This window comes from Xyrauchen texanus, chromosome 40 (genome assembly GCF_025860055.1).
Source record: "Xyrauchen texanus isolate HMW12.3.18 chromosome 40, RBS_HiC_50CHRs, whole genome shotgun sequence".
NCBI classification, from domain to species: Eukaryota; Metazoa; Chordata; class Actinopteri; order Cypriniformes; family Catostomidae; genus Xyrauchen; species Xyrauchen texanus.
This window is the reverse complement of record NC_068315.1, coordinates 15655174-15716121: the sequence shown is the minus strand read 5'-3', so window position 1 is coordinate 15716121 and position 60948 is coordinate 15655174. Positions and strand designations below refer to the sequence as shown.

Here is a 60948-nt window from a genome sequence, read left to right as displayed (position 1 = left end):
TGCCCAATAACTGAAAGTATAAAAATATTTGTGGTAAAAAGTCCCCTGTTGCAGGGGTTTAAGGCTCCCATTTAACACATTGTTTTTCTTGAGTTGGGGGAATAGATTTGCTATTAAAAATGTTCAAAGTTGGCTCACATTAACAGATCCGATCACAATAGAGATTCATTTGTTTATAGAATTCTTAAGATGTAATGAAATATCAAACTTGATTGAAATTAACAAGAAATGATGCACCCTTTTCTGAACTGGTTATTCTCAATAAGCAGTATCTTAATTTGTTACTAAAAATGCATCTTACTTTCTCAAAAGTACTTGCCTATGTTTACATTGTTCCCAATAACTATTGCTCCAGTAAACACTATATCAATATAACCCCCCTGGGGGCCATTTACCCCAAGTGAGAGAGCGTTTTACCCCAAGTGTGGGCTTAAAGGCTGCATCACCACCTTTAAATGTAAAAAACAAAATAGAGTAATACAATTTTTTTTTTTATTCAAAACAACCTTATGTTGTTATTTATTTTAACAAATGATGTTGTTCCATCAATATTCAATAAAAATACATGTATTTCTTGAATCTTGATTCACTTTGTGACCAGAAAGAAAAGAAAATGTTCTTTAACGAGTGCCTTTAGCCCCGTTGTACCCTAATAAAATATTTTTAACACATTTATAAATAAAATTATACACTAAAGGAATTTCAATGGCTCTTCGGGATTTAATACATTTTCATGACTTTTTCAGTTCTAAAAATCACAATCTTTTAATTCCCTGATATTTCCATAACCATGGGAACCCTGTAACTAATTTGTTAAATACGCACCTGAAATATTCTCTAGTGTCTGGAACGTTGTTGGCACCCATATACTCCATGACAGCACCTGACTTAGACATGACTTTAGTTGGGGTGACAAAGATTATGTTAGGGGATTCAGAAGGTATTTGACCTCAAGCCCTGAAAGTTTACAAAAAAGATATCAAAAGAACCCAAAGGGAAAGAAAAATTGACAAACAAAATGTATTTGGGCTAATTCATCTTTTTCATATTTTATTAACAAAGATTTATTCTCTAACCAGAAACTCATTTATGTTCTGCTTGCTGAACAACAACAGTAATTTAAAAATATTTCTAGGTTGCAAAATAAAAAGGCTATCAAAATATCCTTTAATATCCTATTAATACTTGTAAATCCTTTGATATTTTTCCCTTTTGATGATTATTTCTTTCTGAACATTTTGTAACACTCCTGAATTTTTTGTGCTTACATTTGAGTGCAATTTATATTTACTCTGTTTATAAGATGCTTATTTATATATATATATATATATATATATATATATATATATATATATATATATATATATATATATATATATATATATATAAAACACTGTTCCAAGTTTTTACAAGATACTGTTGATTGTAAGAGTATTTTAATACAACTTTGTATCTTAATTGGAAAATATCACATTCAAGCCAAATTTTAAATTACTTTTAAATGAGATTAAGCAATTTGGCAATTCTTTGGAGGGTATTAGAAATAAAAAAGCAAAAATGAGGCACTTCTCTTTAATTTACTGTAGATTTAATTTAGAATTTTAAACCTGGCATAAATGATAAATCTATTTGGTAATTTTAATTTTATTCACATGTGTTGGGATTTGTACATGTTTGTATGATGTCTATGTATATAATCAGTTTTTGTTTTAATTTAATATCCAAGGATTACAAACAAATGTGTCTTCTTATTAATTTACTTCCAATTATGGGAAAACACCATATGTGTAAGCATTTCTTTTTTTCTTTTTGTAAATTAATTTAGGCCATCTTTGTTTATTGTCAGTGGTCATTGCTATGAAAATTGGAATAATTTTTCAATAAAACAAATCACACTGTTCCATATCCACATAAATCTAGTTTGTGAAGAGTAAACCACTGTTAATTCTGAAACTAAAATAAATAAAAAAAAAAAAAACACACACACACACACACAAAAACAGCCATGGAATTTGTAAAGCTAACAATTGTGTAACTAGTTTGGTGAACTTTACACCTGAGTTTCTTTTGTATGCCATATTTGTTTTGTTTTGACATACGCTTAATACGTTTCACCATATATTTGTGTTTGTATGTATGCTATTTAGCTATTTGTTTTCTAGAAATTCTATAATAAATGGTGAACGAAACAGATCATTCTTAAAATCCGTAAACATTTATTTTTTTCTTCATACAAATAATTGCGATAACCAGTAAGAATACATTTTAAATGACAGAATAGAGCTACATAAAATTTCAATTGCATCTTTAATGCCCCCTTCCACAAATACATTGAAGCATAAAACTGCAACATCCCTGCTGCTTCATAGCTATGAAATGAAGGCATACATCACCTTACAGATGCGAGAATAACATCTGAATGATGTGACATAAATCAAACAATATTTGTGCAATTATTAAAAAAAGTTTTCTATGGCATGACAATTAAGGCTGAAGACAAATGGCATTAGAGCATAACCTGAATTTTGAACATTGCACTCTATCTTGATTTTTTACATCAGAATCATTATCAATTTAGCTTTAGCAAAATTCTGTAAGCATTCTAATCTTCTAATAATGCTACTTTTATATCTATTTTATTTCCATAATAGCATAATACTATTAAAAATGTAAAGTATGTCCCCCAATAGCATATCTTATTAAATATGACCCAAAATTCATCTTGTAATTTTATAAAGGCGCATAAAGTCAGAAAGTTCCTGGATTGAGTGAAAAGGGGTTTGATTACGTGCTTGTATTAAAAGAGGAGGAAGGAAGGGAGTGACAGCCCTCCTACTTGTGAGTGTGGGGGTGAGGTGTTTGCTAATCATTTTAGTTAATGCCTCTTGATTCACACACTCGTGTATGGACAGGTTGCAGATCTGTCGCTGTCTGGTGGAACAGCTGATGTTTGTTTTTTTGTGACTTAGAAATGTTAACTACCATTCCATGATCAAGACAAGGATACATTTTATTTGAAATTTCACATTCTTGAGTCCCTTTTCTTATCAAAACAAATGAATGAGTTTCACAGTATTCACTTTCATAACATGCTCAAATGCTTCTATTGTGCCATTCTAAAAACACTCCAACCCCTTAAACCTTTTGCTTTTGTACTGCTTGCATTTTCACATTTTTTTTTTTTTTGTTGTTGTTGAGAGCTTACAGAGCCATGGAGCTGAATTAATGATTTAACAAGTTGGATGGACCTCTCCATGGAAACACGAACATGTATGAGCTCCTTCTAGAGCGCTGTTAGGACACAAGGTCTCGCCAGATGCCTGTTTCATGCAGCCTGGCCATCTGTAGTTGTCAAATGCCACTGTTGTCTCTTTTATTTAATGGAAACGCTGTTGGATCAGATTTGTTCGTTCACACAGGCGTGGGTTTACAACACAAACATTAGCTAGTGCAAATCCTTTGGATCATGAAGTTTGAACATGATGTCTGTATTGTCCAAAGAATGTGTCCCTCAATAAAGAGGTACTTATGTTTTTACGTATGTCTGAAGTTTTCACCCGGACAAGTAGTGATTTCCTTGACATAATCAATTTATTTTAGAGCGTAGAGTTTTTGATGTTAAAAAATAAAGGCACATAAGAGCAGGTGATGTTACTAAGCTGAAGACCAGCATGTTCCGAGGATCTCAGGATGAACAACGTTACAGTCAGTTGAGAAACTCAGAGGAGAGACTTCGCATGCTGCGTGCTGAGCGGTATTTGAGCTCGTGGTAGCACTGTACAAAGCTATGGTAGATAAACGTAATGGGCAGAGCCAGCAGCACAATGCCACTCACGACACACACGCCACCCAGCACGCGTCCCGGAATGGTGATGGGGTACATGTCTCCATAGCCGACGGTCGTCATGGAGATAATAACCCACCAGCAGGCTGCCGGGATACTGGCATAGTCCTCATTGCTAGTCTCCAGGTCAAGTCCATGCTCCAACAGCTGTGCCAGGGCACTGAATATTGCCATTGCAACACAGACAAACACCAGCAGCATGACCATCTCACGGTAGCACCTGCGCAGCGTCAGCCCGAGTGTCTGAAGACCTAGGAAGTGACGTGCCAACTTAATTAGCCAAAAGATGCGCATTATTCGTAGTACGCGCAGGGTGACTCCTGCTCGCTGTAGCTGAGGGTTGTCTCCTGTCAATGCTGTCATAGTGACAGACACATAGTAAGGAGTGATTGCCAGCAGGTCAATAATATTAAGGGGGCGGCGCACAAACTCACATTTGTCCCGTGAAACAATGAAGCGCACTATGCATTCGGCAGTAAACCAGCCAATGCATACTGCCTCGATAATCCTGCATGAGATGGGGAGAAAGATAGGCAAGGAGAGAGAGAGAGAGAGAGAGAGAGAGAGAGAGAGTGTTAGAAGAGATCATCATCCTTTGAGCATTAGAATTGACAATGAATACATAATACAGCTAAAAAACGATGAGGAACCTTTAAACTAATTTTATGCTTTATAGTTGTATAGTAACTAAACAAGTGCTTAGATTAGCTTTCATTCATGCATGCCATGCAATCAATGTGCTTTATATGGAGAATGTCATCTCATTCGGATTGTGTAAACATCTCCAGTGTTTTGTTGACACTGAAGTGTCAGGATCTTTAGATGAAGGATCTTTTAGATGAAAGGCAGGAAGGTAATTCTTGCTCAGTAGTCCTTGGACTTCCGATCCCCAAAAAAAAAAAAAAAAAACGTTTTGATTGCCTGTTCAACTCAATTTCTATTCAATACATGAAGAAACACATCTCTTTTGTGAAATGATCCATATAAATAAGAATGCGTCCATACATTCTGAGTGGTTATATTATTGATCAAATTGATAAAATATGCTGTGACAGTGTTGACAGCTGCATTGGTGGACTGCATGTAGAGTATAAAGGGCTAAATAAATACTGAATAAAGTGAAGAAGTTACATGTGCCAAAAAAGATTGGTTTTAACAACATTAAATGTGTATGCTGTTATCAATCCTAAATATTGATGATAAAAAGAAAAGCTAAATATTATAAAATGTGGATATTTAAAGATTGTGAATGCACATTTAGAGGTGAACACAAAAAGGGGGAAGAAGGTTATTCACAAAAACACATATCACCATCTGTGGCATTTTTGGAATTATAATAATACTGCATGCATGACAAACCTTGCTGGGTTTAATACCATCTCTTACCAGCTCATCATACACATATGATAACACATACCTGAACCCTGAGACAAACAGTGTCCACTGTGGAAAATGGAATCAAGACTGCACTGGATACACAGTGAAAAAACATTAGGCCCTACTCACAAATACAGCTCTGGAAAAAAATTAAAAGAGGATCGGTGATCATCTGGGGGTGCTTCATTAAGGCTGGAATCGGGCAGATTCATCTTTGTGAAGGACGCATGAATCAAGCCAAGTACAAGGTTATCCTGGAAGAAAACTTGCTTTCTTCTGCTCTGACAATGTTCCCCATGTAAGGATTGTTTTTTCCAGCAGGACAAGGCTCCGTGCCACACAGCCAGGTCAATCAAGGTGTAGATGGAGGACCACTGGACCAAGGCCCTGTCATGGCCAGCCCAATCTCCAGACCTGAACCCCATTGAAAACCTCTGGAATGTGATCAAGAGGAAGATGGATGGCCACAAGCCATCAAACAAAACTGAGCTGATTGAATTTTTGCATCAGGATTGGCATAAAGTCATCCAACATCAATGTGAAAGACGGTTAGAGAGCATCCCAAGATGCATGAAAGCTGTGATTGGAAATCAGGGTTATTCCACCAAATATTGATTTCTGAACTCAAATGAAACATTAGTATTGTGATGTTTAAAAATTAATATGAACACGTTTTCTTTGCATTATTCGAGGTCTGCAAACACTGCATCTTTTTTTATATTTTGACCAGTTGTCATTTTCTGCAAATAAATGCTCTAAATTAATTTGGGAGAGATGATGTCTGTACTTTATTGAATAAAACTTTTCATTTTACTCCAACACTTACCTATTAATAATGTATCCAAAGAAACTGATAATTTTCCAGAGCTGTATTTCCAGACAGAAAGAGACAGAACAAGGGAATATCGAAATAGGACAATATGACTCAAAACAGTGAAAATGGAGAGGAGAACTTTGCAAGGATGACTTGAAAGATGTGGTAATGTCCAAGTACAGACGATAAAGACTCTATAATAGAAAAAATTACGTTGTTGTTTTTTTGCGACGGCTACTGGGCAATCGGGGTATTTAGGTTAAAAATAATCTCCTTTATTCTATTTCATGGGGAAGTAACTGTTTCCAAATGGTTTCTTTTGGTGGGAGAAGTACTAAAAAGTATAGCTTTACTGGAACTTGCAAAGGAACTGCAGTAACAGGATACAAAATATAAAAAGAATCAGGTGGCTTAACTGGTGGGGATACACATGATGCCCAAATATTTAATCTGAGACTAAACAAGAAAGAAAAGTGTGAAGAGGAGAGCGATTCCCTCTATTAAGGCGTTATGGGGGTATGAATGCTCACATTGCTGAGCTGTCCAGTGAGAGACATAGAGAGACTTCATGCATATAGCTACATTTGTAGAACATAGATGTTGAAGTTATGCATGTACCTGTGTTCCTCCACTGAATTGTTTTTTGCTGTATCCCAATCCGGCAGAGTACTTGCACAAAGGATGACCATAGACGTAATCACAAAAATCACTGATACCGACGCAAGAATCTGCGCCGCGACTGAGGAAGCTGGCTCCTCAAATGTCCTTCTCATCCTCTCCAGCCACCGCGCGTTCCCGAGCCTGCCGACATGTTCCTCTTCACATCTGGACTCCACCTCTGCCTTGATGTCGTCTTCTGAGAAGTACGTGAATGTTTCCGACATTCTATCCTCCAGTCGTCGCTGGCAACAAAACTCCAAATGTGAGCTCTCCAAACCCCAGTAGATCATTTCGTTATAAAACGAAAGCTCGCACATCTGCGGGACAAACCTGAGCTTCCCAGATCGGACATAAAGCATGATGAACACAAACGCCTCGGAATGCCTGTCGAAGAAAAACTCGTTTCTCTCTCGGTCATAATCGTCACATACCTCCAAGACCTCTTTTTCAGAGGAACAGCTGTGTAGTCTGCTCACTCTTCGGAGAGGAAAATCCTTAATAACTTCTCTTGTGAAAGCATACTTGGTGCCACCAACATTTAAGATACATATATTCTTCCCAAACTTCATTTTGGATCAGATCGGCTCCACCGATTGAAGCGAAAAAGAGAGAAATGACGCACGATATGGCTCAATGATAGTCATAGTTCAAATCCAATGTATTTTTATTAGCAGTACGATTTTATACGCCAAACAGCTCCAAACTAGCGCTTCAAAACAGCTGGCGCACAATATTTCAGAATAAATAAAGATTTTTGCCAGACTGAGCGCGCGCGTATCACTTTGAAGAACCGTGGAAAAGTGACTTCTTTCTTTGTGCATCATCTAAACTCCAGCCTTCAGTGGGCTGTTTCATACAGTGACGTCACACGTCGAGAAGCCTAATGCGCTCCATTATTATGCACTCCCAAAGAACGGGCGTTCCCAACTAAATGAAATGCATTTTAATGATTTTTTTTCATGACGCATGTCTGGGGTTTTCCAGTGTAGGCTTTGGTGCTTAAACCTGTTTTCTGTCTACAATCTCTGTCGATATTTATTTGTTAATAGCAAGGAAGTAAACCAGGAGGGGACAAGCCACGATGGGAAAAATGTCAATATTAAAATCAATATTGCATATTATATTTTGTCCTACTTGTTGTCAACACACACACACACACACACACACACACACACACACACACACATAGCAAAATGACATGTACACTAATGTTAGAGGGTTTTCTAGGCTACATGATATGTATAAAGAGTTTAACACAGACACAGTAAATGTTTTTGTTTTTCAATTCCAATTTGGATAGTGGAACAGTCCATTTAAAATAAAAATGTAATGCAACCTTTTATTTAATACCCATATATACCCTTTACTCATTACAATTCCCTTGCACAAATCTGTATATAGCATATTTGTATGTTTGTTGTTGTCCTATTGTGTATACTGTATATTTAGATGGTTATTTTATGGGGCGGCACGGTGGTGCAGTGGTTAGCACTGTCGCCTCACAGCAAGAAGGTCGTGGGTTCAAACCCTGGTTGCCCCGGCCTTTCTGTGTGGAGTTTGCATGTTCTCCCTGTGTCTGTGTGGGTTCTCTCCGGGTACTCTGGCTTCCTCCCACCATCCAAAAGACATGCAGTCTGTCTACGTGTGGCCCTGCGATGGACTGGCGACCTGTCCAGGGTGTCCCCCGCCTTTCGCCCAATGTTAGCTGGGATAGGCTCCAGCCCCCTGTGACCCTGTACACAGGATAAGTGGTTGACGATGGATGGATGGATGGATGGATGGATGGATGGATGGATGGTTATTTTATGTCTTTTGGTTTAATGAGTCAATAGAAAATTGTCCAAACAATCCTTCAAATAGAATAAAATATAAGTAGCACAAGCAGCTCTGTAATATATGGTATGGCCCCCACAGAGCCTAAATTTCAACATCACAATTAATCTGACACCTGTTTTACACTGCAAGCGAATTAGTGCATGAGCTGATCAAAATTTTTTCCCTGCAAACAACAATTTTGCTTTTATACAAACAGTGTTCCTGGTGCAGAAACGGCTGCATTCTATACAGAAAATCAAGTTTTAAAATGATTATCAGGAGTGAGTTATTGATAAGTATTACAAACTTGATCATCATAAAATCTTATTTACATGATGCTGGTGTAACCTAATGTAGTCTTACAGAATGTCAGCCAACACATGCTCTGCTAATTTCAAACATTAATTAATGGAAGAGGGAGGATGAAAGCAAGTTTCTGAAAGGCAAGAGTCCAGCCTTTCAGAAACACCCACAGATAATCACCGATCCTCCACCTGGTCCTCTAATGGTTAGACGGAGACCTGGAGAGGCCTTCAAGCCAGAGTGTGTCGCTCCCACTGTGAAATTTGGTGGAGGATCTGTGCTGATCTGGGGGTGCTTCATTAAGGCTGGAATCGGGCAGATTCATCTTCGTGAAGGACGCATGAATCAAGCCACGTACAAGGTTATCCTGGAAGAAAACTTGCTTCCTTCTGCTCTGACAATGTTCCCCATGTAAGGATTGGTTTTTCCAGCAGGACAAGGCTCCGTGCCACACAGCCAGGTCAATCAAGGTGTAGATGGAGGACCACTGGATCAAGACCCTGTCATGGCCAGCCCAATCTCCAGACCTGAACCCCATTGAAAACCTCTGGAATGTGATCAAGAGGAAGATGGATGGCCACAAGCCATCAAACAAAACTGAGCTGATTAAATTTTTGCATCAGGAGTGGCATAAAGTCACCCAACATCAATGTGAAAGACGGTTAGAGAGCATGCCAAGACGATTGAAAGCTGTGATTGGAAATCAGGGTTATTCCACCAAATATTGATTTCTGATGTTTAAAAATGAATATGAACTTGGTTTATTATTCAAAGTCTGAAAACACTGCATCTGTTTTTGGTATTTAGACCAGTTGTCATTTTCTGCAAATAAATGCTCTAAATTTACTATCTTTATTTGAACACAGGGAGAAATGTTGTCAGCACTTTATACAAAACAAACAAACAAACAAACAAACAAAAAAAAAAAACATTCATTTTACTCAAACACATAGCCTACTTATAAATAGTATATCCAGAGAAACTATTTTGCAGTGGTCTCTTTATCTGCCAACAACCTAAAACTCTGCGCAAGTGTAAAGTTTGTGCTGTTTTAAAGACACATAGGAGTCACACCAATTATTGATTTATTTGTTTTTGTTTTCTGCACTTTGTTTGAAGTTAATTTATAAATAAAAAATATTCATGGCATAATTTTATGAGAATATCCTCACTCTACATTTTCCAGTACTGTATATTATCACCCATGCACCAAAAATTAATAGTTAGTTTATTTTCCAATATTTTTATTTTACCATAAGTACCAATAAAATAGAAATGTATATTAACCTAATTTCATTTGATCCTGTGTATAAAGTTATGAGTGATAAGTTGAGATTTCATTCCCCCTTCCCCCTCCTCCTCTTTTCTCTCCTCCTCTCATCAGGAAGCTGCTTGCTGCGCTCCAGCCTTTTGTAGCGCGTGAGTGAGTTACTGTATTGTACTGTGAATCTCTGGAGGGGGGCTGCAAAAAAAATCTACTATTCTTACTGAGGTTCACACCCCCATTTTTACCAGATTTGACTCCAGATTGCTTTTTATCTGGTCACAGGACCTATATGTCTCTTTGATTCGCATATTTAGTTTGTTTTTGTTTTAGTTTATGGTTTGGTTTTTTAACAATCCGGGAGGGCAGAAATGGCGGCCAACATGTACCGGGTCGGAGGTATGTCCGTCTATATTTCTGAATTAACGCAAGTCAAAACACGAGAAACAGCAAGACCCGTCTGGGAGGCACGGGTTCATTTCATGCGGAATTCCTGCAATCAGTCACCCACTTATAAGCTCTTAATGCGTGCAGTGTCCTTGCAAAAAGATAGAGTGGATGGATAATATTTAGTGTTCTGATGTGGGTCAGGCCTCTTAAACTATCGTAGCCGCATTAGCATTTTAGCAAGCGTGCTATGTTGCTAGCTAGCCACATCGTAAACAAATAATAATTACTGTATGTAAAATACACGTGAACTCGCATATAGATGAGCACGTTTGCCCTGACTTTGACCCTATAGGACAAAAGAGAGTTATGCTCGCAAGCTGACCATGTCGATTATTGAAGCCGATGTTTTTCTTTGTAATCACTTGTCTCCTTTTTGGCACGTATCCATTAGTTACGGGTCCTCATCCGGCATGCAAGGTAGCAAAGCGAGCTAGCATTAATACAGCAACCCTTACTTCGTTTTCCACAAAGCAACCACACTGACTTTCTTTACCGCACTTAAATGAAACATTGCGAACGTGCAATTTATTTAGGTGTATTTTGCTGTCACACATCTGATTATCACTATGTGTTAAATATTAAACAATAGCATCGTTTGTTTGTGCTAATAGCCGGCTAGTCAATGCCATGGTATTTGATATTGTTTCATGGCGTCGTTAATGCTGTTGATTAATTCAGTGAAATTCGCGAGGTGTCTCTTCATTGACGTTTGAACCGAACACATGTGTGAGAAATTGTTATTGAACACTTCCACACAGTTTTAATCTGGTCGCTTCATTTAATGCGTGTGATGCAGATGCAGTGTATCGGAATGTGACTCAAATAGCCATGATCAAAATAACGTTTGCTCACGTACTTCACTGATTTGAAAGATAAAGCAGTTTATTACTCATTCAGCCACTTTTTAGGAACTCTTATTGGGAGTGTAGTGATGGTGGATTGTTTATATTGTACATGGAGGATATATATTTTTTTATTTTAAAACTTATCCTAGTGAGAATACAGTACAAAATGCACCAAATGCCCTGTGGAAGCCTGAGAGTCTAAATTGTGTTCTGAGTCGTCCCTTTACAAGCCTGTTTGTGCAGTTTTCATATTGATAACAAAATCACCATCAAATATGGTTCATTTTTTGCTGCAGATTATGTCTTCTTTGAGAATTCTTCAAGCAACCCCTATCTGATCAGGAGGATAGAGGAACTGAATAAGGTACAGTGCCCTCGGGACTTGAATGGAGTAATGTGGGTTGGTGGACATCAACCCTGTTTACACCTGGTATTAAGATGCATTTCGGGTGATCCAATCACAAGTTGTCAGTCCACCTCTATACCCCTAAAATGTTTTGTTATTGGATCACAAAAAATTCTCATTAGGAGGTAGTCAAAAATGCATGTGACCGCATCGCATTTGAGGTTATCTGTCCGCTAATCTGTCCTGAATGCATTCCGGACAGCAGTTAAGCACAACCCCTTCACCTGTCAATCAACCACTATGCTAAAACATGAGTTAAAACTTTGCCAGTTATGAGTAACTAACCATCCAAATGCAAATTTGATAAAGCAGATACATAAGCACAAGAACTTTATGGATCTTGTCCAGTGTGTCTGATATCAACTTGCAGTGACACGGATGAAAAGCACACATATCTGAAGCTCCTTTAATACAGGTAATCCACATAAATAATGGATCATTCTGATAGGACCTTTGCATTTGTGTTTAGATCAAATTTCAGTTGCATCATTGTAAACAGCGCACAATTTTTTTTATCACTTTAATTGTCTTTTCTGACTTCGTTGTGCTTTAATGTCATGCAGTATTGGTTGATGTATGTCATCCTGACCCTCCTCTTGAAATCTGAACACTATTGGTCATAGAGATGCATTTAGCGACCAGGTGTAAACAGCAATGTGTCTTGCCTGAACACATGTGATCAGATCACCCGAGACAAATCTTAATACCAGGTGTAAACGGGGTCATTGGGTATTCTGATAGGGTGTGGATACAACATTATCATGCCATTGCCAAAAGGAGCTCAGCCAGCTCTCCTGGTGCCAAATTACTTGCATTTCTGTTCATTTTCTCCTTTCACTCTGCTGACATCTCCAACAGTTGTTTTTTAGGAAACTGTATCTGTATGAGAAACAACAGTCATGATATGGACTGAAATTCTGTGACCAAGCTGGTCAGATGTGCAAACTGATATGTGCCAGTTGTTTAGCTTAAACACAACATTTCCAAATGACTCATGTATTATTGGTTTAAATGTTTTTGCTTCACCTGGATTGTTCTGATATTTTAAAAAGCATTTTTTTTTACCCTTAATGCACTCTCAGCCTTTGTTGTCAACTGAAGTGGATGTCAAAACAAATGCTCCACTGCAGTCTTCTCAACATTTAGTCATCACATCTCCAGACTACGTGTCAGATCTTTTGACAGATTTGTCAAAGGAGTGGATTCACAAATTCTGTTAGCTTGCAGCATACAATTCTAATCTAGCATTGGCCACAAGGTCTGTTGTGTATCCAAACAAACATTCACCCTCTGGCCACTGAGATGAGTTCTCTGCATTATCCTTCTTACACAATATATAGTTCTAGGCAATCATAGAAAGAGAGCATTGTGGGATATTGATCACATGCTTGAGCATAAATGCAATCAAATGCACAGAGAAGTCACTTAGAGCATTTTAATATCAAAGACATGATCATGGAGTCTTGTTTTAATGACCCCCCCACATTGAGCCTGTTTACATGCACACCATTACGCAGACTACTACCAAAAATCAACTTATTTAAAAAAATCAAAGCAAGAAATCCGCACTTACATGATATTTTAAACTTTTTTTATTATTTGCAGTTGATGTCAAACCATAAAGAGGCATGGTTAAAGGGATAGTTCACCCAAAAATGAATCTCATTATTTACTCACCCTCATGATATCCCAGGTGTGCATGACTTTCTTTCTTCACCAGAACACATTTGAAGAAAAATAGAAAAAGATCTTCGCTCAGTAGGTCCTTAAAATGCAAGTGAATGGAGATTTCTCTTTTGAAGCTCCAAAAATCACGGACAGTTATCTAAAAGACATCGAAACAGATCAATACAGATCTAAACCGAAACCAACCAATCTACTGTACAGTGTTTCTCCTGTTCACTTGTACACAGCGCTGCCCTTCCGGCTGTGTACGCCTTGCATCACTTCTCGTGTGTTTCAAATACCAATGTGATTAAATCACACGCGCAAACCCGCTCCAGACTGGAAGCATGATTTAGAGTTTACAAAGTACATAAATATTTATCTTTTGCACTAAAAGCGATTGTGTCCCTTTAGAAGACATTAACTCTTTCCCTGCCAAACACGGAATTTTCCGTGTTTTATGAAAAAAACGCTTCCCCGCCAAACACGGAATTTTCCGGGTTTCTGTGTTTTAGGTGTTATACGGTAAGGAAGACCCCTCCGCGTGTTTTGAAAGAGTACGCAACTCTTTGATCAAAGAAACAGACTGCGATCGTCTCAAACATGAAGAAGTGGAGTATTGAGAAGCTCAAAATATCAGACATAAACATGCCTTTTTATCAGCTTTTTGTCTGAAATGTTGTTTTTGACAAAACCGACCTCTGTTCAAGTCGCAATAAAAAAAGAACAAATGAAGATCAAATAAAATCGTTTTTTTTGCCTAAAAGCAGAGGCTCAGATCTTTATTGTGATATATAGCATCTTCATATATTCATGGAAGAAAATATTCTGCGGGCCATTAAAATTTAGCGAAAATCGTCAAAAACCCTGGCGGTGGCTGGCAACTTTTTTTTAAAAACGCTGGCGGGGAAAGAGTTAATTTAACAGCTGGTATCAATGCATTAATTTTATGTGAGTGAGTCTGTGATTTTTGAGCTTCAAAAGAAAAATCTCCATTCACTTGCATTTAAGGACCTACTGAGCTAAGATATTTTTCTATTTGTCTTCAAATGTGTTCTGGTGAAGAAAGAAAGTCATATACACTTTTGCATTTGAGGTAAATTCTGTTATATTACATTTATTTACTGTATATTTCCAATTGTCGTGCTGAAATAGACAAGACCTAATTGAATTTTGTATTTCTAGGAATATCTGTTGCCTTACATGCCTCTTTATACTGGGTTGCTGCTTTTTTCTTTTTGTATTATTCAGATGAGTGCAGAAACAGTAGGCTTTGATAAAATCAGCTCTGTACTGCTTAAGCAAAATAGTCTGTCCAGTTTTTTCAGGTGTTAGGTTTAGTGTCCCCAGTGACTGTGGAGTACATATAAGCACAAAGTTTAGCTTAAGATGACCCTGTTTGTCTCTCCTTTCAGACGGCAAGCGGCAATGTCGAGGCAAAGGTGGTTTGTTTCTACAGGAGAAGGGACATCTCACAGAGCCTCATCCAGCTATCTGACAAACATGCAAGTGAGTGAACATGCTTGATGGTGTGTGTGTGTGTGTCTGTTTGTTTTTTTCTCAGGGCAGTGTGCATGTATTCTCAAGGACACCAAGGACAGCCTGTGTGACATGTCATGTATGAATGGTCATTTAACATCATAATGATCAGTCAGTTGAAATTGCTCATGTGTTTGGGGTCTGTGTTGTGCTGCTTGTATTAGCAAGGGAGCTGTAATATCTGGACTGTAACCAGTGCCATACGCCTGTAATTGGGGAAACAGGGCTTCCTAATTTATTCTTCAGGGGGCCAGGACCTCTCAACAACTTGATCAATTTGAACTGGTCACAACGGTTCACAATATTTAGCATACAGTACATGTTTATGAGAAAACAACAGTTTTACACTATCTTCCTCTTTCCTAGCATTTTGTCCTGCGTGGGTGCAGGGTCCACTTCACATATATTTGATTTGGCACAGTGTTTTATGCCGGATGCCCTTCTCGCTCAACCTCACTTAACCTGCATGTTTTTGGACTATTGGGGGAAACCGGAGCACCCGGAGGTTTCCGCCTAACAGATTTACACAATATAAAAAAAATAAAATGTTAAACCAGAAAGTGCATTATTCATTGAATAAGCTGTTGGTAGATTTTGGGACTGACTCAAAAGAGCTAACGCACCCGTTTATTGGCCAAGTTCGGCACAGTTATTGGCCTCTCTGGGTAAATATCAGACATTTTATTAGCCTGGCCAATATATCAGTCTTCTTATCAACTTTATCTACTTAACTCAGCTTTTTACAGTTTTTAGATATTTACTCAATCAAAGACTAGAAGAGAACAAGTGGGATACATCTGTGGGTTTGCTGTCTAAGACCACCACTTGTCTTGATAAATTAGAAACACTGAATGGTAATAAAAAGGGCTGCATGATATGGAGTAAAATGCAATATGCGATAAGAAGTTGGATAATGCGATATTCAATATGCAATAATCCTATGATGATGTCATAGGAGCGTGCTGAACATTGGAACCCCCACCACCCAATTTTTATTGGGAGGGGGAAAAAAGGACTTGCGGTGTATCGCAGAGATTCCAATCATTGTTGTTTTGTTTCAAATTGCACATAGACTGTTTATAATACTGTGTTGTCATTAGCTGCTTATCCACAAATATGACAGACTCCTATCATTCAGTCAGAAGTAGTTTTTGGAGAGCCAATGTTTTAGTCTCAGCTTTCAAATTATATTAATGTTATCACAAAATTGAACAACAAATGTTGTTTTGAATGTCTACCCATTCAAACAGAGTGGGGCGCAACACTCTCTCTCTGACTTATAGCACAAAAAAAAAACATGAATGAACATCAGAGGGTGTTAAAAGATACAGTACAACTTAATAAAATGTGTTAGCTCTCATGTAATCGCCCAGTGTGTTAATATTGAAATCACATGGAGAAAATGAATAGGGGATATCTCATGCTTTTCCTCATGCTTTATCTGTGCCTATGCATATTGCATACACACACACACATCAAATGACAGTCGTGCACCCAGTCTATTCTCCGCAATCTGCGTAGCTGTTAACATTATTTTTTTAATTATTAGTGATTTGGATAGTACTATATTTAAAGTTGCGATATTTCAATAAAAGCAATACATTGTGCAGCCATAGTAATACAATTTTATTACAGTCTTGCATGTAACTAAACTCTATGTATTTCCTGTACATTAAACAAAGTTTGAAGTTTCATTTTGGTGTTGTTGGTTCTGCAGTAAGAGCATACTTATGAGCTAAAGCAATCCAGTCATTAATGCTAGAACCTTTTCTCCATTTAACACTATTTTCAGTGCAGTTTAATATGTGCCAAAATAATGTATTTACCTTTGGAATACAGATATCATAGATTCTGAAATTTGATTGGATGAGCCATGTTCGAAGTATTGTAGATTAGCTTAAAATATTGCTTGTATATGTACACCTATGAGACTGCACCATATGTCCTGGCAACCACAAACAGCAAACTATTTTGTGTGAACTGCGAACTACTTAGCGGTGTACAACACCTCTTAACAGTGGTAAAATCATTGTAACAACTGGACTCTGATGCCTTATTGGTGTATCTTGTAGCTGTAACAGACCTTTGTTGATATCAGAGATGTATGGTGCAACTGAAATGTTTTTTCACGATTGCCTACCAAAGACTCAAAATTGCAGTGAATAATGGCCCAGTGACAATTAGAAGGCTGTCATCATGACTGCATACTTTGTGTATGCAAAATACATTTGCTTTCATCTGATTGAATTGGTCATCCATATTATGTTGCAAATATATTATGATGATGCAAACTGTGCATTTTGTGTGTTCTGTATGTCGAGTCATTTTTAACCAGTTTCAAATTCCCTGTATGTGTACAGAGGACCTGGAAGAAGAGAAGGAAAGCCCCTCAGAGACAGAGCTCTCCGAAAAACAGAAGCATCAGCTCCGCCACAGAGAGCTTTTCCTTTCACGTCAGTACGAGTCACTCCCCGCAACACACATTAGGTAAACATATTCACGCAAACATATCAAAACTCTTGAAGATAACTGTTATAACAAAATGCTTTTTAATCCTCCATTCTAAATTTTAGGGAAGTTGAGGTAAGATAACAGCCCCCATGTAGCACGATACAATCCCGTTCCACAACTTTCAAGTCTTCTCTCGCTGGGCTGTGAGTCACAGCTCTTCATCCATTCTTTATCTGCTTGGTGGCACCCCAGGGTTTTTGTGGCACCCACTGTGAGTCAGGTGATAAATGAATTAGCAGCCGGGAGCTGGTGGCACTGGTTCTAATCAAAGGGAAGCCTCTTATGAGCAGCATTAGTAACATTAGTTATGAATCTTATGAGCAACATTAGTAGTGGTGCCTAGGTTTTGTGAGCCTGCTGTGCTTTCCGAGATTAATATCGCCCTCTAAATAAAGAAAATGTCACTCCTTCTTTCTTTGTTTTTCTTTTTGGCTTCTGTGAACCATAAATATTGAGCAGTCATTGTGACTGGGTAGCTGGCCTTTACAGGGCATTATGTATTTTCTGTGGAACTGGACACATGTCAAGGTTGAGTTCATTTTTTTTAAATTTTTTTTATTAAGTTCTGTCTCCCATTGAATTCTTAATTCAAGTAACTACTTAAATTCAATATGAATTTATATACATTTGTGGTTTTTAATGCACCAGCTAAATAGCTTCTATTATTTATTTGCACTTTATTACTATGCAGTAACACACTGATGTGAATTGATGTACTGTATGTTGTCATGAAATAAAAGACCCTACCCTCGAAATCCGAACACAAGTAGTCAAAGCAGACACCTATTTTGACCAGGTGTAAACAGTGATGTGTTTCACCTGACCTATTATGATCAGATATATTTTAGTGAGTCGGTTTGTTGGACACATATTTCACTGATTTGAGTCAGAGTATTTAGCAGAGAATGGCCACTTCTATTAAAACGAATTGGAGAAATTGGAACGGTCAATGGATGTAGATTAGGAAGTCCCGCCTTACAGGTAAAAGAGCCAATCACCTTTTAGATGCACACATCACCTGTCAATCAACTCGAGAACATTTATTTACATTAGTTATACAAGTCGGGAAAATTGCATTTTAGTGTAAACTGAGTAAAAGAAGCACGATTTATGATCCCGTTATTGTCAGATATTTCTGCTGATTTGAAATATGTTCTTTGTTTGTAATATTGACCAACCATTCCCAATTCAAGTAGATAGGTGCTGCACTTGTAGGTCGCTTGTTTTCACAGAAAAATAGCTGCCCATCCTGCATGAGAGTTTTCCGAATATGGCTGCCAAGTGGACTGTCTTGTTCAAAAGACTCCAACCATGTGCCGCATTTTATGGTTAATTATTTTTGTAGTGAATGCTGTTTGTGCTTTCCCCCTAACTTACATTTACGCATTTGGCAGACGCTTTTATCCAAAGCGACTTACAGTGCACTTATTACAGGGACAATCCCCCCGGAGCAACCTGGAGTTAAGTGCCTTGCTCAAGGGCCCAACAGCATCTTGGTGGTGCTGGGGCTTGAACCCCCAACCTTCTGGTCAGTAACAACCACTGAGCCACCACTGCCCCCCTAACTGAGTTCCAGAAGAAAATTGCTTTAATTGCATATGTTTTATGCAATTAAAGCAATACTGATAAGTAGGCTTCTTAAAAAAAAATTGCCCCTTTAAATGCATTCAACATCGTTAGCCTTTTTTTTTTTGTAACTTGTAGTGCAGCTAACTACTTTTTTATTTTTATGGATGCTTTACTGTAGTTTAAATGATTAGTAGCTTTTAGCTTGGGAAGCTACAGTTTCAAAGTAGGGTCCTGAACATTGCTGTTACATTAGGCAGGTTGGGTGTTCTTGTCTAGTTAGCTAAGCTGACCAGTTTATGGCCCTGGCTTGCACTGGCCCGATAGGAAAAGCAGCTATTCAGTTACAAAAGGAAGCAATGTAAATAGTACATATAACAGATGTTTCGCTGAGCTGTGGATATTTTTTTAATAAGTTAGTATTTCTTTCTCTGTGTCGGAAACAGGGGGAAGTGCAGTGTGGCCCTCCTGAACGAGACTGAGGTTGTGCTCTCCTACCTGGAGAAAGAGGTACATAAGATCTATTTTTTTTAAAGCTATTTTGTATCTTCAAGTTAGTTTGATGTCTAATTATCTGGGCCACTGCTTTCTCTCTTAGGACACATTTTTTTATTCATTGGTGTACGACCCCACACAGAAGACGCTATTGGCTGACAAGGGGGAAATTCGTGTTGGTCCTCGCTTTCAGGCTGATGTCCCTGAAATGCTACAGGAAGGTTAGTATAATAATGCTATATACAGTATATTGAAAAACATTTGAACACTTATGGGGTTTACCTTGAGTCATAGTTATATCATGCATATTAATTCTACTGTTTTGTCTCCCTGTCATTGCTGACACAAATGTACCTCATTCTGACACACAAGTACAATGTGATAAGAGACTGCAACACCAGGTGGAGGTTGGAATTGAACTTTGTTTTAGACCAAAACAATCAAACCCAATGTGACAAGACCAGTTTTTAAACTGTAACATTAAGTCACATTGCTCTATTTGTAACCATTTACACTTGGCATTAACTCTTAAAAAAGTTGCCAGCCACTGCCAGGGTTTTTGACGATTTTCGCTAAACTTTAATGGCCCGCAGAATATTTTCTTCCATGAATATATGAAGATGCTATATATCAAAATAAAGATCTGGGCCTCTGCTTGTAGGCAAAAAAAAAAACGATTTTATTTTATCTTCATTTGTTCTTTTTTTATTGCGACTTGAACAGAGGTAGGTTTTGTCAAAAAACAACATTTCAGACAAAAAGCTGAGAAAAAGGCATGTTTATGTCTGATATTTTGAGCTTCTCATACTCCACTTCTTCATGTTTGAGACGTCTGTTTCTTTGATCAAAGAGTTGCGTACTCTTTCAAAACATGCGGAGGGGTCTTCCTTACCGTATAACACCTAAAACACGGAAACCCGGAAAATTCCGTGTTTGGCGGGGAAGCGTTTTTTCATAAAACACGGAAAATTACGTGTTTGGCGGGGAAAGAGTTAAGACACTTTATGGGTGATCCAATTACAAGTGGTCAGCATTAAATACAGGTGAAAATGGAGATGGAAATGTTTTGTGATCAGATAACAAAAATCACATATGGAGGTAGTCAAAAATCTTATCAGACCACATCACATTTGAGGTGGAAATGCTAATCTATCCTGAGGCATCCCGGACAGCAGTGGAGTCAACCGCTGCACTAAAACAAGATCTTAAACTTTGCTGGTTACCAGCGGCTTTTAAATGTAATAACCATCCGAGCAGAAAATTATAAATAGCATATGTATACACAAATACGAGAACTTCACAGAACTTCTTTAGTGTGTCTAATATCAACATGCGGGGACACGGATGGCATGCACACACATCTGAAGCTCTGGTTAGTACAGGTACTCCACTAAAACAACAAATAATTCTGCTCAAAATTTTGCGTTTGTTAAATTTTGGTTTTGAATTTGAACTGCAGCTGTGAGAAACAATGTGCCAGTTTTATTCATGCTTGCTTTTTGTCTTAGGACTTTTTTGTGGTTATTAATTATTGACATGATTAATGTCATCATGAAATCAGAGACCCTCCCCTAAATCTGAACACAAGTGGTCACAAGAAGCATTTTAGCGACCAGGTGTAAACAGCGATGTGTCTCGCCTGACCGCATGTGATCTTATCGCCCGTGATCTTAATAATACCATGCATAAACAGGGTTTTGGTGTGGGGGCTGGAGGTGATTTGGGCTATGAAGTTTGTTTCTTCAGGAAGTGGTTGAGTCATGGGTTTGTCACTCCATTTGCAGAGTCAAACATTTGAATTGAGTTTTATTTGTGAGCACTGGTGCCTCACAAGAGAAACTGAACATTTACAGTATTGTCATCTACTTTCAGTCAAGTGTGAAATTGCTCCTCTGTCAGTCTGTGACCCTACTATGATTCTTGACTGTAAGTCTTTGACCATGCTCCTCTCTTACAAACTAACAAAAATGTCCAGTCAACAGCTCCCATCTTCTGTAATGAAATGCCAGCAACAGTGTAAGGGTAGCTTTTTTCAGACTGCAAACTTTCCCATCCATATGACAGGACTGCTGCAGAGCATCAACTTTGTAAATAATAGATTAATGACAAAAAAGGGAGGAGGTTAGACTAACTTTGCTGCATTTCATATGGATTCTGATCTACTCAATTAGCATAAATCTTTCATCCAAAGGGATTTACTGGCAAGTATTAAAGTACTGGCAACAATATTAGTGTGTTATTTAAATATTCTGGGGTCAGTAAACTTTTTTCACAAAGGAGCCAATTTTTTTAAATGTTTGGTTGATGCATTATTTCAAAAGAGCCATAGCAAAAACTAATCATTTACTATATTCAGAAAACAAAGTTTTTCAATAAAATAAAATGTTTCTTATGCCCATAGACTACTCAAAAACAAACACATATGCAACAATTAATAGGTCAAATGTTGAGTACACGTGTTTGTGCCGGTCTTCATAAAACTACTTAATTTTACATTTGTTCATTAAAAAGTTAACTTCCCTATAGGGCTAGGTGATACATAAAAAAATATATTTTAGAAATAATCGCCTTAAAAAATACCACGATATCCGATTATATCGTCAACCCCCCCTGCTGAGGGTCGGTGAATATTTTTGCTTTATTGTCTGCTTTAAAAATTATATACATTTATTGAAACATGAAAAACTTAAACAAAATATATTTCTAAATACAAATTGCACTTTTAAACTAAATGAAAAAAGCTATTAAAATAATAATGTAAACAAAAAATCTTATATAGCCTATAACCACCTCCCCAAATCCAAACATTTACCACCTCCAATGCCCCCATTTGCCATCATGCAAGCATCTGTTAACAAACGTGGAAAATTACTAATAGCTTACAAATTAAGAACTAAAGACAATTATAAATGTAAATATAATAATAATCATAATAAATAAGCCTAATTCCCTTATGTTCCCAAAATAATGCTGCCAAATGTGTGTTCTTATCGAATGTGCTTGTATTGCGTTTTGGTAAAGCAGTTAATGCTGCCTAAAGAAAATAAAATGGAACAGAATTTTAGGGTCTTGTATTATTTTATGGTTTAATCTCTTTCGTCTTTGTTTCTTTAACACACACCTACACATACACGCAAATATATATATTACACCGATCAGCCACAACATTAAATCCACTTGCCTAATATTGTGTTTGTCCTCATCGTGCCACCAAAACCGCACCGACAATCAACTCAGAATAACGTTCTGAGATGCTATTCTTCACACCACAATTGTACAGAGCAGTTATCTGAGTTACCGGAGACTTTGTTCAAACCAGTCTGACCATTCTCTGTTGAATTCTCTCATCAACAAGGCATTTCCATTTGCAGAACTGGTCCTTGCTGGATGTTTTTTGTTTTTGGCACCATTCGGAGTAAATTCTAGAGACTCTTGTGTATGGAAATCCCAGGCACTGAGTTTGAGCTACTGTAGCACCAGTTGCTTAAAAACGTAATGCTGGTCATGATAGAAAGGTGTCAGAAAACACAGTGCATCACAGCTTGCTACATATGGGGCTGCGTAGATGCAGCCCATGCTGACCCTTGTTCACCGTCAAAAGTGCCTACAGTGGGCATGTCAGTGTCAGAACTGGACCATGAAGCAGTGGAAGAAGGTGGGCTAGTCTGATGAATCATGTTTTGTTTTAGATAATGTGGAGTGTGTGTGTGTGTGTGTCATTTACCTGGGGAAGAGATGGGAGTAGGATGCACCATGGGAAGAAGGCAGGCTGGTGGAGGCAGTGTGATGCTCTGGGCAATGTTTTGCGGGGAAAACTTTGGTCCTGGCATTCTTGTGGATGTTACTTTGACAAAGTAACATGACAAAGAGTTCAAGATGTTGACTTGGCCTCCAAATTCCCCAGATCTCAATTCGATTGAGCATCTGTGGGATGTGCTGGACCAACAAGTATGATCCATGGAGGCCCCACCTCGCAACTTACAAGACTTAAAGGATCTGCTGCTAAAGTCTTTGTGCCAGATACCACAGGACACCTTCAGAGGTCTTATGGAGTCCATCACTCAATGGGTCAGAGCTGTTTTGGTGGCATGAGGGGGGATCTACATGATATTAGGAAGGTGTTTTTTAATTGTGTGTGTGTGTGTGTGTGGCCATATCACATGAGCAAGAGGGCGATATGGCCCTACATCAGCACTGCTCGGCCACAGGTGAACTTCCCTACATTTAGGCTACTCGCAACTGGTGTGCCCTCTGGCTTTGCAGGGTCTTGCAGATAGCTTTCTAGTCCAGTTCATAGGTGGTCCATTTCAGTTTCATGCAGGCCTTCTGATTTGCAAAGTGCTCTGTGGAAATAACAAAGATTAAACTCAAAGCACTTCTTGAGATGGCTTTAGATAATTTGCAGTGTTCTCATATCACTATTTTTACAAACTGTTTTCAGATGACTGTAACAGAAAAGGAAAAGACTGAACTCTATTCATGTGCGTGTCTTTGAGAAGTGCTCGCATTGCACTCGTGATCAGCAGAGCTCACTGCGTACACATGTCAGATCAGACGCACATCGGTGGCTTTTCTTTCGTCTTCTTCAAAATATAAACACAAGCCGATTTTCCCAGCGATTTTTCAGATCTGTGCTTCATTAACTTAATCGCCGGCCAGTAGGTGAGAGATGGGGCACACATAAGCATCTGCTAACGTGAGGTCATTAATCACTTGGCCGTTGAGTCTCCCTGCTGATTCCAGAAACAGAAAAAAGGATCCAGCATGACTAAAAAAATCGTTCTGTCACCAGGGCAGGCTCTTGTGTTCTCTTCAAATGACCAGTGGGCTTTTTCTTTTACTGAAGATCAGACAAGATATCAAGCTGATCTGTATTTTCATCTGCGATCGTACTCGGCTGCATATCGTCACAAGCACTGATTGTAATCTGTAGTGATTGTCACCAAGTGTTTTTCTCCTACACTAAAATGACTAAAAATTTAATCAGAAAGCGAAGGTACAACAGTGTTTTTAATTCAACGTTATTTACTCACTGAAATCTATGGATATACGTGTTCTATTGCAAGCCTTGAGGGCATAAATACACAATCACACATTTTCACTAGGTGAAGTTACTTCATGAATCGCTTCATAAATCACTCTATTACAATTGGTTATGTTCACACGGTACTTGTTTCGGCAAGCTCCACATGACAGGAAAACAGAGAGAGTAGCAGTGAGTTGGTATGTCTGTGTTCTCTCCACAATTTTTTATCGGCAAGTGTGTCATACCTCTGATTGAAGAGTGCGAGATCTCAGCAAAATAGTCTGCTAGTGTGACACCCTTGGTTAAAATAGAGTTGTTTGAAATCTACATTGTTGCATTGGGAACAAGCTGACATAGTTTATTTGACAGAATTGTCACTGGCTAATTTTCTCCCCACTGGTTTTTCAAGCCTTTGAATTTCAGACAGCTCTAATGAAATACAATTTGTCTCTAGGAGAACCCGATGAAAGGGACCAGTCCAAAATGGAGGTGAAGATGTGGGACCCAGAGTGTCCTCTCACCAACAAGCAGATTGACCAGTTCCTGGTGGTGGCTCGGTATGTCTTTGCTCTATTCTGCATGGTTCTCACGAGAATATCAGGGACATGTCATAGAAATTATTAAAATACTAATAAATCATGTGAATTTTTACAATCTTCATTATAATTTCTTGTTATGCCCAGCTGTAAAATATTGCATCAGCTAGAAATTGCACTTTGTGAATGTGTTCTCTGTACAGTGGTTTTTCAAAATACTGGAAAAGTCAAGGTAACCCATTTGGCTTAAATGAGTGGAAACCCTGTTTTTATACCCTTTACCTCTGCCATATTAATGAATCAAACATTTATTTTAGACTATATACTTAAACTTAAATAATTATTTGTGAAAAACTGTATCACCAATAACTGATACTTGCAATTATGGTGCACATAATGATACTTGTTTGTACACATTCCATCAAATGTATTATGCAGAGCGGTCGGTACATTTGCTCGAGCATTGGACTGCAGCAGTTCCGTCAGACAGCCTAGCTTACACATGAGTGCCGCAGCAGCTTCAAGAGACATCACACTGGTACGTGTCCCATCATCACCATCTTTCACACTCGGTATATTCACAGGAGAGGTGAAAAGTCCTGATTAATTCTCTCAATTTCTGTTTATCTTTTTAAGTTCCATGCAATGGACACCCTGCACCGGCACGGCTATGACCTGTCCAGTGCCCTGAGCGTGCTGGTTCCTCAAGGAGGACCCGTGCTGTGCCGGGATGAGATGGAGGAGTGGAGCTCATCAGAAGCGAACATGTTTGAAGAGGCGCTGGAGAAATACGGCAAGGACTTCAACGACATCCGGCAAGACTTTGTGAGTGGCTAGCAGGCAGTATGTCATTAGACTTGCTCCAGTACATAATGAAATGTATAGTGGCCCCAAAAAAGCATTTGTACACTTAACCCACCCTTGAAGACATATTCCATGTTCAAAACAAGTTAAACTCAATTGACAGCATTTGTGGTGTAATGTTGAATACCACAAAAGTTAATTTTGAAAAAGGGCATAAATCTTGGTAACAGTGAAGCACTTACAATAGAAGTCAATGGGGTTTAAAGGCACAAATGTGAAGCTTATAAATTTATAAAAGCACTTAGATTAATTGTTCTTTTAAAGCTTGTGGATTATTTGAGCTGTAAAATTGTTTGAATTTCCATTTTTATGGTTGTTTTAGTGTTTAAAACATGAAGTTGATAAGGTTACTAAATTGTATAATTGGCTGTAACTTTACACAGGAAAACTTTGTAAGCAATTTTATCACACTAAAATTGTTTCAAAATGTAAATTGTTTGTTTTGAGGATATATTTTTGAAACCATGAGTATTTTAATATTTATGGATTGGTTTATGAAAGTGTCTCATAACCCAGATTTTTGCTTTTTTTTTTTTTTTAAGAAAAAGAGGGACTTTTAAATATTTTTTGCAGTAATCAACATTGTGCCACAAATGCTGTTGATTCAGCTTAACTTTTGAGCTTTTATTGAACTTTTATATTCCTTGAAAATAAATTAATGCCGTTGCATTAAATAACAAAATGTAAAATCAAGTGACATTTGTTTAGCTTGTTAGCACAAGCAATCTTTTCAAGCATAACATTTCATAAAAAAAATGTTTGTTGGGTTTTAAATTATAATACAATAGATATACTTTTCAAAATTAACACAAAAGTGTTTGGGCACTTTCCACAGGGCAACAAACTATACATGAGGTTACTCTCATTTGTTTGCAGATGACACTTGGTTTGATATTATGTTATAGGCCTACGTTCAATGAAATTCATACATTTTAAGTATGGCTTAAAGGGATAGACCACCCAAAAATAAAAATACTCTCATCATACAGTATACTCACTCTCATGCCATCCCAGATGTGTCTGATTTTCTTTCTTCTGCTGAACACAAATGAAGATTTTAAGAAGAATATCTCCGCTCTGCAGGTCCATTCACTGCAAGTGGATGGTGATCAGTACTTCAGAGCTCCACAAAGCACAGACAGTCATACTAAAAGTAATCCATATGATGCCAGTGGTTAAATTAATGTCTTCTAAAGCAATACGATTGCTTTGTGTGAGAAACAGATCAATATTTAACTCCTTTTCACTATAATTGTTTACTTCAGATGCTTTTCAATGCACTTCCATGAGGGGAATCTGTTCACGCTGCCTCTCGCTGCCAAAAAAAGCACAAAGGAACAAAATGTAACCAACACAATAAATCAGTGCAAATAGTTTTAATAAAGTTAAAATAGTATAACATTAATGTGAAGAGGAAAAAAATACAAAAAACAAGAAAGCTAAACTGTTAATTCAGCCAACCCCTAAGGATATGCACGGTTTAACAAGAACTGAACTTAAAGCACCTCCTGAACTGAGATGTCTGAGGTCATTTGCAGCACTCATAAAAAAATTAAATCGTTATGCAAAAACAAAGTGTGAGATCCTTAGATGCGTGTGTTCCACAAGACTGCACTTCTCTGAATCAGCGCGTCATATGCATATACGGCTTTTCTGTCATCTGTACTTAATAATATAATAAAGAGTGTTTCTTCAAACGTGTGTTTTTGTGTCTACGGGTAAATTATTTGTAATATTAATTTGATAATAATAATAGTCTAATAATAATTTAATAGATTAATGGGAAAACGAGCCAAATATCATCTTGACATCATCAAAGGCATTAGCTATTTGCGGTCACTCAGACATCATCGATCCCAGAGATCATCGTCTGTTTGCTCAACCCGAATGTGCATTTCTCTATAAATTAACAAAATGTTCAGACAGTCTCCTTGCTGGTTTTTCCGACACATTCAGGATCATTACCGCTTTTCCTGGTGTTGCTGCGGCTCGCTTTGTGCCTGCACTTGTAAAAATGATATTTTATAGGCTCATGATTACGGTTTAGTATTTCTCTGTAATGTAGAACAGTGTTAGTAATGTTACTTATAACATTCTTTCTCAGCCATGGAACTCAAACCATTTTCTGATACTAGTTTTTTTTCCTTTATGCTTAACCACAGCTAATTACGAGCACTTTTAGATTTGGGCACATCTAGCATGCTACATGCTTATCACTGATGTTGATGAGATTAACACCTTAGGTATCAAAATTTGGTACCGAACGAAAATAAAGTTTTTGATACTCGATTGTTTAGAGGCAATTCGGTCGGTGCCTAAAATTTATCAAACTCAATACCCAGTCCTACATATGAGATGGCATGAGGGTGAGTAAATTATGAGATAATTTTTTTGGGTTGAACTAACCCTCTTAGTGTCCAAATACTTTTTAGGCACCACAACTTGTATATATGGGGCTGTCATCACTGCAAAGACAGAAATGACAAGGTTTGGAGGAGCAGAGCAAAGAGTGCCACTAGTAATTATAGGATGGAGGAAATGGGGAAGCAATGTGTCAGTCCAGCTGAAATGAAGTGAGGACATGATGTGAGGCTAAGTGATGTGATGATTGATCCAGCTGAAAGGATTTGGCTTTGAGCGTGTTGCTTTTTGACCTAACTGAGAACAGTTGATCTGTTCATCTGAAGACAAGAGTACTTATTTGTATCCGGCTGGAATGAACACTTCAGTGTTAAGGTGTGAACAGGAGGAAGAGCTGTTTTCTATTGCTCTGAGAAATGGGGTTTCTTCACTCTGGGGGTTTGCTTCTGAAAATAGAATGAAAAACAACTTCACTTCTACTAAGCCACTTTGTTGCGAACAATAAGAACCATTTCTTCAAGAATGCCAAAGAGTCCCTTAGAGACTAACATGGTGTGGTTTGAATGCTACACTGGACATCTTTATTTTCTCTCTTACCAATAGTGATTGAACTCTGCTATGATTTATTAATCAATTATCATAGTAATCAATTAATGATTAACAATATTTCATCACCCCTGCAGGGGTCACATGCCTGAACAATTTGTCCAGTTGATTCTACATTTATTCTGTGTACACTGTCTTACAGACTCTTAACTGTGAGATGTATGTGCCTCAAAGAGTTAAATGGAGAAATGTATTGGTTAATTGTTAGGATCAAACCTTTAAGATAACCTGCAGGATAAACAGACATTACAGCAATGGCAGTAATTAGCTGAAGAGAGCAAGGCCCACACTTCCTTTCTGTTAGGAATCTTACAAGCCTTCAGTTTCCCTAGAGCAACAGCTGAGCTGCCATTGATTAAACCTTAGTGCTTGGGGAACTGAGCATTGTTTTTTTTAATAGAACTGGTTTGATGTGAGTAGCCACGGAATAAAAAGGATTTTCTTAGCTCTGCTTTGTATCGATTACTTCATAAGTAGAAGATAACAAATGTGTGATTGCAGAGATCATTAAGTTGAGTTTAAGAACAAAGTGTGAGTAAGTAGCATTGTTCATAAATTGTTCTTTTGGCATGCCAATAAGCTTGCTCCTAGATTTTATCTCATTCTCTATGATGATGTGAGCTAGGTACAGTGCATGAGCTGAAATGTAATCTATTAAAAAAATAAAAATAGATGAATTAGCTAATGAGAGTTAGCATTTGGTATGACTCTGGTAAGTTTTACTTCATTAATTAACTTATCAGTTTTGCATTGGCATACTTTTGCCTATCAACATATAGTCTTGTCCATTTTCTGACCAAGAAGCACCCACTTAGGGGTTATCTAATCGATATGTAAAGTAACCAATCACAGTTTGCTTTTTGCATGCCATTTAGAAAAATCTCCGGAAGTTGGACCTAACTCTGAAGAAAGTGAAAACAAACTGTGTAATATAGATGTGCTTGAAGATATGACTTTACTTGCTATAACTGATACAAACAAAATAATATCAAAAATATGTTTTAAAGATTCAATGGAATGAACCTTGTGAACTTAAGTAAATCCAGCGAGTAGTTCTTGCTGAATGTAGTTGCTTGGTATTTTGTAAACGAGAGTCACTGGCGGACAGATAAAAACGTGTTTTTTTTTTCACAATTATAAAACTTAAATAGTTCACCCAAAAATAGTAGTTCTCTCTTAATTGAATCACCCTCATGCCATCCCATATGTGTATGACTGTCTTTCCTCTGCTTAACACAAACACATTTTATTTTATTTTTTAAGAAAAATATTTTGGCTCTGTTTGCCCATTCAATGAGAATTTATAGTAAAAAAGGACATACATATTGATCTGTTTCACACCCACACCTTCCATATCGGTACTGAAGATATGGATTTAACTGCAGGAGTTGTATGGTTTAGATAAACTGTCTTTATGTGCTTTTTGGTGCTTCAAAGTTCTGGTCACCATTCACTTGCATTGAATGGAGATATTTTACTAAAAAACAATGTTTGTGTTCAGCAGAAAAAAAATGTGTCACATCTGGGATGGCGAGAGGGTACGTAAATAATGAGTTAATTTTTAAGAAAACCATAAAATTATTATTATAATTATTTTTTTTGAGAGCCACAAAAATCCTGATTTATATATTTCTGATGATAAATCTTTTTATTTTTTTTAAAGGTACAGCTGAAGTCAGAAGTTTACATACACCTTAACCAAATACATTTCGTGACATTTAATCATAGAAAACATTCCCTGTTTTAGGTCAGTTAGGATCACTACTTTATTTTAAGAATGTGAAATTTCAGAATAATAGTAGTAGAGGGAATTATATATTTCAGCTTTTATTGCTTTCATCACATTTCCATTGGGTCAGAAGTTTACATACAATTTGTTAGTATTTGGTAGCATTGCCTTTTTAACTTGGGTCAAACATTTTGGGTAGCCTTCCACAAGATTCTCACAATATGTTGCTGGAATTTTGGCCCATTCCTCCAGACAGAACTGGAGTAACTGAGTCAGGTTTGTAGGCCTCCTTGCTCGCACACACTTTTTCAGTTCTACCCAAAAAAATTCTATCAGATTGAGGTCAAGGCTTTGTGATGGCCACTCCAATTCCTTGACTTTGTTACCACCCCCACAACATGATGCTGCCACCCGCATGCTTCACAGTTGGGATGGTGTTCTTCGGCTGGCAAGCCTTACCTTTTTTCCTCCAAACATAACAATGGTCATTATGGCCAAAAAAATTATCTTTCATCAGACTAGAGAAACTTGCCTCCATGTTCACTTGCAAACTGTAGTTTGGCTTTTTTTTGTCCGTTTTGGAGCAGTGGCTTCTTCCTTGCTGAGCACCCTTTCAGGTTATGTTGATATAGGACTCATTTTACTGTGGATATACACTCACCTAAAGGATTATTAGGAACACCTGTTCAATTTCTCATTAATGCAATTATCTAATCAACCAATCACATGGCAGTTGCTTCAATGCATTTAGGGGTGTGGTCCTGGTCAAGACAGTCTCCTGAACTCCAAACTGAATGTCAGAATGGGAAAGAAAGGTGATTTAAGCAATTTTGAGCGTGGCATGGTTGTTGGTGCCAGACGGGCCGGTCTGAGTATTTCACAATCTGCTCAGTTACTGGGATTTTCACGCACAACCATTTCTAGTGTTTACAAAGAATGGTGTGAAAAGGGAAAAATATCCAGTATGCGGCAGTCCTGTGGGCGAAAATGCCTTGTTGATGCTAGAGGTCAGAGGAGAATGGGCCGACTGATTCAAGCTGATAGAAGAGCAACTTTGCCTGAAATAACCACTCGTTACAACCGAGGTATGCAGCAAAGCATTTGTGAAGCCTCAACACGCACAACCTTGAGGCGGATGGGCTACAACAGCAGAAGACCCCACTGGGTACCACTCATCTCCACTACAAATAGGAAAAAGAGGCTACAATTTGCAAGAGCTCACCAAAATTTGACAGTTGAAGACTGGAAAAATGTTGCCTGGTCTGATGAGTCTCGATTTCTGTTGAGACATTCAGATGGTAGAGTCAGAATTTGGCGTAAACAGAATGAGAACATGGATCCATCATGCCTTGTTACCACTGTGCAGGCTGGTGGTGGTGGTGTAATGGTGTGGGGGATGTTTTCTTGGCACACTTTGGCTGGGCAACTGGGCATCGTTTAAATGCCACGGCCTACCTGAGCATTGTTTCTGACCATGTCCATCCCTTTATGGCCACATGTACCCGTCCTCTGATGGCTACTTCCAGCAGGATATTGCACCATGTCACAAAGCTTGAATCATTTCAAATTGGTTTCTTGAACATGACAATGAGTTCACTGTACTAAAATGGCCCCCACAGTCACCAGATCTCAACCCAATAGAGCATCTTTGGGATGTGGTGGAACGGGAGCTTCGTGCCCTGGATGTGCATCCCACAAATCTCCATCAACTGCAAGATGCTATCCTATCAATATGGGCCAACATTTCTAAAGAATGCTTTCAGCACCTTGTTGAATCAATGCCACGTAGAATTAAGGCAGTTCTGAAGGCGAAAGGGGGTCAAACACAGTATTAGTATGGTGTTCCTAATAATCCTTTAGGTGAGTGTAGATACTTGTCTACTTGTTTCCTCCAGCATTTTCACAAGATCCTTTGCTGTTGTTCTGGGATTGATTTGCACTTTTCTCACCAAACTACGTTCATGTCTAGGAGACAGAATGTGTCTCCTTCCTGAGCATTATGATTGCTGCCTGGTCCCATGGTGTTTATACTTGCGTACAATTGTGCAGATGAATGTGGTACCTTCAGGCATTTGGAAATTGCTCCCAAGGATGAACCAGACTTGTGGAGGTCCACCATTTTTTTCTGAGGTCTTGGCTGATTTGATTTTCCCATGATGTCAAGCAAAGCGCCACAGAGTTTGAAAGTAGGCCTTAAAATACATCCACCTGTATACCTCATATTCAATACACCTCCTATCAGAAGCTAATTGTCTAAAGGCTTGACATTATTTTCTGGAATTTTCCAAGCTGTTTAAAGGCACAGTTAACTTCGTGTATGTAAATGTCTGACCCACTGGAATAGTGATATAATCAATTAAAGTGAAACGGTCTGTCTGTAAACAATTGTTGGAAAAATGACTTTTGTTATGCACAAAGAAGTTGTCCTAAAAGTCTTGCCAAACTATAGTTTGCAACCAGAGTTGGGCATAGGTGCAAGACACAATGCAATGGTAAGTGTCTGCATAAACTAACTGCTGATATTATTGCTCCAAAATACTTTATTAATCAATTAGTTGATTAATAAAGTATTTTGGAGCAATAATATCAGTGTGCTCATACTTAAAATTTGTTCCTTTACATTTCTGATGATTCCCATTCTTATTTCTTACAGAATTTAAAAACCAAAAGAATGACGAAAAAAATACCACAAAAATAAAACAAGTGCTAAAAATACATGGCCAGCACCTCAGGATGTTGATCTAAGTGTTCCTTGTAACACCAGCTGTCTGCACTGAACACCTCTGTGTTCATTTATACACCTTGCTTACCCTCACATGGGTGCTTGAGCAGCTTTATATTAAGATTACTTCCATTCATTTCGACTGTTTCATTCACGCGTTCTTGCGATCAACAGGTGATCATGAATAATCATTTGCGTCTGGTTCCAGATATGACATGCTCAGAATAAATGCTTCAAACATTTAGACAACTTAAAAAAATAAAAAAAATCAATTTTTATCAGCATTCTTGTGGAATTGTGTTAATGGAGGCCTTTTAGGAGAGTCTTTTAGAAGACTCTTAAAGAGAATAAATGAGCTGTTTCTTTGGTACAAAACCTCCTCATGGTCTTTCTTTGTCCTTTGTTTTATTTCAGCTTCCATGGAAGTCCCTGACCAGCATCATCGAGTATTATTACATGTGGAAAACCACTGACAGATATGTTCAACAGGTGAGCTGCCGCTGCAAATTATATGATGGTTACACTTTTCAAATTTAAATGGGTAGTTTACTCCAAAATGAGCATTTTCTCATAATTTACTCACTCTCATGACATCCCAGATGTGTATGACTTTCTGAACACAAACAGAAGATTTTTAGAAGAATAACTCTGTTCTATATGTCCATAAAATGCAAGTGAATGTTACCAGAGCTCAGTAAAAAAGGACTGAACTATTGATCTGTTTCTCACCCACACCTATCATATTGCTTCAGGTTGGATGGATTACTTTTATGCTGCTTTTATGTCCTTTTTTAACCTTCGGAGTTCTGGTCACCATTCACTTGTATTGTGAGTACCAACAGAGCTGAGATATTCTTTTAAAAATCTTTGTTCTGTTGAAGAAAGTCACGTGCATCTGGGGTGGCATGAGGGTAAGTAAATGATCAGAAAATTGTCATTTTTGGGTGAATTATTCCTTTTAATACAAATGTTTAATTACAAGTTATATTATCGGCACAGAAAATGGAGTAAAGATTTTAATAAAAAAAATATAACATGAATTACCTAGTATTCGGTATGTCCCCATTTTACTGGCATGACCTGGTGATCCATAACCTGGTGATCCATGTTTATCTCCACATAATTTCAGAATGTTCCAAAGAGCATCATCTTATAGTTCAATTGATGTAGGGAAACTGACCTATTGTACAAAGGAGTTAACATGGTTCATGTCACAAATTTGCACACTAAGTTGATTAGTGTCCTAGAAATGAGCAGAATCTTGAATATTGAACAACTGTCAATTTGCACAGAAACGACTGAAGGCAGCTGAAGCAGAGAGCAAACTGAAACAAGTCTACATCCCCACATAGTGAGTGTGAACATTTCAGCTTTTCAAAGGCCTCTACAGTATTCACACTAATGTCGCTAAACTTTCTCTTGTGATAGATTATAGTGTGGAATGTCATTTGCATTTCCTTCTGTAGCAATAAACCCAACCCTAACCAGATCTCTGTCAGTAACGGCAAGATGGCAACTATGAATGGCGCAACAGGCACAGGCAGTTTCCACACAGCCGGAGGCGGCCGCGCATGTGAGAGCTGTTTTGGTGAGTAAGGACCCTCTTCGCCTAATTAGTCAACACAGCCATCTAATCAATTTACTGCTTCTTCCAGAGGACATGTCCCTCCTTCTGTAATCAATTGGATTACATGATGCTACATGCATGCTAAATTTTCATGCTTTGATCTTCCAATCAGATCAAACATCACAATCCATGTGATCAGCAATTATTAGTCTGGATCGATATTCTTTTTGTTAATGAACACATGGTTGGAACAAGAAAGGATCTCTCTTGACATCTAATCCTTACTTTGTGTTCTAGAACATCAGTTTAGACCTCTCTTCTATTTGTACTTCAGTGTCAGTGAAGGCTGAGTGCTCCCTCAGTGGACTGGATTGAGAATTAATTGAATGGGAAGAGGATTTCCTCTTCCTGAGCCATCATGCATAATCAGACCCTGTAGTGTGTTTGTATGTCATAAATTCTCTCCTCTTCATTCACAGCTGTACAATCTCCTCAGTGGTTCTCTTGGGGTCCTCCTAACATGCAATGTCGTCTGTGCGTATCCTGCTGGATGTACTGGAAAAAATATGGTGGACTGAAGATGCCAAGCAGAGCCGAGGGGGTAGAAGAAAAAATGCCTCCAAGCCCTGCACCCAACGTAAATACTAAATGTGTTCAGAGAGTACAAATCTACAATGATGCATACAATATGTTTGTTAGGAGAGCCGTGTGTTGTTTTTAAGATTTATAGTTTTATAGTTAGTATAAAGTAAATTACCATGACATCACTCTACAGGCAACCATGATTCTGGGTTCTTTTGAGCAGCAGCTTTCAGTGGTGGATATGAGCAGGGCTGTCGTTTTTAATAATCTGTTAAGCATTATATAATGCATTAATGTTTGTTAATGTTTATATGGTTTACAGTGGAAAAAATATATTGGAGCTTTCTGAAATATTGGCTAAACAGTTTCAACTTTATTTAATAGGCCTGTGTAATTTAGTCATACATGTAACATGTTGATGAATAAACATCCTCAGACATTTAGCACTAAAGCTTGAGTATTGCATATAAAGCATATCAATTCCATCAGATATGCAATATGTGCATTTAAATATCGGTCCACATATAGTATTCGGGAAACAGTATGCAAACAGCCAATTTAGACTGAACAAGTAAATGGTAAATGGTCTGCACTTATATAGCACCTTTTTAAACTTTACGGTATTCAAAGCGCTTTACACTGTGACTCATTCACACATATATTCATGCAAGGCGCTAGCCGGCCATTGGGAGCAACTTGGGGTTCAGTGTCTTGCCCAAGGAGACTTCGGCATGTGGAGTCGTGTGGGCTGGGATTCGAACCACCAACCCTGCGATTAGTGGCTGACCCGATCTACCAACTGATCCCCCAAGTACTGAAGTAAAAATAAATGCAGATATATTTTAGAAGTATTACGTTATTTTTATTTGCATATCCATCCACAAACAGTCAGTACGTGCTGCAGTGATTGAGACAAGGTCCTGTTCGTCCCATGGTTCGTCCCATTAGATCTTACATGGTGGTCTTGTTCATATAAGATGGATAAGTTGGATCATATTTGGCCTCATCTGTCATAGCAGTTGCACTTTCAAAATTAAGAACAGCTGTTTGTCATCGGATTTGTGCAATTTCTCTCTGAAAATTTAAATCCACCAACAGCAGCTACAGGTCACTTAGGACGTAATAACAATGACGGTGATGTGGGAAATATTACAAATTATGTCAAATCCTGAGTTTGTCTCGATCTACTGATCCAGATGGAAGAACCAATAATCTGTAGGAAACTGTTTAAACGCCCTAAACAGCACTTTTTGGGCATTTTCAGCTTACTTTAAGAAGCGTCTGTTGAAAGCAGTTCTTTTCTGCATTGCTAAAAGAACCTGGAAGTGTTAGAATTGAGCGTTTGTTTGTAAACAGTCACTTCATCTATACATTGATGGTGCTAAACCCACTACTTGCACTATGGCTTAAGAAATTATATTATTTTTAGTTGTGAGCTTGCAACCTTGAATAATCTCCATTTACAATTTTTTTTTTTTTAATCAAAATCCTTTAAGTACTGAAATCATTAAAGGAATAGTTTACCTAGTATTGAAAATAGCATCATTTACTCTCCCTCATGTTGTTTCAAAACTGTTTGACTTCTGTGGAACACAAAAGGAAATGGCAAACGTAACCGTTAACTTATTGTCTGGGAAAAAAAAAAGATGCAATGAAAGCGAATGGTGTCTAAGGCTATCAGTCATACAGCTTTTTGTGGGTGAACTATCCCTTTTAATGTCATCGTAACCAGAATCATTTAATTTCTTCCATTTCCATTTCTAATGATTAACAAAAGTATTCTCTTCATCGCCATAAAGTTATTCTGAAATCCATAGCATTAGCCTTGATCTATTTAACAAGAGATTCAGTTATTTTTGGTGCAGAAGCCAAGTAAACATGTGGATTTTTTTCATCTCTGAACTCAATTTAGTTTTGCTATCAACATGGCGCTTTACTAGAAACAAGTTCTCTCTCTCTCTCCCACTCTTATTTTGGCTTGCTCGTTTTGATGCCTCTCCATTCATTTTCCCTTTTGTCTTTCCCTTGTTTCCTCATCTTTTCCCCCACAGGAGTCACGTTCTCGTGGCCACGGCCCCCGTCAGTCTTCCCACATGGTTCCGATGAGGAACAGCGGCAGCCCCAAATCCTCCATGAAGACCAAGCAGGCGTTCCTGCTGCAGGCCACACGCCTCACCAAGCTGGCACGTCACATGTGCCGTGATCTCATCAGGCTGCGCCGGGCTGCGCGCCGGCCCTTTGTGCCCATTAACTGTGGCGCCATAAAGGCGGAGTGTAAGAGCTCTTTAAATTCCTAACTTTTAGCCTTGTGTACAAACACACACTCACCCCCACTCACACAGCCACCACCCACACTGTCCCGCCAGCTCTGCTCCTCAACCACACCACTCCACAGCTCACTGTCATTCCTACCCTCCATCTTCCTGTCTTGTACTGTTTTTATTATTATTATAATTATTGTTATTATATTATTATTTCAGTTTTTGTATTCTCCCTCCTCCCCGTTTCCAATAAAGACTGCCTGTCCTCCATAATTTGTGTTTCAATCATCTGTTCAGTTCAGATTCACTTTTTGTTCCATACCTGTTGTCTTGGGTTATGGGTTTTATGATGTTTAAATTTGAACATAAGCACATGTTTAGCAGGTCTCTTATTTTGACAAAGAGATTTTTGTATGCACTTATGACATTTAAGATAACTAAATTGATTGCCCTATTACTCTTGCCCAATTGCACCATGAATTGAAATTCTACTTGAAATGTGTGTCATAGACTGAGCTTTATATTTATCAAGAACTTCATTGACAACATTGAGAGTTTGCCTAAAGAAAGCTATATTTTGCACATTGGAGATGTAAAACATTGACAAGGGATACTGGTTTGTTTAATATTTCTTGATATTTTTGAGTTCCTCTTGCAAAAGAACTCTAGAAAAGATGGCCTGTTTTGGTTTTGCATCCTTACACCCCAAATTTCATGGCCTGCACTCGTGTTATAGTGTTTTAAAGCTTCTCTTGGCACGATCATTAAAGGAGATGGCAAATATTTTTGTCATTGGCATTTTTAGAAGGATTTAAACTAGATAAATGTGGTTGGATAGGCATGATATGGAACTTATATTAGTGTCAAAAACAACTCAATATAGTACATTTGATGTATATAAATACATTTATAAATAGTTAGTCTTAGTTTTCAAGGAACCTCTCTGGCCTTTTAAAACAAGACAGAATGGCACTCCGCTGCATTGTAGGGGCATTCTCAGGATAGCTGATTCAGGAAGAAGGATATCTTTGGTTTTTGCACAGAACAAACATCATCTGTTTTTACCTGCAAACTTAATGGTGTTTGATTACCACACAGATCTACCAACAACTGCATTGTAAAACGTAAACTTGTTGTATGAGTAGTGCTTGGAAGGTTTTGCTTTTTTGTACGTTTGGATTTTTGCCATTTCTTTATACATTTTAACAAAATGCACCAGAAGATTTTTATTAACAAATCAAACAAATGATCAGGATTACTTGTTAGAAGTGCAAGTAATTTATAGTGGTGCGTGCTAAGATGTATAGCCTTAGATTAAGGCTATTCAAGAGCTATCTATCAAAGTAATAGAGATCTATACCACTAAGTGTGAAATGGCAATTAGTGCATGTGCAGTGACGCCACAGCTCTAATTATTGACGTTTCTGCTGGACTACCTCTGAATACAGACCGTTTGAAACCTTTCGCCATTGTTTCATTGTACCTTTGTGAGAATGGAATAGAACGGCACAATACGTTAACTTATCCTGTGAGCGAAAGTATAACTGTCAAGGAACATGGAGGGAAGGAAAAGTTTAATTTTTACTTTTTAAAAGACAGACTGGTGTACTTGACCAAAGAATATTTCTTGAACTAAAGCTGGAGGCATATAGGTATACCATAGCTAATTGAATTGCTATTGTTTCTAACTAATCAATCATCAAGTAGTAACATTGACAGGCTGGCCAAGAGTATGAGTCTATAATGAGATTTTATAGGAAGGATTCATTTGTGAGAACTTTCGTTAACCTCCGTGCATTTCAGTGCAAGAATTATGGGCCTTCAGTTTCTTTATTGGCAGGTTGATGGTCCAATTAACTAGAGGTTGAGCGAGTGGTGGGAAATAATAAAAAAAAAAGCGTTGCGTCATGCAGTTTGAACAAGGAAACTTAGACACATTATTTTCTTCTGATGTTTAAAAGAGATGTTTTGGAAAGTTTATGAAGTTGTGCAACTTTTTAAAGTTTGCACTATTCTAATTTGTCAAATAGTCTATTAAAAATTATAAGAAATTGGCCAATGGCAGCAATTGATTAGAACATTGGGTCTTAGGAAGGGTTACATTGGCACAATTTGCTAGAATGCAGACACTGAATTGAAGAGGAGGAAAGGAGAAATGGCTCTGGGCTAGTTGTTTAAGAGAAGGGTGTGCATTGCAGTTTAGATCTATGTTTGGGAATGACAAATGTGCATTTACTAAGCAGCGGTGTCAGATAGTGCCTGATTCGGTATGCTACTTTTTAATGTGGACCGTAGTAGATTAACTTTTTAATATTTTATGATGACAATAATTTCAGATTTGTATAGGTTATTAAATGGTGCATGTGAGTTGTATGAAATAATGTGAATCTATTATATGGTGAGTTTGAGTGAAAGGGAAAGATCTCTTTAGAGTTTTTTTTTTTTGGCATTCATTTAACTAATACATCAAAAAATGTAAACCCTAAAATATGCAACCTGCTCTAATTTTATGTCTTGATAGGCACTGGTAAATGTTTCAGTTTTATAGGGAGCGTTGGATATGTGTTTGATGGATGTAAACACAACGAGAGCCAATCATCTGCATTGTATCTGGGCAATCTTAAAGGGAAAGTCCAAAAATTTAAATTCTGTCATCATTTATGCACCCCCATTTTGTTCTAAATCCATATGAATTTTCTTTCTTTTTGGTGAAATGTCCCCTTTCTGCTTAGTTTTGTGTTGCCCCCCAGCCATCATACAAAACATCCATTCTATGCTTCTATTTTACCTCTGTCACCAACCCAGACACGTGTCTGTATGTACCCCCAACCATAAGTTGTTGTTCTGACATCTTTCTATCCTGAAGCACGGTGAACCTGGGGGGCATGCTCTTTGGTTTGTCTTTTTCTTTTATTTTTCTTTGTGTGAATGTCTTGTGGGCAACCAAAACACAAATAAAAACATGGCTGAAACCATCCTATGAGTCTTTGTAGTTTCATGTGTCTTGTGTATCTGTCCATCACTCTGTTGAACGCACACTAAAAGGCTGAGCAGAGCGACAATGAGCTCAATTGGCTCCTGCTGTGTCCTCATTGACTTGTGTTTACATTTTTCAGTCAACTCATGAAGACCTACTGCATTTATTTATTTTTTTCTTTCCAGCCTCATTCAACATGCAAACTAACAAGGTTATGTTCTACATTTTGCCTGCCCATCAGAGATTATGCATGTAAATCATGGAATAATCAATCAAACTGACACCATTGGTTGAGTCGAGTGTTGTTGAGTCGGGCTGGATGGGTCGCACAAAACAAACAGACACAGTGGTTTCAGTTTTCGAGAAAATTAGCGGACAAATGGCTTATTATAGATGTCTCTGCATATTAAGTTGTAACAGGAGAAAGAAATAAAAACTGTTATATAAACGTTACATACTACCGTTTTAAAGCTGGAGTGTGTAATTTCTGTGCCATTAGCATCACCAAATGGAATTGCAAAACTTTGTTTTTAAAGAGATGTTAGGAAACATCCTCTTCCATTGTTTGTATAAACCGATTGCCCCGTTCACAGCATTGGTTGAGCCATTGTTTACACTTTTAGAAGAAGTCAACCTACACATTGCTTGTGTATATTTGACTGTATATTAGGATGGGGAAATGGGAGAATCTCACACATCAGCTTCAAAGTTTATTCAACACACCTGCAACTTAAATGAGAATTTGAAGATGAAGATATAATACTAAAACATTTGTTATTTGTGCTATTCAAAACTCAGTTTATAATTGATCTTTGAGACAAAATCAGCATACAGTTGTGTACACACATAAAAAATCCCACAGATCTTTTTTCAGCTCCTATTTCAGCTCTTTGCCCAAGGCACAGATGTCCACTGAGCTTTTATTCAATTTAAAGAATGGATTTTATGTCAGTAGATAATGCATCACCCACTTCATATATGTTTCTTCCCCACATTAGATGTATTGTTGAAGAGATAATGAATTTAAGTTATATCAGTACATCTCCAATACAGTTTCTCAAGGTTTGCCAAGACAACCAGAAGAAATGCATAAAGAGAATGGTTTCAAAGAACTTTAAGCTCCTTTAGAGTTTGAATGAATTTTAAAACGCATTGAAGAAATGGGTTCATTGTGTTCAGATCAATGTTCTGGAGTTCAGGGCAGAAGATATATGTTCACTAAAGAACGAATAGCCCAGCAAATGGGATTTGACTGTCCTTGCTGCTCCTGTGAAAATCGTTGTTGGCTAAGAATGATTAGTCACCACAGGGGTGGTTTATCACCACAACATCCATCAAGCGGACCTATTCAGTATGCCTCACGTTGTGTGTGTGTGTTTGAGAATGTTTCTCTTTTACTTTTTGTTGCTCATTGACCTGGCCGTCTCCATTTGTTTGTTCTATACTGCTGGTTTGTAAATAGATATGATCCGGGTGTCAGAGGGCATGACAGGGCGACCTATGAAGCCCAAATCCTCCCCAAGGAGCACCCTGACCAGCGTCCTGCAGTTTCTTGGTGAGCTGCATAATATTAGCACTATCTGAAGCTTGCCATGTATATGGTCACATAGCCTACTGTAACTCGATGCTGCTGTAACTTTTTCATATTCTGTTGTTATAGAGTCTCATCCAGCACCTCATGTTCAACGGCCTCACCGTACCCCTGGCCTGCAGGTGCAGCCCCCACGACGCCTGCTCTCCTCTCTTCCCAGCCATGGTCCATTGGGCATGTTGGGAAAACGGAGCTACCATCACCATAGCAGGGTCGAGTCCACAGAGAGGAGGGTTGGTGCACCAGGACAAGGTGGCTCACACTTACTGACACACAGTAACCACAAAAAGTAGTTGAATACTGAAGACACACTTAAAAATGTACAGTATGGCATTATATAACAAAATGACAAACCAAGTGGCATTTATTTTAAAGAAAGACTGCACAAACCAAATTTTTAAGCAAAACCTTTACAAAATTTAACTTCTAAAAAATTGAAAAAGGAAAAATGACAGAATTTTCCTTTTTAGGTGAACTATCCCTTTAAGAGTATTAAAGGGATTCAAATTCCCCCAAATTAAAATTCTCTAATTTACTCACCAGCATGCCATCCCAGATGTTTCTTTCTTTCTTTCTTCACAATTAAGATTTTTGGAAGAATTTCAAAGTTTAAAGTCTCAGCTTTGTAGATCCATACAATGCAAATAAATGGGGACCAAAACTTTGAAGCTCCATAATCGCATAAAGACGGCATAAAAGTAATCCATAATCTTTAAATAAGACCAGACCAAAATATAACCCCTTTTTCTCTATAAATCTCAACATCAGCAGTCTCCTTGGCGATCAATGTTTCAAGCTTGATTAAATTTTATAGCACCATCTAGAACTCTGCGCATGCATCACGCACTAGGTAGTGTAATCAAGCTTGAAATCATGATCGTGCCTAGAGACTGCAAGATGTACAGTGAAAAAGGAGTTACATTTTCATATGTTCTGACCCAAAACCAATTAGATCTTTTCAGAAGACACTGATTAAACCACTGGAGTCTTATGAATTACCTTTATGTGATTTTGGAGCTTCAAAGGTCTGGTCACCATTCACTTGCAATATATGGACCTACAGAGCTAAGATATTCTAAAAATCTTCATTTGTGTTCTGCAGAAGAATGTCATACACATATGGGATGGCATGAGGGTGAGTAAATTATAACAGAATTTTCATTCTTGGGTGAACTATTCCTTTAATGTAATCTACACCTGTGGTTACACTTGAGGAGAAATGAAACCACTATAATTTTCCTTAGGACCAATTGGTTAAAAATGAAAAAGATGCCTCTTGGTTTGATTTTGTTGTCTAAGGCAATGACATTTATCACTATATTATCACTAATTTCTCAAAACATTTTGTCATAGATAACTCAGCTCATATTCTGGGACCCATTCTGGTAAGTATCAATGACTTGATTCACTGGTGTCAGTGCAGATATTGGGTTACGCTTAAGCAGAGACTTCTCTAAATATTTAATTTGGTGTGTTTTCGCTGCTCTGGAAAACAACAGATCATGTGATTTGTGTTGCTTAAATTAGAAGAGAGAGAAATAACATCTTATAAAATGTTCATATGCAGATGCTCTAAAGTTGTTCTGGTGACAGTTTCAACATCAACTCTTGGAGATTATTGCGGCTGGGTAAAATAGAAATGAGAAGTGATAAACAGCCTAACTAGCAAACACAAAGGCAGTCACTTTATGGGACTATATTTACGTTTATTTATAGGAGGACTGGGGGCATGTAAATACAGTTGACTGCACCTTACTTCATCTTTGGCCTGTCATTCCAAAACCTAAAGAAAATGTATAAAAGTTTTATTGCCTGAATTGTTTTTTTTTATTTTATTTCATTTTTTATCACCATAGATATTATGTTTATGCCTGAAAATACAAAACTTATAGGTCAAGCCCTCTCTGGACACCCTAAGACCTAAGACACGCAGATAAGAAAATGCTTTTTTATTCAGATTTGTTTTGTACATTTTAAGTGTCATTCCAATCACAATGAGTGCATTTACATGCACAATCTTATACCCATTATGCCTAATAAACCGATAATGGATTAGGTAATGTAAACAATATGGTTTTCCTTTATAAGGTCATAAATGGCTGAAGCATAAACTGAACAGCAAACGTAGGTTTTTGCAAGGCCAAATATATTTTGCTTGCTCATAAAACATACTTAACATTTGAAGTATCAGGTTGATTCCTTAGGACTTTTCCTAATCTTAACTGATTATATATTTTTTTAAAAATCTAATAAATTACATGCCTATTTTGTGTTAAAACAAATGCTTAAAACTTCAATAACTTCTGTCTACAAGGTTTTGATCTGGTCAGAGGAACTTATCAAAGAAATTACTATTATTATTTTTTATACATACATCAATGTGGCCTCGGGGGTGTGAAATATACAGCTGAAGTCAGAAGTTTACATACACTTAGGTTGAAGTCATTACAACTTTTTAACCACTCCACAGATTTCAAATTAGCAAACTATAGTTTTGGCAAGTTGTTTATGACATCTACAGTACAAGTAATTTTTCAAACAATTGTTTACAGACCGATTGTTTCACTTTTAATTGACTACATAACAATTCAAGTGGGTCAGAAGTTTACATACACTAAGTTAACTGTGCCTTTAAGCAGCTTGGAAAATTCCAGAAAAGTATGTCAAGCATTTAAGCAATTAGCCAATTAGCTTCTGATTCAATTAGCTAATTGGAGTCATTAGGAGGTGTACCCGTGGATGCCTCTTTGCTTGATATCATGGGGAAAATCAAAAGAAATCAGCCAAGACCTCAGAAAACAAATTGTGGACCTAGACAAGTCTGGTTCATTCTTGGGAGCAATTTCCAAATGTCCGAAGGTACCGTGTTCATCCGTACAAACGACAGTATGCAAGTATAAACACCATGCCATCATACTACTCGAAAAGTATATGCATTCTGTCACATAGAGATAAATGTAGTTTGCTGTGAAAAGTGCAAATCAATCCCAGAAAAACTGCAAAGGACCTTGTGAAGATGCTGGAGGAAACAGGTAGACAAGTATCTATATCCACAGTAAAATTAGTCCTATATTGACATAAACTGAAAGGCTGCTCAGCAAGGAAAATTCCACTGCTCCAAAACTGCCATAACAAATCCAGAATACAGTTTGCAAGTGCACATGGGGACAAAGATCTTACTTTCTGTAAATGTTAATGTTTGGCCATAATGACCATCATGATGTTTGAAGGAAAAATGGTGAGGCTTGCAAGCCGAAGAGCACCATCCCAACCGTGAAGCATCATGTTGTGGGGGTTTTTGCTGCAATAGGGACTGGTGCACTTCACAAAATAGATGGCATCATGAGGAAGGAAAATGATGTGGATAAATTGAAGCAACATCTTAAAACATCAGCCAGGAAGTTAAAGCTTGGTCACAAGGTCCAAATGGACAATGACCCCAAGCATACCCCCAAAGTTGTGCAAAAATGGCTTAAGGTCAACAAAGTCAAGGTATTGGAGTGGCCATCACAAAGCCCTGACCTCAATCTGATAGAAAATTTGTGGGCAGAACTGAAAAAGTGTGTGCGATCAAGGAGGACTACAAACCTGACTCAGTTACACCTGTTCTGTCTGGAGGAATGGGCCAAAATTCCAGTAACTTAATTAAGTAGCTTGTGGAAGGCTACCCAAAATGTTTGGCCCAAGTTAAACAATTTAAAGGCAATACTACCAAATACTAACTAAGTAGTGTAAACTTCTGACTCACTGGGAATGTGATGAAAGAAATAAAAGCTGATATAAATCATTCTCTCTACTATTATCCTGACACTTCACATTCTTAAAATAAAGTAGTGATCCTAACTGACCTAAGACAGCAAATGTTTTAATACGATTAAATGTCAGGAATGGTGAAAAACTGAGTTTAAATGCATGTAAACGTCTGACTTCAACTGTAACAGTAAAGTCACTCAACAGAGCACAGGGGTTAAATAGTTTATGATATCCCTCACCTTCCCTCTTTCAGCAGCACAATGGAAGTAGTACTGGCAGCTCCAACCTTCGTGCCAGTGGCCTGATGCTACGTAAAAGACGACCCAACTGGATTGATGCCCCGGATGACAGTTTCTTTCTAGTTTCCCGAGAGACAAGGTGTGCAAAGCAACATCTCTGTCCATTTTGGCTCTATTTCCCATGGCATCTCAATCCTCAAACCCAAACTTGTCATTGTGTGCCTTGTTCAAGGAGAGGCACTGAAAAACACTTTTTGTGCCCTCATGCATTGAAGCCCAAAGGCAAATTTGATAGAGAACAGCAGGGCAGACACACTCCATGTCAAAAAGCATCCCTTACCTTGTTCCTCCATGATTGGCACCTGCAGAGATTATCCCCAAAGATGGCATGACACATCTGATTAAGTTTCCATCCGTTTGATTCAGCCTTCACCTAAGAGTGAAATATCTTGGTGACAGGATTGACACATTTGTAATTACTGCATTGGTCATACCCATTGATGATGACGGGTAAGAGGGTCTAAACTGGAGTTGTCAAAGTAGGAGATGGGTCAGTCAATCTCAGATGCCAGGGACACTTTTAGTAACAAAGATCTAAAATTAACATTACACATAATGTGTGTGATCCCAGGCTTGGACGGAACACTGAATACAAAATGAAAGATTTGATTCAGATTGAGGTTTGTATTAAAGTCAACATGAAATCAAAACGTACCACGTTTATGCATGTTTCTGGTCTTATTGTGCACGATTCAACAGTGATAACAAAAATATTCCAAATATTTATTAAATTGTAATAACTAGTTCTGCCTCTGAATTAACTTGTTCAGCTAACCTCTTTTACTTTTTCAAACCTCTCCCCTTCAACCATCTGGCTCCTTTCTGGTATGAAACACCCACTTTACAAGAACCAATTGTTTCCCAATGGATAAAAAAAATGTCCTGACCTACAATTTTCTCATTGAATTTCCTGGTTCACTTAGAAATACATCTTTTACTGCAATAAAAAGTGTGCAAATGGCATTTCATGTTGACTTTAATCTAGAGACTCCACAGGTAACTTTACAATATAACACAAATGCCAGATCAAATATACAGATCCTTTGTGGATATGCTTTCTGAATATGTCCCTCTAACCTAAGACTGAGGTAGAGTAACTTCAGTGAGCTGCGCTGGTTTCCCAAAAGCATAGTAAGCCTAAGTAGCTCATAGAAACCATTGGTCTCTACGATTAACCTAATCTTACGATGCTTTTGGGAAATGCAGTCCTGGTCAAAGATGTCCCTCCTCCACGGTCAACTTAATTTCTCAGTAATATGAAGAAAAGATTAACTAGTTATCCACTGTTAATTCTCAGTCAATAGAGATGAAATATAAAAGGATTAGAAGCTGCTGACTTTAATGGCACGTATTTAACCAAATATGTAAGGCAATTGGACACATTGTGATTTGCCCCATTGTATCATGGATCACAGTGTTTTTATGATTACTTTTTAGTGACTGTTTGCTTGTCTCATTTTGTTGCTGCAGCTGTTAGACACCTACTCATGGTAAGATCGCACGCACCGTACACAAAGGCTAAACCACATTACCTGTGGAGTCTTGCAAAATGTATGAAATGTTTGACCAAATGATACCCAGGGTTAACCAATACACAATGCATATGATATTAAGTGGCACCCAAGTGGCTTTTGACATCTCATCCTGTAAAGTTTTTACGCTTAATGTGGGGTGATAATGTCTCGCCCACAGCAGCAGGAGATTTTGTATTAATATCTTTGGTGTTGAGAAAATGCCTAAAATGAAGTAGTTGTGAGCTGGAGCTCAGAGGAAATGTAAGAAAAATGCTTCTCCATTACAGTCAAATCCATATGAGCCATGACTTGCACAGCTCCCTCTGGCCTCCAGCAAATTAGTGGATACAAGGCTAAATTTAGGGCCCCAGATCTGAAAGATTAGCCTCTAACTAGGCAAGAGACCTAGAGACAAATGGGTTCTGGTCTGTAGCTTGACCTATTTAAAAAAATAATAATAATTTAGACAGTTTTACACCATCACAAACAGTCAGATCCTTCTGAAATTGCATTACCTTCAGATGTAGAAATAAAGCTTTCAGGAAACTCTATAGGAGCATAGTAATAAAATCAGAAAGTAGATTTTGCAGAATATGTTGTGTCAGTTGTAAATGTATTACACAGTGCAACCTTTGAGCATTTCTCACTCAGTCATCATTAATTTGTAGTATTAAACTTTTGTGGTTGCTTTGTAAAAGTGATCAAATCCATCAGCGTAAATGCATTCAACAATCACAGTTACGCTCAGGCTTTGTGGTGGTTTCTTTTAAATTACTCACAATGTGTACTTGAGTTAATGTAGTGCGATTTATAAAGCAGGGTGCTAAAAATGCAAGTACACATGCACAGCACATTAAAGAATGAATGCATACTTTTGTTTTTCGAGACCTAGTTCACAGTTCTTTCATTAGGGCCAATCTAATCTAATGGCTGTCCCCTGTGGATGCATGTAGGCCTAATTAATTTTGCATGAAAATAAGACTCAGACAATTTTTTCATTACTCTCATTGTTATATGGACACAAACATGAATAGAACATCAATTTATGTCATTAAGCCATGTTGACTTACGTTATTTTGCTTAATAATGACACACTCTTATGTCTGCGCCAAGCCGAGCAGAACTATGTTCTTTCTGTGCACTGAAAAAACACATCTGTACACATTTTTGAAAGTAGTGTACATGTAGCCTAGATCTAACATCTATATTTCACAAAGAAAAATAAATCAATTATGTTGAAATTCAAAGAAAAAAAACTCAATGTTTCCACCATTTGTGAGGTCATATACAATATATAGAGTTCCTCAGTTTGTTAGGCTATTTCGCATATAGCAGACCATTTTTTTTAATGAAAAACAACCTACATTACACTGTTATAAGGCATGACTCTGGGGTGTTAAGTGATCATGATAACCAAAACTTATTGTGGAACCTACCTTGTGCTGTGTTAGAGGCCCAGATCCTCCAGAAGTTTCTATAACAAAAATTAACATCATGACTTTGCTCAGAGTGCGGGTTCAGGATTTTCCCAGTTGATGAAACTGACATTTGGACTTTAAAATGATTAGGTTTGGAAACAAAAATGCCCTGGTTAGATCACATAAACTTGTAATGTTAAAGCATGTTAGTTCTGCTTGGGATGTTTTTTTTTTCCTGCCACAATATTTAAGAAAGATCCTGTCTGTGCACAACTTGTTAACCATGTCAAGAATTAACAATACACACAATGTGTGTGAACACTGATTACAAAATTAATATTTGATTCACAACTTGTTGCACAAAATAAGACTTTCAGTGAAAATGTCATGTACTTTGTAATTCATTGCCATGAATCTTAGAATAGTTGTTTTATTAATTTACTAATTCTTATAACACTGAACAACATGTTCAACATGGCAAAAACACAGCTGCCAAAAAAGGAAATCATACATTGAAAAACTTAATTTTAGGAAAAACAAAAACTGTCTTGAATTAGGACATAATGAGAAGGTCTTTATTCCACAAAAGAAGAAGTAGAAATATCCACTTTGGTCACAAATAATCCCAAGAAAATACAGAAAGTGTGATATGCAATCTGTCCTGGGATGTTTTACACAATGGCATTCTAAATGACCATTTATTATTGTTCATCCTCTTGTTCCTCTCAGGAAAGCCAGGAGGCTGCTATCCCGTTCACAGTTAAGAAGAGCGTGTAGACAACCATGTGAGCAGATCAGCCTGCGTAGAGTCCCTCAGGGGCCAGCGCAGATACCTGTACTGGCACCCCCTCACCCCAGTTTACGGATGCGAGGCCCAATTGTGATCCATGACTGACTCAAGGCTGCATTGCTACCACAGCCTTTTCTGTCAGTTTTTCATCTGCTGCCACATTCTGCACTGCAAAGGCTGATAAAAAGCTTCTAATTCCTCTTATTCTAATTCTTGTACATTTGCTTCCTCTTCTGGACAAAAGGCTCCAATGCACATAATAATAATGCATTTAAATAATAACTCCACTTAAATCAAACATCACAGATCACAGCTTCTACTTAAAGGGATAGTTCATCCAAAAATGAAAGTTATCTCATCATTTACTCACCCTCATGCCAACCCAGATGTGTATGACTTACTTTCTTCTGCTGAACACAAATATTTCTACTCTGTAGGCTTAAAGAATGCATGTGAATGGTGGCAAGACATTTTAATCTCCAAAAACCACATAAAGGCAGCATAAAAGTAATCCATAAGACATCAGTGGTTTAATTCTGAAGCGATCTAATCAATTTTGTGTGAGAACAGACAAAAATGTAAAAAACATTTCACTGCACATCTTGCCATTGAAGTCTCTAGGCACGATCATGACTTCAAGCTAGTTTACACTTCCTAGTGTTTAACGCATGCGCAGAGCACTAGATGATGCTAGGAAGCGCAGTATAGCTTTTAAATTATGATTTAAAAAACATCTGCTGATGTTAAAATTTAGAGTGAAAAAGGAGTTACTTTTTTGTATAGCAATAGTATAGCTTCTGAAGATTTGTATTTAACCACATACGGATTACTTGTATGCTATCTTTCTATGCTTTTTGGAGCTTAAAATGTTTGGTCAACATTAATTTGCATTGTATAGGCCTAAAGATCTGAGATATTCTTCTAAAAATCTTCATTTGAGTTCTGCAGAAAGAAAGTCATACACATCCGGGAGGGCATCAGGGTGAGTAAATGAGAGAATTTTCATTTTTAGGTGAACAATTCCTTTAATACTCTTAAAGGGAACGTTCAGTCATCTTGTACTCACCCTCACGATGTTCCAAACCCTTGTGACTTTCATTGTATGGAAAAAAGATGCAGTGTAAGTGAATGGTGATTGCGGCTAACATTCTACCTAAAAACGTATTTTGTGTTCAATGGAAGAAAATATGTCATGCAGGTTTGGAACAACACGAGCATGGGAAAATTATGACAGATTTTCCATTTTGGGGTGGGCTATCCCTTTAAGTACAAGCTTAACTCGAACACTTTTACCTGGCAGCAACTTATAACATCAACTCTGAGCACTGCAAATGTTTGATAAGAATCCTAAGGCCGTAGGGACTAAACTTACAGGGTTCCACAAGTGGCCATGCCACTTATGAGTATCATGTACAGAACAAAGCGATCTGATGCTGTCCACTCTTAACAGACTCTTTTGAGAAGTATTAGTGTACTCTTTGTAATTTCAGTTAGCTCTGCAATGAAGGGATTCATTTATTTCTCTATATCTTCTGTGTATAATGACAAGTACAAGTTTGTGAGCTGTTTTATATTGTATTTAAGTGAGAACTGGACATAATTTTCAGACAGTGTATGTTGCAAGCTACTGGTTATTCCTCAGTTCAAACAATGTGTTTAACTGAGAGCATGTTCAATAGATCCTTTAATCGAAGATGTTGTGTTACTGGCTATAATGATTCATGGAATTCACTGCTGCAGATCATGTCCCCTGGACATTAAAGACAACGTTTTTGTCAATATTACCATTTGGCACAATAATGTTTGAAAAAGAAAATGACTGGCATATCAACTTAAGAGTAGAGAAAAAAACAGGAAAAGCACATTTAAGCACTAGTCTTTCTTCTAACTGGAATTTAAATGAGAAATTCTCCTTTGACCTATGACAAAAGTTGACATAATTCAAATTTGGCATGAGGGAATATTCATCATCCACGCTGTTGATATCGCATGTAACAGTGATAAGCTGCTTTAGATTTTTTTTATGCCTCATACAGTTATGTTGTATTTCATTGTATATCATACGTTTACTGAAATATGCTAAATAAAAAATCTCAGTACAGATTGTAAGACTGTGCACTATGAAAAGCAGTGTTTGTATATTGTAAATGAAAGCAGAAAATCAATTACAGAAAAGAATGTACATTATATGACCTAAATGGGCAAAATTACACTGTCCCCAATTTAATTCAATCTTAGTATAAGCATAACAATACTTGTTTTTTTGTTGTTGTTTTTTTCATGGTATTGGTATTTTGTGGTATTCCTTTGTCAACCCCAATGAATTTACTTTTCCTTTCAGAGTGTCTCGGAACCATGCATTCAATTATATTGTTTGGCACAACAAATTATACTCCCCCCGGTAAACCCATCCTATTGAGGCTATACAGTCAAATGCTTTTGAAGGCACACCCTCCATAATAAGATGTGTCAGCAGCATAAATGTGATGTGTCTTACAAATTTCTCAAAACAATATTGAAAAGGGGGTTTGCCTGTATATACTGAAGTCATGTGACTTTGTATTAAACTCTGGCATGCATGAACTCATCCATCTTTTTCTCTAACATGACAGCAGTTTTTAAAATGGCAGCTGACCTCAAAGCAATTGTTCCTGTCTTTTCCATTTTAGTTTCATTAGATATAATCCTACAATATGTAAAATTGAAAGAAAAAAGAAAAGAAAAAAACATTCTTTGAAAGAAAAACATGACAATGCATTTTAGGCCTTAATGCATTGGAAAATACTGATGAATTTAGAAGAAAAAAATCTGAGTTTTCTTTACATCCTTTGCCTTTTAAAGGTTTATCACCACTGAGGTGACTAATAATTTGGTTTATTTATGTTTTTCTTTTTAAGATGAAATGAAACATTGACATAAAACTTTCAAAAATGTGGGAGTATGTCATCTACAGGCCTATTGTTACACTGCAAACATTTAATAGCCTCATATATCGCACAATGTATGAGAATATACATATCTATACACTTATGTGATTAAATATACATTTTTAATTATATTCATATGCAGGTGCAATGGGAAGAGTGAATAATACTGTAAGTTACTACAAAACACATTGAATTAACAAGAAATGTCAACAGTACAAACGTCTTGAATCTGAAGCTTGGACAGCAGGACATTCATTTCAATGTGAAATTAACAGTATTGCTTCGACAATTGGAAATACAGAGAACTGAGTAAACTTTAAACTAGCGGTCAGGAAATTTGAGGCAGATATCGGTCTCCGATTTTTTAACACTAAGACTGGCCGATACCGATACCATTTTGTTTTTCAGTGCCCTTTGACACACTTTTGCAAGTTATATTGTGCACTTATGTTTATGCCCCACACAGTAAAATTACTGTAACACTTTACAAAATGGTTCCATTAGTTAACATTATTTAACAACATTACTGTAGTTCACATGAACTAATGAACTTAATGTTAGTTACAACATATACTAATACATTTTTTTAAATCAAAAGTTGTAATAGTTAACATTTATGCACTATGAACTAACATTAACTAACAATGAACAATTTTATTTTTATTAACTAACATAATTAATAAATGCTGTAAAGATATATTGTTCATTGTTCATGATAGCTAATGCATTAACTAATGTTAACAAATAGAACCTATTTATAAATTGTTAACAAAATGACATTAAAATTATATTAATTGAGAATTGCTAACATTTATTTGTATTGAAAACAGTAATGAGTAGTTCTGTTGTCAATATCAAAAGGTCATTGTGACCAAGAAAAATATAGTAGAGTGGTGGTGGCCAGGGCCGGACTGGGACACAATTTCAGGCCGGGAAATCCTACACCCATCCAGGTCATCCTATGCACCCAAATAAAATTTAGAAACACGGACAACCTTGTTTTTTTTCCCCCCTAAATTACATTTATTTCACAGTATGACCATAACATAAAAACATAAACAACCAACCTAGAAGTAAAGCAGTCCTAATATCAAATGGGTCTGCACATAACGTCCTGTGCACTGCAATTACAACTGCAATAAATAATGTTATGAGATTGATGTCTTCTTCCTGGCTGAGCAGCCATTTGGGTTATGTCGATATAGGACTCGTTTTACTGTGGATATAGATACTTGTCAACCTGTTTCCTCCTGGGATTGATATGCACTTTTCACACCAAACTACGCTCATCTCTATGAGACAGAATGTGTCTCCTTACTGAGTGGTATGATGGCTGCATGGTCCCAAGTTGTTAATACTTGCGTAATATTGTTTGTACAGATAAAGTGGTACCTTCAGACATTTGGAAATTGTTCAGAGTCACTGAGTTTGAAGGTAGACCTTAAAATACATCCACAGGTACAGCTCCAATTGACTCCAGTTAGCCAATTAGCCTATCATAAGCTAATTGGATGATTGCCTAAAGGCTTGACATTATTTTCTGGAATATTCCAAGTTCATCACATTCGCACACTGCATTTTTGTGTCTGTCTGAGCCGTTTTCAACGAAAAGCGGCGTCTCGCACAGGAGCGCCTGTAAATATGGGTCATTCCTACAATTCTGTTTAATTTAAGATAAGTTCATTTAAGTCACCATTACAAGTATGTATGGTATTTATATTGTTTCATTTCACCCAATTACAATTTTGATAGGCTTGTTAAAAAGAATAAAGACTTTTTATAATGTTACACACTTCTGTGGGCTTAAAAGTTTATTTTAATTAATTTAAATCCTTTTCAGATGTCAAACATCTTTAACAAAAATAAGCGCTAAATAATTGAATTTCTATTTTTCCCCCACATACAGTTAAGAGTTTAGTGTTTCATTCTCTCACTAACAGGTATTAAAGTGTGGTAAATGTGTAATTTTAACACTAATAGTGGAGGGTTTTGTTTTTTGTGTCCCTTGATTTATTGCACACCCTTTTGTCATGATACCATGACGTTTCATTGAAGATATATGTTTGGAAATGACATCACACACACTGGAGGTGGACATCAGCCATTCTGCAAAATTATTTTGAGTAATTTGTAGTAAATAAAGTTTTCCTTTATTTTGTGGTGTTAGTCATATATATAACATAACATGTCCACCCTGTTATGGGAAGATATATGGGAAATTAATATAATTTAAAATGTCAATATACAGTATTTATGTTTACAATATGTTTATTTTGTTTTGTTTTGTATGTATGTTTTTTTTTTCCAAAGTTACAAAGCCGGAATGTCACTGAATTGTAGGAATTACCCATTTATGATATGTACAGATTTGCAGTTCCAGTTTACATCTATATAAAAAAAGAGAAAATGTCCTCTCGCTTTCAACTGATTTTATTTTCAGCACCTTAACAAGTGTACATATTTGTATAACCATAAAATGATACAATAACTATGACATAAACTGAACAAGTTTCACAGATATGTGACAAAATGGAATAATGTGTCCCTAAAAAAAAGGGGGGTCAAAATCAAAAGTAACAGACAGTATCTGGTGTGGCCACCAGCTACATTATGTACTTCAGAGCATCTCCTCCTCATGGACTGCACCAGATTTGCCAGTTCTTGCAGTGAGATGTTACACCCACTCTTCCACCAAGGCACTTGCAAGTTCCCGGACATTTCTGGGGGGAATGGTCCTAGCCCTCACTCTCCGATCCAACAGATCCCAGACATGCTCAATGGGGTTGAGATGCGGGCTCTTCGCTGGCCATGGTGTAACGCTCATTCCTTCGACAATAAACGTGAGTTCGACCATCACCCTGATGAGACAAAACCGCGACTCATCAGTGAAGAGCACTTGTTGCCAGTCCTGTCTGGTCCAGCGAATGTGGGTTTGTGCCCATAGGCAACGATGTTGCTGGTGATGTCTGGCAAGGACCTTCCTTACAACAGGCCTACTAGCCCTCAGTACAACCTCTCTCAGCCTATTGCAGACAGTCTGAGCACTGATGGAAGAATTGTGTTTACCTGGTGTAACTCGGGCAGTTGTTGTTGCCATCCTGTACCTGTCCCGCAGGTGTGATGTTCGGATGTACCGAACCTGTGCAGGTGTTGTTACGCATGGTCTGCCACAGCAAGGATGATCAGCTGTCCTTCCTGTCTCCCTGTAGCGCTGTCTTAGGCATCTCACAGCACGAACATTGCAATGTATTGCCCTGGCCACATCTGCAGTCCTCATGCCTCCATGCAGCATGCCTAAGGCATGTTCACGCAGATTAATTTTATTTCTTTATTTTGGTGTTTTTCAGAGTCAGTAGAAAGGTTTCTTTAGTGTCCTAAGTTTTTATAACTGTGACCTTAATTGCCCACCGTCTGTAAGCTGTTAGTGTCTTAACGACCGTTCCACAGGTGCATGCTCATTAATTGTTTATGGTTCATTGAATAAGCATGGAAAACATTGTTTAAACCCTTTACAATAAAGATCTTTTAAGTTATTTGTATTTTTACAAAATTATCTTTAAAATACAGTGTCCTGAATAAGGGACATTTCTTTTTTGCTGAGTTTATATATAGATGCCTTTTAGACTCACCCAACCTAGTTACTGTTGGAGGATGTAGAACAATGTTGCAACAAGATGTTGAGTAACTTTGGGTCTGTTCCTTACAGGGCAGAGTAGTGGGCATGTCAACGGTCATTCTGATTGGCCGAGAGCACTGTCGGTTACACAAACAAGGTGGGCAGTTAGAAAATTGAAGCAGGAATAAGTTACAAATCTTACCACAACTACACTGACTGAGGTCTAAGTATAACTTTTAAAATACAAATAAAATAAAAACATGTGAAATGACAGGAACAAGAATAATTTTTAGGGTCTGTAGAAATCCAAACAATTGTGGAGTTGTTTCGCAGCAATCCATTCATATACACTATTAGCATATAATCAAATATTCTGCATTCCTAAATTCTCTCTATGTGATCGTAGATGGAGTAATTTTACCTCCAAGGAACCATTTTTACAGTCCATTTGTAATTTTATAATCCATGCAATAAAATCACTGTTGGCTTGGTGAAGTCTGGAAGTTGTGCATGTCCCTCTCCATTCTTTAGTGATTTCCCCGCCTTTAAAAATAAATTTACTATAGGCCTAGATTTCGTGCCACCTAGCGCAATTGCTTTCAATCGTACAAAAGAGCTTCACGTTTCATTCCAAGTTTGTACAATGTTTATACCCCGCAAAACACTTTAAAAAAATTGTTTTATTGTTATTTAGATCACTTACATACTATAACACACACATAGCTATGGTGTTTTTCTCTGTATGCAGTGCCCTTTCGACCTCATAACATCATAAAAAATCTTTTAAAGCAAAAAGATCATAAAACAAGAGAATGGATGAATTTGTTGCCAAAATTTGATAAAAGTGATTGAAAAGTATATTGGGTTATGTCTCAGTGCTACAATAAGTCAGAAAATTAGTGACAGGAAAACAAGAGTACAGACTCAAAACATACTACTGTTATTACTGTGTGGCGATGGAGCTCCAGTGGCGCAATTGGTTAGCGGTACTTATACAGCAGTTAGGGATGGGCAATACCAAGTAGGCCTACTTTAAGGCTAGTATCGCTAATTCCGATACTAATACATCAATTTTTTACGAATATTTAGGATAAAATGTGTTAAATTATTACTTACATTTATATAATTATTAGGCCTAAGCAAAATATTATAAGGCTACTTTGTTTACCTTTTAAAAATATTAAGTATAAGCAACATAAAGGCCACAACATTAACCATAGATATTATTAAATGGCTACTAAAACCAAGTTACAATTTGGATACTACAGTAATGTTGTAGCAAAACCATGGTTAATTGTATCAAAACCTTGGTTACTGCCAAAAAAGTAAAACATGGTTACTACCTATCGAGGTTACTAGTTATGGCTAATACAATATTACTACAGTAAATCCAAGGGTAGTTTTTATAATGTATCCTTTAACGAGGATTGAAGATAATTATCAATGTTTTAACAAGACTGAATTTAAATAAGCCAGTAAAAATTGTCAAACAAGACCATTATTATACATGTCATGTCTAGGTTTGTCATTACTTATTATGAATAACTCCAGATGCTGTTTTTCTGTCATTACCCCAGGAAAGCAATGCTCCCTCACTGAACGAATAAGACTGAAAGAGTGAGCGATGAGCGGGAGAAAAAATAGTTCCGGTGCAACAATTCGCTAATACATTTTTTTTCCACTTTGAAGCTTATGATATGCATTTATACTCATGTTATATAAATAATATGATCACTAGTTTAAAAAACCAAAAACGTCAGAATCTATATTTTTATGCGAGGATCGATATTCTTGATACCACATCAGTATCGGAAGTATCCGCCCATCCCTAACAGCAGTTCAAAGTAGAGCAATGCCGAGATTGTGAGATCGAGCCTAACTTGAAGCAGAGTTGCAATGATCATAACAGAGGGGGTTTATCGGTGCGTTGTAAACATCATAAAACGGTTAATCAACTTCCATGGTAACTTAACAAAGCAGTGAGGCAATAGTACGTTGTACGGTTAATATTTGTTAATCGGTTGATGTGATGTGAAGAAGAATGTGTATTCTTCTGGTTGTGTATGAAGAATTTTGTGTGTGAACAATGGTAAATAGAGCGGAACCGGCCATGCACGTGTACTATGACGCCCCGTAGGCTCTAGAGGGCAGCATTGCCTAAGTAAAGTAGCGCAGTCCGCTCTCCCTGATTTTTCTCTCTTGAAACCTTCGCCACGTGTTAAAACCACAGCTCACTTGAACCTTACTTGTACGGTTGCAACAGTCCCCTCATGAGATGTGTGACTGTGAGAGATCAAATGTGTTTATGAAGATTCATTCTAATTATACAGTTGAGAAATGAAGGCCTATATTTTATTTATTTTACAGGTGTGTTGGAGTGCTAGCAATATTGTTTCTACATTTGAAAATACTTCATGCATTAACAATAATCTGTCTATGAGGGATAGACCCTCATGCCACCGCAGATGTGTATGACTTTCTTTCTTCTGCTGAACACAAACAAAGCTTTTTAGAAGAATATTTAATCTCTGTAAATCCATACAATGCAAGTGAATGGTGGCCAGGTTTGAAACGCTAAAAAAGAAATAAGTCAGCAAAAAGATAATCCATAAGACTCAAGTGGTTTAATAAATATCTTCTGAAGTGATCCAGTTGGTATTGGATGAGAACAGACACAAATCGAACTCTGTACATTCTACCATGGCAGTTTAGGCATGAACATGATTTCAAGCTAGATTACACTTCCTAGGGTTTGATGCATGCACAGAGTGCTAGATGGCACATTAGGAGGTGTAATCGAGTTTGAATTCAAGATCGCCAATTAGACTGCCATCAAGATGTACAGTGAAAATGAGTTCTGAGGTCTGTTCTCTCCCAAACCCAACTGGATCACTTCAAAAGACAGTGATTGACTGGAGTTTGTTGGATTGTGTTTATGCTGACTTTATCTACTTTTTGGATGTGCTTTTTTAGGCCTGGCCACCATTCACTTGAATTGTATGGACCTACAGAGCTGAAATATATTTTAAAAAATCTTCATTTGTGTTCTGCAGGAGAGAGAAAGTCATACACACCTTAGATGGCATATGGGTGAGTAAAATATCATTTTCATTTTTGGGTGAACTAACCCTTTAAGTTTTTTTTACTATAAATCCTCCATGCCCAGTAAGTGGCGACATGCACGAAGAACGCGAATCACCATATATACACTCACCTAAAGGATTATTAGGAACACCTGTTCAATTTCTCATTAATGCAATTATCTAATCAACCAATCACATGGCAGTTACTTCAATGCATTTAGGGGTGTGGTCCTGGTCAAGACAATCTCCTGAACTCCAAACTGAATGTCAGAATGGGAAAGAAAGGTGATTTAAGCAATTTTGAGCGTGGCATGGTTGTTGGTGCCAGACGGGCCGGTCTGAGTATTTCACAATCTGCTCAGTTACTGGGATTTTCACGCACAAACATTTCTAGGGTTTACAAAGAATGGTGTGAAAAGGAAAAACATCCAGTATCGCGGTAGTCCTGTGGGCTGAAAATGCCTTGTTGATGCTAGAGGTCAGAGGAGAATGGGCCGACTGATTCAAGCTGATAGAAGAGCAACTTTGCCTGAAATAACCACTCGTTACAACCGAGGTATGCAGCAAAGCATTTGTGAAGCCACAACACGCACAACCTTGAGGCGGATGGGCTACAACAGCAGAAGACCCCACCGGTACCACTCATCTCCACTACAAATAGGAAAAAGAGGCTACAATTTGCAAGCTCACCAAAATTGAACAGTTGAAGACTGGAAAAATGTTGCCTGGTCTGATGAGTCTCGATTTCTGTTGAGACATTCAGATGGTAGAGTCAGAATTTGGCGTAAACAGAATGAGAACATGGATCCATCATGCCTTGTTACCACTGTGCAGGCTGGTGGTGGTGGTGTAATGGTGTGGGGGATGTTTTCTTGGCACACTTTAGGCCCCTTAGTGCCAATTGGGCATCGTTTAAATGCCACGGCCTACCTGAGCATTGTTTCTGACCATGTCCATCCCTTTATGGCTACCATGTACCCATCCTCTGATGGCTACTTCCAGCAGGATAATGCACCATGTCACAAAGCTCGAATCATTTCAAATTGGTTTCTTGAACATGACAATGAGTTCACTGTACTAAAATGGCCCCCACAGTCACCAGATCTCAACCCAATAGAGCATCTTTGGGATGTGGTGGAACGGGAGCTTCGTGCCCTGGATGTGCATCCCAC

At 37.6% G+C, this 60948-nt stretch overlaps 2 protein-coding genes across 6 annotated transcripts; one reads left to right on the top strand and one right to left on the bottom strand.

Annotated features, from left to right (window-relative positions):
* Positions 1–2210: 2210 nt before the first annotated feature.
* LOC127633580 (potassium voltage-gated channel subfamily G member 3-like) lies at positions 2211–7504 on the bottom strand. Of its 2 annotated transcripts, XM_052112791.1 has the most exons (3): positions 6654–7504; positions 4279–4352; positions 2211–4200 (listed from the first exon to the last, which is right to left on the bottom strand). In XM_052112791.1, the coding sequence occupies exons 1-3, from the start codon at positions 7262–7264 to the stop codon at positions 3707–3709; spliced, it is 1179 nt and encodes a 392-aa protein (XP_051968751.1). In that variant the 5' UTR covers positions 7265–7504; the 3' UTR covers positions 2211–3706. The 2 variants fall into 2 exon arrangements, with proteins under 2 accessions (XP_051968751.1, XP_051968750.1); XM_052112790.1 differs by having other exon boundaries at positions 2211–4352.
* Positions 7505–10212: 2708 nt separating this feature from the next.
* LOC127633577 (metastasis-associated protein MTA3-like) lies at positions 10213–50472 on the top strand. Of its 4 annotated transcripts, XM_052112786.1 has the most exons (20): positions 10213–10476; positions 11669–11736; positions 14859–14952; positions 17343–17469; positions 19506–19569; positions 19658–19775; positions 25035–25137; positions 25555–25654; positions 25753–25941; positions 33813–33887; positions 34691–34749; positions 34865–34986; positions 35445–35602; positions 37599–37821; positions 42248–42340; positions 42446–42628; positions 43730–43761; positions 46383–46507; positions 47899–47918; positions 50090–50230. In XM_052112786.1, exons 1-19 carry the CDS (start codon positions 10449–10451, stop codon positions 47903–47905), a joined length of 1968 nt encoding a protein of 655 aa, XP_051968746.1. In that variant the 5' UTR covers positions 10213–10448; the 3' UTR covers positions 47906–47918; positions 50090–50230. The 4 variants fall into 4 exon arrangements, 3 of the variants coding, with proteins under 3 accessions (XP_051968746.1, XP_051968745.1, XP_051968743.1); XM_052112785.1 differs by lacking the exon at positions 47899–47918 and having other exon boundaries at positions 10242–10476; positions 46386–46507; positions 50090–50472; XM_052112783.1 differs by lacking the exon at positions 47899–47918 and having other exon boundaries at positions 10242–10476; positions 50090–50472.
* The last annotated feature ends 10476 nt before the right edge of the window (positions 50473–60948 follow it).

Excerpts from the sequence above, each read along its gene's own strand:
- LOC127633580 (XM_052112790.1), bottom strand. The coding sequence starts at position 7,264 with ATGAAGTTTGGGAAGAATATATGTATCTTAAATGTTGGTGGCACCAAG. Across the intron at positions 4,353-6,653 it reads AATTCAGTGGAGGAACACAG|GATTATCGAGGCAGTATGCA; the intron begins GTACATGCATAA and ends CATCTCATGCAG.
- LOC127633577 (XM_052112783.1), top strand. The coding sequence starts at position 10,449 with ATGGCGGCCAACATGTACCGGGTCGGAG. Across the intron at positions 25,138-25,554 it reads CAGTTCCTGGTGGTGGCTCG|AGCGGTCGGTACATTTGCTC; the intron begins GTATGTCTTTGC and ends TGTATTATGCAG. Across the intron at positions 46,508-50,089 it reads CTAGTTTCCCGAGAGACAAG|GAAAGCCAGGAGGCTGCTAT; the intron begins GTGTGCAAAGCA and ends TGTTCCTCTCAG.